Below are 60948 nucleotides of genomic sequence, written 5' to 3' on the forward strand. Positions count from 1 at the left end.
ATCAGTACATTTATTTTAAATTGATCAAAAGTGACAGTAAAGACATGTATACATGTAACAAAATATTTCCATTTCAAATAATAGCTATTATAGTTTTTTTTCCTTTAAAGACATTTATCACAGTTTCCAAAAATTTTTGTAGCAGTTCAATTGTTTTCAACATCGATAATCATAAGAATTTTTGATTTGAATGAATGATTGCTGAAAATTCAACTTTGCATAACAGTAATAATTTACATTTTAAAATATATTAACATAGAAAATAATTATATAAAATTGGAATAATATTTCACAGTAATATAGTTTTATTATATTTACATACTGAGCAAAATAGACTTCTTTAAAAAATAAAAATACATTAAGAAAAAAACTGTAATACATTGAATTAAACAATTTTATGAAGTAGAAAAAGCTAAAATAGTATTTTCTTGTAAAACATATACTCCAATAATCTTTTTCATTCAAATCTTTGAAAAATAATTTTTACAGTGTACTTTCGAACAGCACATCAATAGTTTGTGAATCTGCGTAACTGAGAGCACATGAAAATACAGGCAAAGTTTGCACTGACCCATCAAAAACTTTAAGAAGATTTAGACTGATATCTTATAAATGTGATCTCATAAAAGTTTAACTCATAAAGGTGTGTAGGGAATGAAGATGTGGTGGAAGTTTTTGTGTGTGTGTGTGTGTGTGTGTGTGTGTGTGTGTGTGTGTGTGTGTGTGTGTGTGTGTGTGTGTGTGTGTGTGTGTGTGTTGTGGTGCTGTCATTGCGTTGAGGTGGAGGTAAAGTGGTCTGTGGCAGCTCACTGTGACCAGTTCCTAGTGGTCAGTGGTCCAAATCCAAGAGACTAGATTGAATTTATTGCTACTGGGCTAAAGGTAACAAATACATGCAATATAAAGAGGTAGATGGTGCTATTATTCCTAGATGGATTTTGAGCCCATCTCAAAAAAGCAATCAAATGGAATAGATTGATACTGTGAGCAATATCATTATATCATCATATTTTAAGTGAACATCAGCACCATAGTGGAATACGACTGGGTGAACTTTAATTCTGTACTATGTAAAGGATTTAAGGCCTATGAACAATTTATTCAACCCATACATTACAAGTTGGGCCAGTGCATTGCACATTTAGTAGTCTTATTTGTTCTTTATAGAATTTTAACATGTCCGTGCATTAATCTGCTTAACCTATTTGATGTTCTGGCAGTTCTGCATGTGAATGTGGAAATATCTTCATCAGCCGAGGCAGTCAATAGGGAAGTTGGGATGCCACGAAGGTCCAGAGGAAAGGTTAAAGGAGGTCATGTAGAACGACTTTCTGTGACAGCGACCTCAGATGCCCACCCTCTCTAGGCACGGCCACGCTAAACAATAGCCAGCGAGGAAATTAAACACAAACAAAGTCCCCGTGGCAACTCCAGCGTCACCACAGCAGTTCCCCTCATCACCACGGATACGGAAACATCAAAGAAGATGACCTCACACTCAGACATCAACTCAGCCTTGTTATACAGTTACAATGGACCACAGGAGAACAATGACTTTTAATGTCTTGAATGTGTTGTAAAGGTGGAATGAAAAGGTAATTAATAAAGAAAAGGTATGAATACATAAAATAAACTGCAAGTTCTGGGAATAAGCAAATTACAAAAATCTTTCACTAAAAAAATAAATGCAAATATTTATAGATGTTAATATTTTTCTCAGAATTATGATGTACTAAATAGCACTAAAAGGTGCTTGAAAATAAATATGTATATGGGTAGTTGGCATATCAATGTGTCCTATGGTGTGATCGAAAAATGGAAAAAAAACTCTTAACGTTGAAGATAAACCTCTCTCATGCTATTTGTAACTAAGAATGAAGATACAGTTTTCTCATGTTATTTGTATGTTGTTTTTTCTCTACATTTTTGCAATGTCACACCATAGGACACAGTCTAATTTTTATTTGTCAACTACACTAATATACATATACATTCTGGTAATAAGCAACTCATGAAAATCTTCTGGCTAATTAAGATAAAAATGTAAATAAATGCAAATATTTATTTATTTATTTATATCTTTTTTTCTTAGAATTATAATGTAATAAATATGGTGCAGAAGTGGTTGTAAAGAATGTAATTAATAAATTAAATAAATATGCATATACTTACACATATATTGAAAGTTCTGGGAATCAGGAAGACTTATGAAAATAGACTAACCAACTAGCTAAGTAACTAATTTACTAATTTAACTGCATTTTGATTGTAAAGGTGGTTGGGAAGCATATTATTAATAGAGTAAATAAACAGATATACAAAACAGACTGTACAGTTCAAAGCAACATTTATTTTAAGTTCTAGAAAGACATAGGAATTACAAGAGTTGGCTTTTATAATAAATCTATACAATAATAAGTATGCTTTTATCTTAAATCTCTATAGCAAAAAATACATGTAAAAATCTATATTTGCAAATATTTAAATATTTATAGGTGTTAATAGATTTATAATGTTCATTTGTCTATGGCCTGGAGGCATGAATCAGTGACATTTCAAATAACTGTTGTTACAGGCATAATCTCCAAGGGAAAATGGTGCAAAAGCAGAGAGAAGATTTAAGTAAATGACTGTGTCAGCCTCTATTTATTTGTGACATGACTGCCGGAGGCAGAGCCTGAGGGTAACCATTAGGACTTGGACCATAAAGGAGTCAAATGCAGAGCTATTGCTGAAAAGTTAGTATGTAATGCAGCAACTTATCAGCAAAGTGTTCCCTGTGGAGAAATAGAGAGAAAGCGGGAGAGCAAGGGAGGCATTATGGGAAATGAATGCCATGCACTAGCACCTTAGGCCAAATGCATCCACTCTATTAGAGTTATTATCCAAAGCCAAGAGGATCATACAGAAATGGTTGGTCAGTGTCACCGCGAGACAAATAATCTTAACCGTAGCAGGTTATAGATTATAACTGTAAATTTGAAATGTTAAACATCTGCATAAAATAATGAAGTCTCCATTTATACCCGCAGAGTTCATATCGGTCCGAGAGGGCGCTCAATACAATTCATCGCAGCAATTTAATTAAAATAACATTGCACTTATGATAATTACATTTATTTACAAGAACATGCAGAGTACGGCGTTTCCTTCGGAAAATAATTTGCGTTCCATATATTTATATCTATAAAAATTTTGTGTGTTTTACCGTGACACCACCGGGGAGATGTAAGTGAAGATGAAACGCGAGCCCGAATTAATTAAATGACACTAATGCGGCACAGAATAGAGGACGCGGGGTCGAAACAGTTTGTAAGGTCTGCTAGACAACTGGCGCAAGTCCCTGCGGGGAGGAGATTATGATGGGTTCGGTGTCACTCAAAGCGGGGGAACACAATAACTTCTCTAAACAGAGGAGAATGCAGCCTGAGGCAGGACAGCCTCTGCCACTGCCTCTTCCTCAGAGGGGACCGCAGCAACCCTGGCCCTCACAAAGAATGCCTGTAATCTGCAGGTTGGCTGGGGGTGATGCCGAGCCCGGGCTCTGCACTGCAGCAGGCCTGCCGCTATTGTCGGCGAGCCTCAAAGATGCAGGCTGGGAGGGATTCGGGGGGTACGGGGCATCAGGGGGAAGGGGAAGATGTCGGGAGGACCTTGTGAAAGCATTGTGTAAGCATTACAATTGCACTTTTTCTAATCCTTTGTGCTCTCCTGTTGACAGTGGATATTAAGTAAGCAGTCGGACATGGAAAGGATATGACTCCCTCTTCTGGCTTGAGGCCAAGAGAGGAAGAAGGCCGCCCGGTTTACTCACTGCAGATAGAGTGAGGGCGCAAAAAGGCGTTTGAGGAGATTATGCTAAAAAAGCGACCGGGTGAAAGGGGTGGAGCAGAGACCCAAACAAAGAAAGAAGAGAAATCTATGGTTGGCATGCAAATGAGCAAGCGAGAGAGAGAGATACTGTGCTTCGAAACAAGAGAAAGAAAGAGCCGAGACTTTTTCCATCATGGCAGACACTTTTTCTAGCTCCTCAAACAGATGCTGAGGCAGATGGTAGTGAATTAACAGAAAATGAGAGAAGAAGAAATGAGAAAGCTCATGACTGGTCCAGGGAGGCAAAACATTAAAAAATAAAGATTAAAGTGTGTGTATGTGCTTCAGAGATGAAGAGAGCGAGTCAGTGAATACAGTAGGTGATCATGCCCATATTTGTATTTGTGTGTGTGTGTGTGTGTGTGGGAACAGAGCAGGAGGTGGGCTTGTCCTGTTAAAACAGCAGCTCAGCTGGGGAAGAAAAGAGAATGGGTGGAGGAGCAGTGCTCGGAGCTACAGTGTGCAATAATAATCAGAGGCATGAAATTACAAGGGTGATATTTGTGGGACCCTAGGGTGTGGTGTACGGACTCTCCTGGAGCTCACCTGGGTCTCTCATTATATACTCCATACTGCCCCACCATCATTAATAATCAGAGGAGCAGTGCACATTGCAAGAACTCTGGCCGTATTTACATCAGCAACTCCGTTTTTGTCAGCGACGTAACTGTCACAGGTGGAAAGAATGTGCATGTTGGTGCTTTTAGTGGGCCGATACTGGCAAACACAAGTCGTGAGCTCATATGACAGTGGGAGGTATGTGATATTTATTTTCTAATCAACATTTATATGCCATGGACCAATAGAACCAGCAGCGAAGCATGATAATCAATCATCAACTAGCTCAATTAAAGAGTTTATGGCAGAGACTAGCTCCCAACACCTGTCCCAGAGTGTTTTTACTCTAAAAGATGAGAAGAGAATTGAAAAGTCACAAGTATAAACAATTTGATATACTGAAATTTGAATGAACATTATCATTCATTATATACACTATTCAAACAAACTTGAATTGATGACAATTTACTTATGCAAAAATAGAATTGTTTTCAAACAGGTTTTCCCAAACACATCCCTCATCTGTCATTGGTCAAACAAACAAATAGCCCCGCCCCAAACTCACACCATTGGCTGAGCCACTGTTGCTATGTCAGGCTGGTCAGAATTTTTAAACAAACAATCTTTATTTTTGTCATCAGCACTTTTGAGGGGAATCAAGCCATACATGTCTGTCTTAGTTGCACATTAAACTGGGATATGAGAAAGTATTCCAAAATAAAAATGTATGTCACACCTTTAAAATAATACCTGCATGAACTACTTAAAAGCAAAGCAGTTAGATTGCAGCGCTGACGACATTCAGATGAAATTGCCCTTCAGTCAATGGTTCCTTTCTCAACAGGGACCTCGATCTTTTCATCTCTCTGGTGAAAGTTACAGACCAGGGTGTTGTCAGGGTAAAACTGATAATAACAGGCAGAGAGTGCTCTCCTCCCGCTCAGAACAACCCCATATTTTCACCCCTAAATGGCCTAATGACAGAGTGAAAGGGCCACTGTCGGCTCTGCTCTGACAATGTGCTGAGTGGACATAGTCAGCTATTGGCCAACATAGACCTTTCTCTTTGGCACAGAACATCGGCTTTGGTTTATTGCAGGAACTCTGCATTTAGTCTCATGCTACCCATTCCCTCTACAATGAGATGAATTTTGTAATTAGCATGTCGAATGCTCTTATTTACTGATGTTATATGTATTTTAGTTTACATTTACATTTATTCATTTAGCTGACGCTTTTATCCAAAGCGACTTACAATTGCTATATATGTCAGAGGTCGCACGCCTCTGGAGCAACTAGGGGGTTAAGTGTCTTGCTCAGGGACACATTGGTGTCTCACAGTGGATTCGAACCCGGGTCTCTCACACCAAAGGCATGTGTCTTATCCACTGCGCCATCACCATCATACATTTTTTAAATGAGTTTTAATCTTCTAAAGCCGTTAAATGGCTTTTGAATCAGATCTTTTTAACTAATAATTATTCACAAATCTGGTTCAGTTCTCACTGACTCAATGGTTCAGTTGCAGCTCACAAGAGAAGACTATCAGTGAATAATTATTACATATTATTGGTCTGGTTGACTTCAAAAGACTTGGAATATAATACATGAGACATGGACTGCTTATATGACAATGGCTCTTTTGCATACTTTTTGAAGCTTGAAAGATCCAGTCCCATTCAACTGCATGAAAAATCAACCAGTACCACAAAAGTCCTTCATTTTTTAAACAACATGAGCAAATTATGACAGAATTCGCCCTAAATATTTATATACAAGTCTGAGATTTTATAGCTTCGTACAGATGAGGTGTAGTATGATATAGCCATGTTTTCCATTAGAATATAATAAAAGCTTACCATTTTGCCCCTGATCTTGCTGGCCTCACAACAATGGCTCCCTCCAGTTTGGAAATACAAGCAGGCTCATTGGAGACCTGCAGATTAAGTGCATATTATAGCGACCATCTTATCAGGCCCACAATGCATTTCTGGAAGCCTGCGATTTTCCCGGGATTAATGCCAGTTGGGCACTTTCCCTCTGAATGTGCTGTCATCTCGGGGGTCTGAATGACTGCCACCCGTTCTCGTAATCACTTCACGAGCTCATTCCCCTCTGACTGTCACCACCATTCTGCTGATGGAGGCAACTTTCACAAAGACGCAGCATGGCACAGCAAGGCGAGAGATGCTAAATTAAGGGCAATAGGCAACGGACATTGGTCAGTATGACCTGGCTAGGCCTCAGGTTCTTGTTTACATATAGGCGATGGTAAGATACCGTAACACTGACATTTGCAAAACAGCCAACCACTGTAAGAAAGGGCTTTATGAGAAAAGGATGAAATTCTAGGAGGCTGAAGGGGGTGATGTGTGTGAAGGGGTAGCCATGGCCCCATTAAAAAACACGATAACGGCCTGCTGAATAGAGTTATAGCATATATAGCACAAGCTAGCCAAGTGGCAAGAATGCACTTTGTCTTTAGACATGAAAACAGCTGCAGCTGTGTTACAATTCCGTCAGGGGCCAGGGCAAAATTGCTGTTTTTACATTTCTGTATCATTTTTGCCCATAAGGAATATGGATAACAAATAAAATATTCAGGCCTATTGTCTGATTTATTTCTTTTATTATCCACAAATATCAGGCAGGCAGTTTAAAGGATAGCTTGCCTCATTCTGGGCCCTCTCGCTGGGGGCCTGACAACCTATCAACTCTGCTTGCATAAACAGGTCAGGATTGTCTGAACATTCCAATATGTTCTACTTTAAGCTTTCAGCTTGCAGAATCTCTAAGTAGAGACTGAGGAGGAGGGAAAAAAGAGGGAAAATATCCTTGGGGGAACAATGGAGGCTGCTATCTCTCAGATGACAAATGTACGTTGAACGTCCTGAAATGAAGAAACAAAATGGTATTAATTTTCAAATAACAGGGGACCAGGAACTTGCAGGTTTTCCGGCATCGTCTGGTTAAGAGGCTGTGATTCTAGCCTTTGCGCACTGAAAGGTTTTCTATTATTTGTTTAGGAGGCAGCAGGGATTGGTTAGGCTTGAAAGAGGGTTGGCTAGTGTCGCTGTTGATGACACAGTGGGGCCCATGAGCTCTAAGTAATTGACCATTAATGAACTACAAAAGAGTGCCCACTGAGGAATATCCACAAGGACTCATGGGATATCATAATAGAGGCAATAAAGAGGTGTGGCTTCTACCCATTAACATTACTCCCAGGACTACAATGGGATTTTAAATAGCCAATCAATAAAAGACATCATGATGTTATGCTAATTACATGACCTTTAGATTGCAGAAATCTGTGGATTTCTGGAGGGACTGAAAAGAAATAAAAATAAGTTGATGATGTTATTAAGCCACGTTTCCAGAAGCCTAATACGAAAATATGAACGATTAATTAATTATATTTATTAACCTTTTTAAAATGAATTATTTTGCATAAGCAACTATATAAGCTCTCAGAAGAGCGCGCAAGCATTTAAGTTGCAATTTTGAAACACAGACAAGGACATCACAAATTGTGTCTGACATTTATTGTTTATTTCAATAGCCCCAGTTGAATATGAATAGCGTGCACCCCAGTCAGTTTTACTTTTAATTTTTCCACCGGGTTATAGGACACTATGAAATGGATATCATTACATATAACACCGCTTCCATAAAAAATACCAAGTAACGTCCTTGAAGGCTAAATAAAAAATGGTTCATCATTGGCGAACAAATGGCAAGAGAAATTTATGGCCGCTGATGTCCCTCATCATTACTGCAAAGTAGTCAGTAAAATTTCATCGTAACTTTCAGGGAAATAAATAAATTTAGCCCCCTGACCTTGAGGAAAAAACGCCAGAGCGGTGATGATGGCCCCTCTCTCTTTCCATCACCATCTCTCATTCGCACAGTGTTTCCAAACATACAGGCGGGCTAAAGATATTCCACCTTGAATCGCTCTACACGCGGCCCCCAGAGAGAGAACGAGTCCCTGTGCTGAGGCGCCCTGTGCTGCCCAATCTCAGGCTCTGGCAGAGGAAAGGAAATGACAGCACAGGAATATGCAGTGAGCCTCACTTTAAATCAAGATAAAAGACAGAAATGGAAAATAATGGGACGAACAAACCCCCGGACGGCTCAGACACCTAATGGAAACACATGGCTGAAGGCTGAGGTGTTGTCAGCAGCCCGCACCATGACATTCCTTTTTGATAATCTGGCCTGCCATAAAATTAGAATAGCAAATACCTCCTGACAAAGATGCATGTTCCCCCTCTATTGTGCATCATAAAAAACTCTGCTGGTGACTCCGAACGCCACAAACTTCAATTTAAATTTACAGCGCCGCGAAAGAAGAAGTGATATGCACTCAAAAATTTTAATAACCTATTAAGTTACGACTTCAATTTCATTTTATGAATATTTTCCTTGGGGAGCGCAGCTATCACCAGAGAAAGATAGAAATTTAAAAAAGATAAATAGTGCCATTAATCTACAACATTTCTCTTCCATTATCCTTGAGATGAGGAGTTATTTTTGCTCAGATCCTCACGTAATTAGCTCCTTACACTTGATTCACAAGCCAGAAAATGACCGTGTTCAGAAAATAAAAATTTGTCATTAAGTGGAATTTAACATAATACCATTTATCTTTATATATTCCCCAGCTGACAAGCGTCGGCAATGGAAGTTGATCAGGATTCAGTGGCAAAGGCTTCAATGAAACAAATACATTTCAAAACAAAAGGAGATGGATCCTTTAAGCTCTCTCTCTCTCTCTCTCTCTCTCTCTCTCCTTCAAATAGGTGTCTTTGAGTAGCCAATAAAACATTGGGAAATAACAGTAAAGCAAATAGCGTGTGTGAAAACTGTTTAAATGTAAAATATAAATGATAAATAATTATTTTCAAAATTATAAATACTATATATAACAAACATGCAATATAAAATAAATCTGAAAATGTATTATTTAAAGTAAAATACCAAAACGTGCACCAAATTAAAAAAATATATTTTTTGATAAAAAAAAAAAAAAAAAAAAAAAAGAGTTAAGTATTGGGCTCTCACATACCTAGACTTTTTCCCCCCACTGTTTCCTTGTGGGTGTTTTTCCCCAGTAGCTACAACAATATCACTAATATCTAAAAATTAAGTGTCACTCACAACAAAACTTGTTAGACTTTCAGATGAGAGATAATGTCAGGAAGTTTTTAAAATCTAGTTATTGTTTGTCTCTTGGGCATTAAACACAAATTTGGTAAGATCATGACTATGGAGCTCACAGCAGGCTGCCCCATAATATCTAATGGGTCATCAAAGGGAATTGTTGGTGGAGAGTGAACATTTACTCAAATAGTTATGGAAAACCCCATGAGGTGTCACATGACTCATTACCACCAAGCTCTTTGCTTAGTTATCAGACTCATATGGCTATTAGAAAGGCAGGTTAAAATAGACAGGCATTTGGCACTCTTCTTATTCTATTAAAAAGCTCAAGCTAATGCTGATTGTAATGAACTGGTGTAATGCACATGATCATAACCATAAAATATACTGCCAGCGTAGCTATAAATACAAAGACCTTATTATCCGCAAGTAAATTGGTGCCTCTATAGTCTTTGCAATTATGATTTATGACTGCCAAGCGAAATCATGGCAATGAAGATTACAACATAAATATGGCAAAAAATAAAAAACAGAAGAATTGGGAATTGCCTTGGTGGTCTCCGATTGACCCGCCTGTTTATCTGAGGGAATAACGAGCCTTGACTGGTGCTCAGTGAGAGTCCCGAGCATTCAGTCTAAATACAAATCACAGGCAGAAAGCTCCTGGAGTTCAGGACTATTTTATCACCGCTGAAACAAGAGCTCTTGCCAGATTAACCAGGTGAGAGTTTCCAAATGACACCATCAAGCCTTCACAACTCTCTGATCCACTCTTGCCTCACTGAAAATAGCACAAAACCCTAAAACAGCGGTGCATAACCAGCCGATTCAAAGCTAATAAACTCTTTCAATAATAATAATAATATGTGTGACTATGCTGGCAATCAATCATGATGGGGAATTTGCACTCCCCTGATGTTGAATTGAGCCGTTGACCCCAATCAGTCCACGTGGCAAATATTTGGAATTACAGTGGGGAGTTGATTAATTTTACATGAATTCGGTTGCAAAGGAGGGAAATATATTCTGGCCGCACACAAGGTCTAGCTTCACCATAGTGAATTGCTCAGCCATATTTTGTGTGGGTGGGCTTTCTGAAGATTGAAGAGGGGCTCTCAGTCATAATCCTGGAGCAATTTTCATGCGATGTTTCTCAGTATGCGTAGCAAACCCTATTTTGTCCACAAATAGGAACAATTTCAAGGGTACAACAGCCCACTCTTGAAGCCAGAATAGAGTTTATTTTGTGATGCCTGATTAGATGGACCTCTAACCAGGACGATTTATCTTATACGCACATAGATTGATGTGGTGATTTAATAAAAAAATAACTATATATCTAATAAAAACACTAGTAAAAATGCCATGCCTGTACATAGAGCATCATGGGGTTGCTCATAAGACTCCCCGCAGCTTTCACACCTGCCTTCACAAGCCTGCTGCCTGTGGCCTGAGTGCTCAGACAGGCCGGAGAGATGAATGGAACATCCACCATTTGGTCCTCATTACATTTGGCCACAGAAAATGGATTTTGATTTTTGTCACAGCTGCTAACCTCCTTGGGCCCATTTCAGGAGGAAACCTGAAGCTCAGAAAAACACATCAGAATCAGGGATATAATCAAAAAAAAGATTTTAAAATATGTTATATTCCACAACTTTAATATTCAATACTCAGTTCTAAGAAATATTATGGGTTTAACACAAGTTAAGCTCATAGACAGTATTTGTGGCGAAATGTTGATTACCACAAAAAAAATATTTGAATTAAAAAAAGTGAGAAAGTGGATCCAAATCCGTAACTTTAGATTTCAATAATATTGCCACATAGCATGAATGTGTATTCATGATTTTAAAAATAGGTTACAAATATTTTCTGTGTAACTATACAATTTCATCACCATGACAATATAACACCTAAAAACCTAAAGTAACCATAAAATGAAATTTCACAGCTCAAATATACACAAATTTCATTAAGCTTCACATTTATGAAAAAATTAGGCCCTTTACTTCCACTGTAATGCTTCAACATAACCTTGATTGCTTATAATATAATTCATATTATATATTATATTATAATAAAATATCTTTACCCATATTGATTTTTATTTTCTATTTTTTGTTTCACCTGCCAAACTCAAGAGAAATGCTTGATGCATGTCAGGTAACACTTTCACAACAATGGAGTAATAGAGTAACAAGACAATCAGTGTTTTATAAATATAAATTTAACAAAAGAGGGACATTCATTTTCAATTGCAAATTCATTTTCATGGTAATCAACATTGTCACTAAAGTGGAAATTAATTTCTATTGTTATCACAAATTATTTTTACTGATCTTAACTTGCATTAAGCCCAAACAATTTTTTTAATCCAGTGTTATCCAGAAGAATTGTATATGGTTATTAAAAAACAAATATGTCATAGCCTTACATCTCTCTCTCTCTCTCTCATTCCACACACACACAAAACAACAGTGCACTGCTTACATGCTACTCACATCGATTCAGCTCCCGGGGGCCCAAACCAATTTCTCTTGTTTTCTGCCCGTCTCCCTGCCTGAACCTGCAACAGCCATCAGACCCATTAATCCTTCCACCCAAGATGACTATGACTGATTTGGCCGCCAAACAATCAATTTGTATCTCTCTCACTCCTTCACTCATTCTTTCTCTTTTGTGGATGTAAAGAATATCATGAAAAAGTGTCACCGGTAACAGTTTCACAACAGTGGAGTAATAGAGTAATAAGGCAATCAGCGTTTGACCTTGGAAGACAACTAATTCATCTGCCCATCTATCTTAATTATTTCACTTTTCAAAGCACAGTGAAAGAGAAACTGTATCAGTCATTCATCCCTCTGAGGCAGCCGCATCTCTTCACCCATGTTGATTTTGTTTTCTATTGTTTTAAGTTTCACAAGAGAAATGTCTGATGGACGTCAGGTAGCAGGAGATCTAGAAAGTAGTAAAGAGAGATCACAAACACCTCTTATTAATGCATCAGAAGGCTATTATGAATACTTCATTTTGAGGATCTCCATCAGACGTGGCATTTTTATGTTCTCTTTCAGTGTCATTCTTGATACCCAATACAACATCGCAATATTACGCATTTAAATAACAGTCTGAACTGCAGATTACCATGCTCATCTTGTGAGAGGAACATGAGGCCAGAACCCCCCTCTGAATGGCGAGGAGCAGAAGGTAGGGTCGGCCATGTCTGGGAAAAGCTGCAGTGGAACATTTGTCAGGAGACAGTGACAAAAAGGGGGTGGAAGGGTGGGGAGGCAGAGCTCCACACTATTCAGAGACAATTTGTAAGCGCGGCTGTTGAAGTCAGGCCAAAGACTGGCGAACAGCTGGAGCCCCACCATGATTGATAAACGTGGGCCCCAAGAACTTCATTTCGATGTGAATGAAGACAAAAGCCCGACAATGTTCAGCGAGTGTGTAATGTTAGCGTCATTAAGTGTCAGCTCTGGACATGCCCTGGCTCTCAGATGGGCGACTGAGAGATGCCATGAGGGAGGTCAAGACCCATGCTAATTACCATTTTAGGACAAAACACTCTTTTGTAGCTCTGCAATTATTGATTTACCTCTGAGGGGAGATCATTATGGAGTAGTTTTTGTTGTGCGTTACGAAGATTGTAACATGCATGCATGTAGAGATTGCATTCAGGGAAATTTCCGCCATAGAAAATTTATGCAACTGTGGTGATTTATTAGTACATTTCACAGTGACAGCATCATAATTTTCACATAACATTTACCTGGAATTTAAAATGTGGTTTACCTGGAGGTGGAATTCGTATGATTGTGGCTTTTGTGGTTCAGTCTGATTTAGATATTAACAAAACCACACAACATTACTTCAGTGCTTCATAGCAAAAATCATATCACAACCAACACAATATTAAGGCACTCCTTTTGCAGTATATACTTGTATTACAGTAGTCCTGTTTCCCAGCTAACAGAACCTTGGCTAAAGTTCTAGCAAGATTCTTTCAGTTTTTAACAAATGTTCTACCAAGTCAAATTAATAGAAAGTCTGTTCAAAGTTATCTGGTCTTTAATAACAAACTATTTAATTAAATGTTACTAATGTACTTACTAGTGCTGTCAAACGATTAATCGAGATTAATCGCATCCAGAATAAAAGTGTGTTTACATAATATATGTATGTGCACTGTGTGTATTTATTATGTATACTGTATATAAATACACACACATACAGTATATATTTTGGAAATATTTACATGCATATACATTTACATTCTTATATTTTATATTATATATACTGTATATATATATATATATATATATATATATATATATATATATATATATATATATATATATATATATATATATATATATAATATATTTATAAACAACATATTTTTCTTAAATATATACATGTATATGTGTGTATTTATATATACATAATAAATACACACATATACACAGTACACACACATATGTAAACAAAAACTTTTAATTTGGATGCGATTAATCACGATTAATCGTTTGACATCACTAGTACTTACTATTTGTTTCAGAATGTTCAGACAACATTCAAAAGTAATGTTCCCATAATGTTTACAAAATAAATTAAATGTTTCCTTTGACATTTTGAACATTATGAGAACATACAGAAATAATTGTTTTAATGGGAATGTTGACAAAAGTACATATTTAGAACATATATTCGTTATCTGGAATGTTATTTACATATGATTATTTTCACTGCCTTGTAATGGGAACAAATGGAGCAGGACAAATTCTAAATAAAAAGATTTTCTCACCTTGAGTTGGAATTCCCCTCAAAGTGGTTCAGTGATGTATATCATGGCCACCACCATCATCATCATCATCATCTGTGTTTGCCTCTTCATTTGGCTACTAAGGTGTTCTCGGAAAGATGCACTAATAGAGACATACAGCTGTGGAGATACTAACAGAGAAGCAAACCTGATTGGCATTTTGTTTGTATTAAAATAAATTTTCGTTGTGGATGTTTTACAGTAAATCCAAAAAACGTTGTTTGGTTTTTCATAATTTTAAAAAATCTGCACTGTAAAAAAAATAATCGTAAAAAAACGGTCAAATGACTGGCAGCTACGGCTGCCAAACAAAAACCGTAAAATAAATGAAAAATATCTTAATTCCAATAAAGTGCAAAAACTATCATTTTACAGATTTTTTCATTAAAAGTTTTAGAAAAAAACGCTGTTATTTTACAGGTTTTTCCTTGTTTGAATTAAGATATTTTACCTTAATTTTACGGTTTTTGTTTGGCAGCCGTAGCTGCCAGTCATTTGACCGTTTTTTTACGATTATTTTTTTACAGTGTGTTCAAGATCCTTTGTGTTGTCATGGTACATAATACATATTATATTGTCTATGTGCACATTGCAACTGCAAAGACATTTAAGACATTTTAACGTTTTGCTAATTGTTTAATATCAATAATTCACTACAGTAGCTTAAATACTGTGTGAGAATTCAGCAATACATATAGATTTATGGCAACTATCTTTAGCAGTAGTTTCCTTTATATTATTTGAAAAATCTTCCCAAGTAAAAACAGAAAGGGAAAAAACTATTTATTATTTGGCAAACAGTCAGAAAGCAGAACAAGGTAGATACATTTATTCTAGGCGTATTAAATGGATGGGTAATCTTAAGAACTTGCAGAGCAAATGGAAAAGATTTCTGTCACAAGGTAAAATATATAGATGAGTCTGAAGTTCATAAAAATTGTGTATCGTTCTATTTTAACCCTAAATCTCAATTGCAGACAACCTCATGGCAACAAAGTGGATCCCTGGGTCATCCATTCAGCAATAGTAGGCCAAATTTCAGCTGCCATGGCTTACAATGAATGAGTGAATATTGATGAACATGGAAGATCTACAGGGCAATCTTTTTCCCCCTCTTTGGCAGAATGAGGGAGTTATGTGAGAACTTATGGGACCAGGGACTTATGCGAGGATCCTATTTGTGGACTTCAGCTCTGCTTTTAACACCATCATCACGGAAACCCTTCAGAATAAACTAACCCAGCTCTCCGTCCCCACCTCCGTCTGTCAGTGGATCAACAGCTTCCTGACAGACAGACAGCAGTTAGTAAAGCTTGGTAAATTCACATCCAGCACTCTATAATATAACTGGAGCTCCTCAGGGCTGCCTACTCTCCCCACTGCTCTTCTCCCTCTACACCAACGACTGCACTTCTAAAGACCCCTCTGTCAAGCTCCTGAACGACACCACACCACACTGATCGGCCTCATCCAGGACGGTGACGAGTCTGCTTACAGACAGGAGGTTAAGGAGCTGGCTGTCTGGTGCAATCTTAACAACCTGGAGCTTAACACGCTCAAAACTGTGGAGATGATTGTGGACTTCAGGAGAAACCCCCCTGCTCTCCCCCCACTCACCATCATGAACAGCACTGTGACTGCAGTGGAGTCATTCAGATTCCTGGGCACCACCATCTCACCTGAAGTGGGATATTCACATTGACTCCATTGTCAGAAAGGCCCAGCAGAGGTTGTACCTTCTTCACTAGCTGAGGAAGTTCAACCTGCCACAGGAATTACTGAAACAGTTCTACTCCACCATCATTGAATCCATCCTCTGCACTTCAATAACTGTCTGGTTCAGCTCAGCTACCAAATCTGACCTCAGAAGACTACGGAGAGTAGTCCGGACTGCTGAGCGAATCATTGGTCCAACCCTCCCCACTCTCCAAGAGCTGTACTTATCCAGTACAGAGCAAAAGGGCTGGTAAAATCACTCTGGACCCCTCACATCCAGCACACTCCCTCTTTGAACTGTTACCCTCTGGTCGAAGTTACAGAGCTCTAAGCACCAGAACGACCAGACACAGAAACAGTTTCTTCCCTCAGGCAATCCATCTCATGAACACTCAACAATAAACGTGGAACACACAATTATAATACATTATCCATTCACCACACTCACTTATTTTATTTTTATTTTCTCATTTCTAATTTGCACATACTTGACCTGTACATACATAGTCTATATTATATATTATGTTTTTGCTGCTTTGTACATTGCCTGTTTGGATATTTGTATATTATTCTTTTATTGTCTGTGTCCTGTCCTGTTGCTGTCTTTCTGTTGCACTGTTGAGCTTCTGTCACTACAACAAATTCCTTGTATGTGTAAACATACTTGGCCAATAAAGCTCATTCTGATTCTGATTCTGAGAAAGGCGCCTTGGCGGTCCCGTGGGAGGAGTGCACCTCTCTCAATATTCAGAATATTCTGGTTGAAGTTCAGAGAGAGATATCAATCTCACTTTGAAGCGCCTGGCCTTCATTTGTTTGTGAGAGATGTGAGGTGTTCGCCAGATGACTGTGCCAATTCTTCAAAAGCCACTTACAGTAGAGACACTCACTGTAGCGTTTGCTTTTGTTGTCTGGGCTCTGATGATTCTCAAACCCAATAGTGAAGCCTTGATTGAAGCAGTGCACCCAATTCACCTATGCGTTAAGGAGAATGTGCAATCTTTGCTATGACAGAGTGATGCTGAATGTAAAGAGTATGGCTGAGATATAAAAATGCAAAAAGCTGAAACATGAATTATCATAATCAGGCAAAATTGATATTTATAAAATTAACCAGTAATGGAAAACTGTAAAAAAAAAAAAAAAAAACTATTAAAACACTGTCCTTTTTCAACTTTTTAACAGTGCAACTAATTGTTTATTGATATTTTTCGCATTTTTCAGACTGACAGAAATTAATATACATCTATGTATTTTTTTAGCAAAATAGCAAGAATAATGACTGAGAAATCATGCAAATTTAAATGTATACACATTCATAGTATATTGATAATATAATATATGATATAATAAAGAATATATTAATAATTAATATTTTGAATTAGCTTTTTATATGTGTCATTTTAGTTAAAGTTTTAGTTTTTGTTTTTTTAATGTAATTTTGTAATATTAATTTCATTTTAGTTTTAGTTTAAGTTATTTTAGTAATTCGAGTTAAATTAAAAAAAATGCCTTGTCAGCTAGCTGCAATAAAAAAATATCTAATATAAATTGTATTTCATTATTTTACCATTTTTATTTCATACATTAATTTCATGTTGATTAAATCTCAATATTCAGTTATTTAGTTAAAAATTTAAAAATAAAATAAAATAATAAAATCCCATCCCAGCTATCACTCCAGTGGACTCATTGCTCCATAACAGTGCCACCCACTAGCATTTATAAACACATTCACATGGCTGTCAATTTGCCTCAATTTTGTGTCCCTTAGAGAGGATTTCATCACCTGGAGGCTCTCCACTTACCGCTGAGGTGCTGTTATTTTTCTTCTCTTTGTCATCAACACTTGTTTTCAGAGTGGTGGCATGTGTGTGTGTGTGTGTGTGTGTCAGGATGTTGGTTGTGGTTTTAGCAAAGCAATGGGCCATGCCGGCCTCTCTGTGAGAGTGTTTATAAGGGGAGTCTTCATGGCCACTCAGTTGAGCCTGGTTTACCAACCCTATTGATTGCAGGTGATGTTCTGGACAGAGTCCATCTGACCTCTTAGGGGACTTAAATACATCATTGTCCTGGAGGGGGACCTCGAGAGACCTTCCTGACCACAGCTGAAAACACACAGACATGCAACCACTCTGACATTGTTGGGGAAATAAAGTCATCTTCACAGAGACAATTTACAGATCTGTTTAAAATGTAAAGTTACATTTAAATCCAGCAGTTAATGAAAAAGCAAATACGATTTAGGTGGAAAACGGTGAAACGTTCCTCTTAGATATGCATTATCACAATATCATGCAGCTCTTCCCTTTTGATTCCTTTGAATACTAATTAGATTTCTTAATATGCAATCATGTTAACATTCAGGCTAATTTGCGTACCATGCATCTTTGTTTTCAAACACACCTTTGAGCAATTGATGGAAATCCAATGAGACGTAGGCTTACCTGCCATGAAACAACCACGTCTAGTGCCGACGCGAGGCAGGGACAGGGGGAAGTACGTTTTAAATTAATTACCATCAGGCCCCTTGTAACTGTTCACTTTTGTAAACAAACATTCTAATATGCAGTAATTAATTAAATCTGCCACTCTCCCCCTCTCCTCTCATTGATCTTTCTTGGTTTTAGCTTCTAAATCTAGTCAAGGTGTTTTTGACTGGTTATCAAGCGCCAGGTCAGAGCCTCTTTCTTTCCATTGAGGCAAGTCATTTCCAAGGATCTTCTAGAATCTGAAGGCATCAGCAGTATATGGGAATATACCAAGGATTTTCCTCAGGAACTTCCTTTGCAGTAGAGTAGAACCGGTCTTCATGGGTTGGAGAATAGAGCCTGTTGGTTTTGGCTGGAGCTGAGAGCTTAGGGGCCTCCACTGCTTTTGGCCAAATCATCAGGAGCCCTGGGCAGGCATGACTGCTTCTCATCATGAAGAATAATGTTTGGCCTGGCAGACCATTAGGGATGCTAATTTTTGTTGGCTTTGTGATGTCACTTCTGATATCCTGGCAATCTGGCGGGGATTACCCGATGCAGACGTACAACCCGGTTTGCCAGGTTCTATTCCTCGTCTCGGCCCCAGTCGAATCTCTAACGCCACCTGCCTGCTAATGAGCGCTGGCGTTGGGGATGCCCATGTGGACCGTGTGGCAGGAATAACCATACACCAGCATCACCTAAAGCTCTACGTGAGCGATGGTGGCACGCGGCGTGACAGATGTTGCGCGGTGTAGGGACTATCAGAGGGGGATCAGAGGCACAGATACAAACAAACCCCTGTATGATTCACCTCTGGCTCCGAATCATCCATTCAGAACAGAAATGATTCGTCTCCTCACTCCTAAGATGGCTAAAATGGTTTGTGCATATTGAATTTCACCTACAGAACAGAGAGAGAGAGAGAGCATTTTGCAATCTCATATTTCACCCGAGAGGCCTTTACAGCTATTAAAATATATTAAAGTGATAGTTCATGAAAATTCTTTCATAATTTACTCACTCTCATATCATTCCAAAGCTATAAGATCTTTTCATCTGTGGAACATACAAGAAGATAGTGTTTTATGTTCATACATTGAAAGTCATTGGGGTCTAATGTTCTATGTACACAAAAGTAAATAACGACAGAATTTTTTATTGGAACTGTATGGATATCAAAAGGCTTTCATTTACTATAGCTTCTATAGCAGGTCTAAAAGGTGAGTCTAAATTAAGACGGTATGAGTAGCAGTGGTCAGTGGAGAGTGCTTATTATTTGTAATATAACAGAGCGCTACTGTAATTTCGGAGCAGAGCGATACTTGCCAGGTGAGCTACTTTTGGAGAGTCCATGCAAATCCGAAAAAAGTCAAAAAGTCAATTACACAAGCAGCTCAAGCGTGCACCATTGAAAGCTGGTGATGTTTTATTGAAGAGGTCCTTTAACTCACGTGAACTCCAGTGCAGTGCACCTTCTCCAGAGCACTGGTGTCAGGTGACCTCCCAGAGTCCAGAAAACAACTCTCAGGTGGTCTGCCATGCTTCAATGGGCTGCCCATTCCCCCGTACACCCGAAAGCATCAAAGGAGCCTACAAGCATATAAAAGTAGGGTCAACTTCACAGCATTAGCGTATAGCCGTTTCTAATAATTATTTGCTGTGTAGCAGGTACTGCCTCTCATTCTCTCTACTGGGCAGTGCTAACTAATTAAGGCACAGCAAGACTAACAAAACACTAATTAATTACAATTACAAAAAGATCAGGTGTAGCTGGTGTCTTCAATCACCAACAGAGAAAAAAAATGGTTTTATTCTAGACACTGGTCAACCAAACACGCGTGTACAAGTGTTGCATAAAATAGGACGTTTTCATACACACTTAAAACTAAGGGTTTTTTTTCCTATCAATGTCATAGAAGAACCATTTTTGGTTTCCCAAAATCTTTTATTGAACATTTCCATTTTTTCTTAGAGTGAAGAACATTTTAATATTCTTCCACTGTAAATAACCTTAGAAAGGTTCTCTGGATTTTAAAAGGTTCTTCATGGAACCATCAATTCCAATAAAGAACCTACATTTTTATGAGTGTAAATGGTTGCATTTAGCACCGTGACGTCTTTCAGACAATATCTAAAAGATTATCTCTGTTCTTGCATAAAACTATATGCCAAGCTGTTACAGAGGGCAACATGCTGTCATCACAAATCGATCTGAAAACAGAAGCATCTGCATCTGGAGATGGGGCTAATGGAGGCATTGCCTTGGGTGTGTGATGGAGACAGCTTATTTTTTCCATGTGATTATCCTAACAGTGCTGCTTATATACAAATGTAAATGGGCTGCTTAGAAGCTCCCCCTCCCTCCATGTTTCTCTCTCTTGCTCTCTCTCTCTTCCATCTGCTAGACAATAGTTTTTAATCTTTAATCCATGAGCAACCACTGAACACCAGTGAATTGCAAATTACAGATGTTTTACTGTCTCAGCTATTTTTTTCTCCCCCATTTTGCTTTCCAGCTTCCCACTGTCAGTCAGTGTCTCGCACATATCCTGTGCCATCATGGCACCATATGACACTGTCATCATTTGGTAATTAAACCCGTACTGGCTTTAAATCTGAAAAGCTGGCAAGGGGAGATGAGTTGATGTGGCTCGCTGTTGTGGAGACCAGATTTCACAAAAGCGCCCAGATTTCCGCAGGGAGAAATTTCTACTTTTTCCTACACTATTTCTTGTCTCTTACTACTGTTTTTGGTGCCCTTCACTGGTATGCCGGTTACATTTTGCTGACTCTGTCACCATGTCTGATTTTGAGAAATGTAATTTGCCCATAGTGCAAAATCTTCATAACAACACATTTTGTTCAAACAATATAGTTTTAAAAATTGATAGTTCACCCAAAATAAATAAATAAAAACTGCCATCATTGATTTACTGTTATGTTGTGCCAACCCCATTTGATGTTCTTCTCAACACAAAAGACGTTAAATTAATCTCAATAAGTGTATATTATATATCAGAAAGAACCAAGAGATATATTAGATACATACATTAGATACATTTTATTTTATGGATACATTGTTCTTACAATGTATGGACAAAAATAGACATTTTCAATTCTTCTTCTAATTATTATTATTATTATTACTAAATGTTTTGTGTTCCACGTATATATTGGTACTGGAAAAGACCAAGAAATATTTTTACATATAAAATGATTCACATAAAAAAAAGAAACATTTTCAATTATTATTATTATTATTATTATTATTATTATGCTTTGAGTTCCACAAAATATATTTATTAAACAATAATAATAAAAACAATACCTAGGTCAACATACAGGTTTGGAATGAAATTGGGTAAGTAAATTATGACAATTGTAATTTAGGTGAACTATTCCTTATATTTCATATAACATTTATTATGTTAACATTTATCAAATGCTATACAACAACAAAATATATATATATATATATATATATATATATATATTTCTTACATTTAAGATGCACATACAGTTTCCAGAAGTTTCATTCTGCATCACAAGAGGAGTCTATGACACAATATTGTTCATCGTTTCCAAAAAGAGAGGGATGATAAATGATGAGTGCTGAACTCATAGGGTGCATGAACCCACTGCGCCCTTCTTCGAAGAAAAAGAAGGGAGGGTGAAACTTATTTAAAGCTAAATGTGGCAGGAACTGGGACATATTCAAAAAGCCTTGCTGAAGGGAAGGAAATGTCCGTATGTCCGAGGGGGCTGGAGAGAACAGAAGAGCTGCCCCATTAATCCACCACAGCCTCTGCTTTGAGAAACAGTGTGTAGTGTTGACTAGTGTAATGGACTATGCAATAAAACCATAATCAGCCACTCCCTGAGTTTTCAATCTGGAATCACGTCGCCTTCAGTCGATGCCCTATCCAAATGGATGATAACAGGAGAGATCTCACATCCATTACAGACACTCCAACAACCTTTATTGCCAATCAAATGGCCCTGTTCTGAACCCTCCTTTGGCTTCCCCTGTATGCCATGTTTCACTGTTATCTCTGAGTGAGGAGTGTGGGAGATGCTCTCTCTTCTCCGTTATGGCTTGCCATAGATCAAGGTCACTGTTTCTGTGATCATTACACTACTGAAGGTGACAGGCTGCATTTACAGGGCGATGATCAGAGGCCAGTGTGGGAGCCGAGCGGCTCTGTATTTCTCAGAAGGATAATAGATATGCACTCACACAGACACACACACACACACACACACACATACACATTTACAGTGAAACAAAGCATCTCTAAGGCACGGGGAAATCCAAGTCTTTCTTCTATCACACTACAGACACACATTACCAAGCACTTCTGAGTTACTGCCGAAACAGGTCAAGGTCCTATGAATGATCTCCAAAATATCATCCATATGATGCTGTTAAAACTATAAATGACAAAACATATTCAACCATTTTATACCGCATTTAACAAAAGCCATGTATGTGAGTGTGTGCGTGAACAGTGAAAGGGGGGATATTAGAATCATGCCATGGGGTGCATTGAGGAGGTCGCTGCTTTCCATATTGCAGTCGTGTTAGTGGAAGCTGTTTCCTGTCTGTTTTAAACAGTGGCAGCTGGCTTGAGAGCACCCTGGGCTGCCTCAGGATCCAACACACACATACACACATGGCAACTGGAAACTCATTATATAGGAATATTAAAATACATTATTGTTTGTAAATTAATGAGAAATTATATTCTGTACATATTTTTCTTTTTCACATTTTACACATGCATTTAAAATGTATGTGAGTGCATGTGTATATATATATATATATATATATATATATATATATATATATATGTGTGTGTGTGTGTGTGTGTGTGGAGACACACAGATTTTCATAAATCAAAAGAAAAATATGTATAATATAATTTCTCAATTTACAATCCATACTAAATATTTAATATTCGTATATAATGAGTTTCACACACACACACACACACACACACACATCCAAAAATCACTCATTTCAAAAATCAAAAGAAAACTCTGGAGAAGGTGCAAAACGGGACTCCTCCGGTTTGCTTTATCCACTCATTAACTAATTGAAAGAAAGAAAGAAAGAAAGAAAGAAAGAAAGAAAGAAAGAAAGAAAGAAAGAAAGAAAGAAAGAAAGAAAGAAAGAAAGAAAGAAAGAAAATAGTTCATAAGCTGTATTGTCCTTAAATAATAATAACTGATCAACAGCTACTGAAAAAAAATAGGCTACAACAGTTTAAAATAATTGTATCTACGGTTAAACTACATAATAAAATCAGTACTTTCGATATGTATTTATTTCTGTAGATCAGCTGTGCATTGAATGATTCTTACAACGAATAGGCTAATACGCGTATTCATCTGATTCGACATAAAAACCATAGATGTGGTATATAGCAAAACGCCAACTATGCGAGGAGAACAGTCGCGCGGCCACTCAAGGCTTCAGTACATTAAAGTAGCAAAATGACACGGAATTATGTTGTGAGCAATATGGTTCAGATGTTCGATGCAGATGCATAGCCCATCACAAATGCACATATAAGTAGAGCGGGTGAGTGGAAACTTCAGCCGGAGTTTAACAGCGCGAGCGATCACGAAGAGAAGAGAGGAATGGGATGATAAAGTCTACTAACTGGAACAAGTAACTTGCAAATATACCGTATTACAATATCTAAAAGTACGACAGAGCGTGGTAAAGCCGTAAAACTGTACATTAAATTATTATGACCTCAACTTCGCCTAGTTAACAAACATTTTGTGTGAATCTGCTGTTGTCAGAGTTTAGGGATCCAAAACGTCAGTATTGTGCTTACTGAAGCCAGAGAGGGCCGGAGAAATCGATTTCATTAAAACATGGGTGGACGTCTTGCTACATGTGCAGTGCCCTACATCAGACTAATTTAATTGTCCTGAATGTTAATTACTAATGACAGAGACGTGTTACTATTATAATGTTTCTAAGAAATAAAACCAGCAACAGAAATGCAGGACTAGCTGTGGTTTAGTTCAGCCTTAACATAGGCTATACATACTTGACATTCTCAATATTCTTTTTATAAATCGAATCCCTCAGCGACAAATGTTATTTTAAACTTTGAAAGTTATCCATGCAGAGTTGGCCTAGATTTTTTTTTTTTACGATTTTCACTTGAACTGGCATTAAAATAACAGGCTATAATCTGAATATTTTTAAACATAAACGGACGTTTAATACGAAACGATCTTTACAATATTTAGAATTACAACAAAACTGCAAATGATGTAGGCTACGAACTGCAGTGTTATTGTAGTGCAAAGAGGAAACGTAACATTGGTTTAAAATACAACCAAATACCTTCCCCAATAAATGAGTATTGGCTTGTTTCCGTGACAGGGAGGGAGCACACCTTTGACTGCTCAACTGAAAAGTTTGGCCTTTCCTTTTTTTCTGCCGGCATGGTGAGGCGGGTATGATAAAGATTACTGTGCTATAAGGTTGCTATAGTCTCTTAACCCAAAGCCTTATGAAACGGTGATGTGACTGGGCAACTATTCTGTACAGTAGGCTAATAAATGTGTATGTCACCAGGCATTAATTGCATTAACCTGGTAATTAAATATGCAACATCAAGGTAACTATTCAGCAACATAGTATCAATGTTACTTTTCCCACATTATTTATATTTATATTTATATATATATATATATATATATATATATATATATATATAGGCCTATAAAAAAAAAAAAAAACACCAACCCCCTCCCACAAAAAAAAACAAAAATCAAACGCATAGTAACACGAAATAAAGTAACAAAACATGTCAGAACTGTTATAACAACATGTAATTAATCTGACTTCGTAATATATTAACATAATTCCAAATTCCGTATTAGCTCGTTTATTTAGTTAGACCCTCCTACTGAGAACAGGTTCACCTTAAAGTTCAGCCAATGAGCAGCACGAATCAGTTATCACAACCATTCCGAGAACTTCTGAGCAAACTTCATACAAGTTCACGATCAGAACATTTTAAGATGACAAGTGCACACATAAGCACTATACATTTTCAAATGATCGTGAATATTCATCGGTATAAGTCCTACCTTTGAGTCTCCTACACGTAAACGCCTGCGTGCAGATCTTAGCATATCTCCATACTCTTAGTCTCCTCTTTACTTCCAGCAGACAAGTTTTATTCTTTTTATATAACACCTGCAACGCTTTATTTGCTTTGATTGCTATTTTCCCTCCTTTATCAATCTAGCTCAGTGGAGCAGAGGTTGCTCTCCTTTTTTGTTGTCGTCTAAACCGTTTAGTTTTGGATGATCGGTCAAAGGTTGTGAAAAGCAGCGGGGAGAGGCAGGACGCCCAGCCGAGGAGGGAACGCAGGAGGCCGAACAGATCTAGTGGGCTGCATCGACGAAACGGACCATTAGACAGGGAAAAGCCATGGCTCACGGCTCTGGTCGATCAGGTAAGCGCAGGGCTCTCTTTTCGTCTCGCCAAACAGTGTGAGAGTTTATTTTCTAGCGGTAGGGGTGAGTCGCCATCAGCTCAGGTAAGAACATACAGTACAAACGCAAACTACTTGAGCAGCGACTAACCTTTATTGACCGCCCTTATAATGTTGCAAGTCTGCTCTTACGGTAGTTCTTTGCTCGCTGAAAATTCTGGCATTTACCTTGTCAACCTGTACATTTAAAGTGGCAACTGATTCACACTGGGATTATGCTATTATGTGATGTTATTAGCTGGGCCCGTGAGTTGACATAACTGCTCGCTGTAATCCATAATAGTATTACTGCAGGATCTCCCATTGCATCATTCAAATATTAATTTCCCCAAACACCAGCCTTTTTGCGATCGCATAGTTTTATGGCAATATTAACATTACATAAATTAATATTTCCAATGTTATTATTATTAGGCTCAGTACTACTGTCGTTGTTGTTGTTATTAATATTGTCGTTGTTGTTGCTTATGCTGTTCGGTTAATTGAAAACATAGATCATATGCTAATTCACCTTTCTATTTTGGGTGTAAATGCGAAGATCAATATAACACTTGTAATAATCTAATTAATTATGGTAAAATTAAAAGCAAGTACAAAATCAATCTCTGATGTTGTGGACAGAACTCAATTGATGGTCCATCTGTTCACTCTATAGACATCATGAATGGGTAATCTAAAGACACAGCTGATATCATGACTGGCGTTGTGAATGCAGTTATGTTGTTTTGGTTACAGCGGTCAAATATTCATATTTTGGTTTATTGAGGTATTGGATTTTAAAACATCTAAACTGTAATTAATATAGGAAAGATGATTCATTTATCGATAAAATTGTTTTTGTATAATTTAGGTATTGTGCAAGACACTAATATCATTATTATTGTATTATCATTACTATTATTATTACTATTAATGCTAGTGTTATTTGAAAAATTATTCCATCTGTTTAATTTCTGTGATAGCCTACTCTAAAGTCGACCAGAGATTATTTAAACTTTTTTCAGTTATAACTTTTTTTTCCCAAGGAAAAAAAATCACAATGATTTTACAATGATTTTTTTCGGTGTTTGTGATAACTCAATACCTCCGGGAAAACAGCCAAATGCATTATTTTAAAACAATCCGGCGACTGAAATTCCCAGTAAGCGTATCAGACTTCTTAAAATTCCATTATGGGTTATTCCTGCTGTAAAAGCTAAGGATACTTGCATTCAGCTATAGCACACTGACGTGGACAGCAGGCTTAGTGGAGTGGAAAGTATCGATTGGTGACGTAGAGAATATTACAGTGAATGAGATGAAACCTAGGCTGGGCTTTTTAAACGTGGAAATATAAATATTGGATAGTGGAACAGGAGTGATTTTCTGCGTTCTCATTGGACGTTCATCGCTGTTCACTTTGACTAACAAACTTAGGCTATGTGGCGTACAGCAGAGGTTGTCAAAACAGATGCACTATACCACTGCACTTTCTCTCTCTTTCTCTGTCTGTCTCTCTCTTTGACACGTTCGATCACTCTCTCCCAATCGTTCTCTTAAGAGCAAAACCTCCTGGGTTTGTCTAAAAAAGAATGCAAAATGTAAAACGTGTTTTCAAACAAACCAGACCTTTAAAAAATATTTTGCATGTTTCTTGTTTATTTAAACTGGCACGCTTGCAATTTATTACCCCCTTTTCCCTTGCCCAGCTGTGACAGGACGGTAATATTATAGGAATGCTAATATATATATATTACACACACACACATATCGAGGAGCCACATGAAATATAATTGTATTTTGTAGCACAGACAAAGTCTCAATATCCCGCTTTTAGTATTCAATGGCCTCTATCAGTTGCAATTAGTTTTCCTATCATTTAACAGAGGAAGTAAGTAATATAGTAAAGGGGAGTGGAGGCAAAAAGCTGGGGTCTTGCGGGGAAATAAAAGCAGCTTTAGGGGAAATGCGTAGTCGAGTGTGAAATTACAGCCCATGGTGTTACATATTGTACCAGAAGCTCCCTCCAAAAATACTAACAAAAAGAAGAATCGTCCCCAAATTTAGCCGGAAGGCATAACGCAACATAGCCTCCTGTTCTTTTAGCCGGACCTACAACGGTCACAGTGCGAACACTTCATAAATGTGTAAGATCCTTCTTCAGTCAAGCCAAAGCCTGCACTTTTTACTAATTACTACAAGCATCTTTTTAAACACAGCAATTGTGGTGCTTAAATTCAGATTATTTTTTTACACGTTTCACACGTTTTACAATTGAGTGTGCAATTTTACAAAAAAAAAAAAAAAAAGAGAGAAAAGGAAAAGAGTAAAAACAATAATAAAGGCAACAACGATAACAGTGTGATAACTGAGTGCGATGCGTCAAATGAGTGCATACGATTGTATTTGAATTTTAACAGTTAAAACAATAAAAATACATTTTAAGAAGATAGCACGCTGACTTTATCACCTGCTTTAAAAAGTGATCACAATATGTTCCAGGATCTAAAAACGTATTCTGAAATAGCTTCTTTTTTTTCTGAGACATGTAAACATTTTATATCGATTTATTAGAAATTTTGCCTAGATAGATAGATAGATAGATAGATAGATAGATAGATAGATAGATAGATAGATAGATAGATAGATAGATAGATAGATAGATAGATAGATAGATAGATAGATAGATAGATAGATAGATAGATAGATAGATAGATAGATAGAATTGGTTTAAAATAAAAATAGCGAAAAGATAGAGGAGTCTAAAATATAATAAAAAAATAGCGAAGCGTCAACTGAAGCACATGGGTTCACTCAGTGATCAACTATGGCATAAACAAACTGACAAAACCAAGAGTCAACCATGAACAACCATCGATTTCAGTTCTACAAAACATGTTTTTTCTTATATATCTGAGCAAAAATAACATAAATAAAAATAAGAAAATAAATAAAACCTAGAACTCACTAACAAACATTAAGTTCATCACTTATCAACAATCAAAAATTTAGTTGGATAGCCATAAAACAAACTTTAAGAGCCTCCCTCAGTCAAATAAAGCAAACTAAGCAGCGCCATCTACAGAAATACCTACAATACAGCAGCTCAAACAGCATGGTCAAGACGCAGTCCTTTTACTAACATTTGACAGGCCAGCGAACTTAAATGTTGTTACAGTACCAAAAGAAATGATAATACTTACAATTCTCGATTGTCATATAGCTGTCAGATGCAGCAAATATTTGTCAGAAATTCAGATTGTAGGCTATATTTATATCTGTACATTGCTCATATTTATACTTTATATTATTGTTTACATTTTCCGTATTTCCTGTTTTAGAAAAGAAACGCATCAGCGTATGTCCTGTTTTAGAAAATAAATGCCAAAATATTGCTTAACAATATTATTATTATTTAACACCAATGCATTAACAATCGATGTTCGGTGGAAAAATGTGAAAACACCCGACGAGACCTAATTGAAAGAAAAACAAACAGTAAATTGAAAACATTGTTATAAAGATTAAGACGTTCCTTAGTCTTAAAATAGTCTCATCTTGACAACATTATGCCAATCAACAACACACACAAAAAAATGTTACATTCAGACTACGTTTAGGTCACCAATATGATTCATGTAGTTTGACAACATACAGTTTAGAAATACCACGATGCCTGGCCGCTGGTGGTACCGCTTCCTTTCCACTTGTCTTTTAATTTCCTCGATTTTTTTTAACCCATCTCTCCTCATTTCCCTGCTTGCATCCCTCCCCTTCCGAAGTGTCAGATGAAGAGACCTCCTCATTTGGTGCTCCAGCTTTTTGCGTTGGCGAATCACAAAGTGTTGGAATCTATTGCCTTTGTCTGACATGTCATCCATCTCTATGCGAGGGGGGATCTGGGAAGGAGGGGGGCGGTGGACTGCAGCTTTTAGAAACAGACACACTGAGAAGAGGGGTTTCAGTCTCAGCCCAAAGCTTCTAACAGGCACATCCCATTCTTGAAGAGAGGGGGACCGAGAGACACTCGCCGTGTCCATGTTTTTTCCTGTCACCCCCGCTCGAATCTGACTGTACCCCTCAGACTTTACCAGAAACGCTTCTCCATATCGAGGAATTTACACTGCAGTTTCATCAGAGGACACTGGAGGAGACGCAACCACTAATGCTTGCGTTCCCTTAAATATGTAGCTAACAAATATTAACTGAACGACTGATTACGCTAACGTTCCTGCGTAAAATATTTTTTTGCGAGACCAGTGCAGGACATGATCTGCACCTGACCAGCCTCGTGTCTTCACTGAATGGACTGATCAGCACGAGATAAAGTTCGTCGCGCGCTGAAGAACTTCTGTACACTGGCATCGGAAGCACTGCGCTTTGAACGGATAGCGATCTTTATTAATTCCAATTAAAGCTACATAATCAAGGCGAGACGGCGACCTCAGTCGATTATCTTTCCTTCCTTTGCTATCCCATGGATATTCACTGCAAAGCAGACCCCTTCTCGGCGATGCACCGTGAGTAAAATATCAGTATTTTCCTTAAAAATCTCTACCTCGGTTAGCATAAATAAAGTCTAAATTGTTCATCGTTTCGGTAGAGTTGGCTTTGTAAGACTATATAACCGTTGTGCGTTAAGCTATTTACTCTTACTAAGTTTTCCAAAGCTCTTACAAGAAATGTAGGAAATGATTGTTTAAATATGTTATACTTGACGCTCAGTAAAGCGAATACAAAAAGTAGTCACCGCGAATAAAAATACGATCGCTTCTTATATTTAGCGGCCTTTAAATCGTTTGTTCCGACAAAAAGTCGATTACAATATTTAGCTTAATTTAAAATGACTTATTCTGCCTTGTATTTAAAACGTAAATGATTATGATATTATAAACAATATATTTATTATTTTTAAGTTCAGTAAGCCTGAGTAAATTACTGGTACATGTGGGATGGCAACAGATGTAGTTACAGGAAGAATATAAATATAAATCAAAATCGCCAGAAATGTCTAACATGTGCCAACGCAATAATACCAGATGAATTGCAAAAGATTAAATTATTTTACAAAACACTGCCTCTAAAATCTCTGCATTTTAAAGCGAGGAATTTCTAATGGAAATAAATGTGCTCTACATTAAAAAAAAAATCATAGAAAATGCTTGATTTTTGCCATAATAATAATTTAAAAGTTGTTTGTGCGATATTTGTTGAAAAGACCGTATTGTAACAAGATGACGGACGGCCTGGGTCTAATTTAAATAATTAATTCTTAATTATTTTGCAGTAGCCTACTCCATTGTTGTAATATGAGTTATCAAAGCTCTTTTTAATTATTTACAATAATTGTGCAAGGAAAATTAAACAGGTTGAAACATAATCTATGCGACATGTGTTTGGCTGCAATGGAATAGTAGAGGAAAATACTACCTAACTGCAGCGGGTCTTTATGGGTAGAATAGCACATGACGTCTGCCAGTGTTTACAATCATGAGTGCTTATAAAAGGATGGCGGTGTGGATAATTATTATTATTACAATAGTAGATATTTATCATGCTACATTGTGCTGACAAAATATATCTATAAATATAAAGAAATTAATTGAACTATAAATTTAAAAACGACTGTCCAACGTGCATAATTAATTTGTTTTATCTGTATGAGGAAAACATTAACTGTCGTCCCGTGAACTTTTCGATATATATATATATATATATATATATTAACACTGTCATAGTAAAATAAAAAAATAAATAAAAAAACAGTAGCCTACAAATAAACAAAAAAAGAACTGGGACGTCAAGACCTTTTACGGATGCATTTTCCATCATGTTTCTTAGTAAAAATATACATTATAGCCTAACTATCTTATTGTTTATCGTTGTCCACATGGGCACATGCAGGTAGTGTGTGTGTGCGTGCGCGCTTCCATGCGGAGAGTGTTAAAAGGGAGAAAGAGAGAGAGGTTGAGGGGAGAAAGAGAAGATTAAATGCTTCTGTGTGGTAGTCATGTTAACGGCGCAGCCTATCTTCTATATGTATGTAATGTTATGCTCTTTGTGTCTGTGTTGTTGTATCCCATATAGGGCACGGCGGTGTGAACCAGCTAGGAGGGGTGTTTGTGAATGGCAGACCCCTACCTGATGTGGTCAGGCAAAGAATCGTGGAGCTCGCGCACCAAGGAGTCAGACCTTGTGACATCTCAAGACAACTACGGGTCAGCCATGGCTGTGTCAGCAAAATTCTCGGAAGGTACGGAAATGTACAGATGTAGTAAATTTGTCCAGTTATAACAGTGTAGAAATAACAATAGTAATGAAATGATTGCTTCATGTAAATAAACTTTGTTTTACTGTTATGTGTCGTATTAGTAAGTTTTTCCCTTTTAGTGAAAAGGTCTAATATAAAAGATTTCTGACCTTAAATTCATTGTTGAGGAGGAAGGATATGTTTTCTAGGAAACTGTTATAGATGTTTGAATTTTCTGAAATATTTTTCAGCTATCAAAAGGATCTTATAAGGTATTCTGCACTTTAAATGTTCCTTAGAAATTATGAGATATGTGTTGGTGGCATGTATTAATCGTGGGGTGCATGGGACATATATCAGTCGCTAAAGAAACCGCTTGATAAATGGATGATTTTAAATCGCAGCATACGAATGTTAATTATTCAAAACGGAAAACATATCAAATGTAGGTGTTAAAATAAAAATTAGCCTACACATTTTCCCGTCGCAAGGGTTGGGAAGAAAAATCACACTTGATAATTTGAAACTCAAATAAAAAAAATAAATAATTAAATTAACATTATATAGCTATTTATGACCCGTATCCACAACGCACTGTTTATAAATGTGCACAATGCCACGCGCTAGCAAAAAAAAACAAAAAAACAGAAAGAAAGAAAAAAACACGCCAATATTCTGACATGTAAAGATTTTTTTAAATAACGAATTATCGTTTATGTTTTTCTAGATACTATGAAACCGGCAGTATTAAACCTGGAGTTATTGGGGGGTCCAAACCAAAAGTGGCGACACCCAAAGTTGTGGATAAAATCGCAGAATACAAGCGGCAAAATCCCACAATGTTCGCCTGGGAGATCAGAGACCGACTCCTGGCCGAGGGCGTTTGTGACAACGACACAGTACCAAGTGTTTCATCTATAAACAGGTAATGCTATTTGAATTTCGATTTTCAGTTTTGAAAAGCATGAAGACAGAACAAAACTATTAATTCCGTTCTCTACTGACCTTCAGCAGTAGCCTATAGTCTACTGTTATTAAAACAGCGAACACTAACGGCCAAATTATCATCAGCTAATTTGAAAACCCTTTAGAGGCCTTGTATAGAAAACTACACATCTTTTCCAATTGACGATGCGTATTCAATGGGTGACGTTTTTTTTGCTTTTTAATTCTTGCTCTCGGGGTGGTCTCAAATGTGCAATTCAATCCCAAATCTGTCCACAGCCTGCAGAGGATCTATAGTTGAGGTCGCGAAAATCACATCTGTCTCGATGAAAACCAATCAATAATCTGTAACCAGATCCAGTTGCACTGGGAAATACGCGACTAGACATCACTGCCTTACACGGAATCTCAGTAGTTCTAAAAAAAATATATATATATAGTAGGCTATGCTACTCTAGACCAAAAAAAAAAAAAAAAAGTTAAGGTAGCCTATTTAAACGGGTTTGGGAAAAAAACGATGTTTATTTTTTATATTTTCTACTTATTTTAACTAATACAATAATTATTATAATAATAATAACAATAATTATTATAATTATTATTACTACACTATTATTATTAATATTATTAAACAAGAATAGTTTGAAATATGGTGGGTGTGTAACTGGGCTTCTATCTCAGCAATTTCAGTAAGCTATTAAACTTAGCAAGGACTAACAAACAGGTTCTGTAGTTCTTATATTATCGTAAATAATGCAAGGGACATCATATGCAGCCCCACTTTGCTTATATGCCTACCTACATTAAATACGTCAGCTGAAAATAAAAAGTCCTAACAATTAGTTACCTTTCTTTTTCTTATTTCTTATTAAAATACAAAGGCTAGCAAGACTATCCCAAGTGAGATGGAGTCGTGGTGGTGGGAGGGAGCAGAAGAGTGGAAGAACAAGGTGAAAAAGGCCTACCTGCAAGCAGGAGTAATGAACTTTGGTTAGGAGGCACTGTTCCATAGAGCTGGCCAGCAGCATTACATTTTAATGAGCTGAAGAGAGATCATGGGCCGACCCACACAAGACATTTCCTAGAAAAAAAAAACGGGGGAGAGAGAGGCTGAAAAAATTCATTTCATGCACTATGGCTGCTTAAAAAGGGCAATTTGAACAGGTCTCAACACATGTATGCGGTAAATTTTTAATCTGCATTAATGACTTGAAAGAAGAGCCAATAAACCTTCGTTTCCAATGTTGTTCAAGTTGTCATCTCAGAGGAGGCCATTATAAGCACCTCTGTTTATGTATAAAATTAATATGTATAATGATGTAGCTGGAATTTATTACTGCTATTCTGAATCATACAAAGTTGGGATTTCTATGCTCAAGGAACATTTATAGGATAAAACTCCCTGAGCTAATCATTTCAAAACTTGCCTGTATTAGTTAATAAAATAGGATTTGCTATAAGTAAACATCAGTGAGGGCTGTGCTTTGAAGTGATCTGGGTTACAGTGTTCTTTAACTTTGATACTGCTGAAAGCAGGCAAGTACAAATAAAATGCAATATTTTAACACTTCCTATGATCATAACAGAACATTTAACACAGGCTGCAGCTGCCTAGTCAAGCTGTAAGCATTGTGCCATTTTCAAACAGGTGTTCTTGTACCCTGTCTAAAAGTATTCCCTCACCAGTGAGCAGACTGCAGAGGCAGGACCCTCATGCACTGAGCACTGAGGTTGACCTCTGCTCTGTTGACATTAGAAGATGTCCCAGCTTTAAGCACATTTTCTCTGCATGAATTATTAAAGATTACACACTGTCTGGGGTGTTCTCTGTGTCCTCCTCACAGCATGAAGTCACTGGCACACAACCAGTTCTGAGCCCTTCTATCGCCTGAATCCTAAGCATCCTTTCAATAGCATCGATTCATATTTTAATATTTCTACAGGGAATTCTCAGCACCCTGGCAAGTCATTAATTCACACCTTCCAAATAGCTCATTCGATAGCGAGAACATGGATCCAAGCTATTGAATTTGTGTGGCTAATGCAAATCGTAGGGTTAAATCATTGTTTTGGTTGGATGTTAAAAAATTCACACAATATTCATAATACTTAAACAGATTTTGCTATATAGATTTTAATTTTTTTTTTTACTAAAAATGTTTTTAAAAACATTGCCAGTTCACTTCACTCAAATCATCAGTACATATGAAATAAGGATTTCCTTAGTAATGAAATTTACATCCATGTTATAGTTTATACAAATGTGAAAATGTGTAGCCAACGAGTATACAGTGGTGTGAAAAAGTGTTGGCCCCCTTCCTGATTTTTTTTGCATGTTTGTCACACTTTAATGTTTCAGATCATCAAACTAATTTAAATATTAATCAAAGATAACACAAGTAAACATAACATGCAGTTTTTTATGAAGGAAAAACAAAATCCATACCCACATGGCCCTGTGTGAAAAAGTGTTTGTGATGGTCTGGGGCTGTTTTGCTGCTTCAGGACCTGGAAGACTTGCTGTGATAAATGGAACCATGAATTCAGCTGTCTACCAAAAAATCCTGAAGGACAATGTCCGGCCATCTGTTTGTGACCTCAAGCTGAAGCGAACTTGGGTTCTGCAGCAGGACAATGATCCAAAACACACCAGCAAATCCACCTCTGAATGGCCGAAGAAAAACAAAATGAAGACTTTGGAGTGGCCTAGTCAAAGTCCTGACCTGAATCCTATGGAGATGCTGTGGCATGACCTTAAAAAGGTTCATGTTCAAAAACCCTCCAATGTGGCTGAATTACAACAATTCTGCCAAGATGAGTGGGCCAAAATTCCTCCACAGCGCTTTAACAGACTCATTGCAAGTTATCGCAAACGCTTGATTGCAGTTGTTGCTGCTAAGGGTGGCCCAACCAGTTATTATGTTTAGGGGGCAAGCACTTTTTCACACAGGGCCATGTGGGTTTGGATTTTGTTTTCCCTTCATAATAAAAAAAACTTCATTCAAAAACTGCATGTTGTGTTTACTTGTGTTATCATTGATTAATATTTAAATTAGTTTGATGATCTGAAACATTAAAGTGTGACAAACATGCAAAAAAAAAAAAAAAAAAAATCAGGAAAGGGGCCAACACTTTTTCACACCACTGTAAATGTGTTCCTGGAATAAGGTGACAGCTTCTTCTCTCAAAAGCGTTTCCCAGATTAAAGACATCAGATGCTGCAGTGGGCTTTGGTGAAGCAATGAGACACTATTGCTTTCCTGTCACATATAATTTATAGCCCTCCATTTGCATCTGTTCTTCTCTGCCTCTAATTCCCAACTTTTTTTTTTATCCCCAAGTCCCAATCAATAGGGCCTCATCCGCACTGGCACCCCTGAATGTTTGTGCTAGAAAAAAAATGGCGTATCTGGGAAGTCAGTATCTACACTCTACAAGCAATCTTCACTTGCTTCAGTGAGGAGGAGGATAGAGGGAGAGATTGAGATTGAGATAGATAAAGAAGGAGAGAGGGAGAGAGAGAGATTATTAAAGCTGAGGCCAGTTCGAGGCAGTGAAGCTCATCATTGAGGTGAATTGATGCGATTTCATGCTTTGTTTGCAAGATCATTCAGACCAAAGTGCAATGAAAACTTTCCCCCATATCACACCTTCAAGGTAGTGGGACTTTATCGTATTTCTAAAGATGGGATCCTATTTGATTGAATCCACTCTCTCCGCGGTAGCTCCCACTCTGCCTCGCACATCTACTCCATGATTGGCCCTAATACCCCAAGATTGGTTATTTGTGACAGAATCAGTGCATCTATATAGGAAGGCCCCAAAACAACACTAGAGTTTTACACACGCATTGGGTCGCATCAGGCTGTGCAAAAACTTACCGTAAAGTGATCCAGCCAACCAACTGCAACTTCGACTCATTGTGTTCTTTTAACTGTCATTTCATAGGATAATTCGAACCAAAGTTCAGCAGCCTTTCCATCCATCCTCCGACGGCACAGGAACGCCTCTCACCACAGCGGGACACACTATAGGTGAGACAGCATATATTTTGCATATAAACATAAAAATCGTAATGACATCAATTACGCCTGTGACCTAATGTTAATTCATTCTCTTTTAAGGTCATCTTGAGAGCACTCCATATACGTTAACCTATTCCTGTGCTCTTTCAGTGCCCAGCACAGCCTCCCCACCAGTGTCAAGCGCTTCCAATGACCCCGTGGGGTCCTACTCTATTAATGGCATCCTAGGAATCCCTCGCTCCAACGGTGAAAAGAGAAAACGTGATGATGGTAAGTGACTGGATTTCTCTCCATCGCTTTTATTCCCCTTTCACTCCTATTCTAGGCCTCTCTACAGCCCCCTGTAATTTCCAATTTGTGTGGGGAGATGAAGATGGCATTTTGATAGCACTGGACAAAGCATTTTGTAAAAGAAAAAAGCGCTCTCAAGTGACTTGTTATGTAGTAAAGCAGATTGGGCTATTTCATTCAGCCGCTTGATATTATGGTGTTTGCATGGCTGTAGCACATTTTATTTGATGATACAGTAGCTCTGTGCAAACAAGAATATGCCTACATGCTATCATTTGGTCCGAATCATGACAGCATAACGCTTAGGTAGTGCGTCAGGGATACGGCTTTATGCTTTTTGTAAATAATACCGGTCAACGAAAGGAAGACAAAGAAATCAGCAACGTAAAAACAAGAGATGCATGAGGAAATGTGCTCACAGCCGACTGGAAATGCAGAATGCAATGTAAAATGGCCTGATGTGCGATTTATAATTGACTTCTAAAGACATATTCTGACGTTTTAATTTCTCACAATTTTCTGGCTGTGTATTTTTGCTTTTGAAGAACTGAAATAGTGGCAAAATGGGGGCTGCCAACCTGCTCATGCCAACATTCTCTCTCCTTTTCTAAATGAGAGGGCACATACCGCCTGAGGCCTAATGGCTGATCGGCTCTTCATACAATCGTCTTTTGAATTCTAGTGAATAAACATCCATGTGGCACCGGGCCGAACGGGAACATAGAAAGTGCTGTAGTCAAAGGGAGGGAGGTTGAATTGGTTGGAAATGATCTCTTAAAACATTTATCAAAGCAGGGCTACTTGCTTCTTTTATGTTTCCATTTCTTTAGTTCTCTGGAGTGGCAACCACTTGGATGGGAGGAAAATAGGATATTGTAAGTTCCGTTAGCCCACCTTCTCTTTGCTTGCTCAATCACGAGCCACTCGAGTCTGATCAAGTGCTCTGTGTGTGTGTGTGTGTGTGTGCGTGCACGTGTACGTGTAGGGTTGTGTGTCGAGGGGAGGGGGATGAGAAGGAGCCCACTGACGCTTAATGATATCTTTATGGAGAGAGCTCTGGATCATATATAAACACTGTGAGAAAGCGACTGTGGCAAATCACATTTGCTACAGCGTGGCAAGCTCTTACCGAGACCGTCGTGGGGCTTTTCCTCTGTCACTGTCATAGACCGTTTGCTCCTAAAAACAGAGAAGGGACATAACATAAGCGAGAGGGGATTACCCAGCCAAACGGCAGCGGCGGTAGTTATTCCTAGTTTGATTAGAACTGACACAACGTGAAGAGTGGATGAAGGGCTTGAGTGTAATTGCATCATAAAACACTAGGCGGGAAAACACGAGTTTACTTGCGTGCGCAATATCAAATTTAATACCACTTCAGCGAGGATTACCTTTCATTATAACGACTAGAGTAAATATTCCCATCGTTGCCAATGTGTTTTCCTCCTCTAGCGTCGCACAATCTTTTGCAGGTCTCTCAAGGTGTACCGAGACATTTGTAGGGCATATGTCATCCCGTGTCCCTGATGAAGAGCTCATGGCTGGTAATTTGATACAGTGCCAAATGTCTAAAAAGCTTTGTGTTATTTAAACTTAGCCCTTATTTCACACCGAGACATCAGGGAGGCAGAGCGACAGCCAGTGTATGGTTTCAATTTCATAGCAGCCCAGCAGCCTTGGGCTACCTGAGCCTTATTTGGCTGGGCGCAGCCAATCTTACCTTCATTAGATGATGACATAACAGAAATATGCTAATCCGATTTTAGGAAGAGATGTGCAGATGCACTTTGAAACACGTAACGTGTGAAATGAGGTTAAAACCAGCCAGTTCTGGAGCGGTGTAATGAGTTAGTGTTTGATTTAAAAGATGTAGGCTTCCGCAGTCTTTATATTTGATGATGCTAGTGCCCTTTAAAAAAAAGGGTCCCCATTACAAGAGTGATATGGAGATAATGTAGTGTGACACGCGTTATGTACACCAGGTCTTTGCAAGAGGAGCTTCTGGGACACAGGTGTCATAAGAGTCATTAATCTGTCATTTTCATGTGTTACTGCAAATTAAAAGTAGCGTGTTGCTCGCCGGCTACGGGTGACGTTCGGTGTGGTGCGGACCATCGCAGAAAGGGAGGGAGAGGGAGGCAGGGGTTGGGGGGGAGCCTCCCAAGATTAGTTCTTTGGTGGCAATAGCTCCCCACAAGTTGAACATAGTGACATTTTAGAGAATTTGCAATTCTGCAGAGAAAAGCTATTAATTCACAAATTAGCACCCCCTTCCTCTATCGTGGATGTGCAAGCTATTGAGGAGACAAAAGAAATAGCCTAAAGGGGAAGAGAGAGACACAGCCCTATCTGTGTAAAGATTGGTTTATATGTCTGCAAGCAGTGATACCAATTATGCCAGCACAGAGAATGCGCCTCAACCTTATTGCTGCCTTCACAGGCCCTTCAATCCATTGCCAGATTTATTTGTGTATCTCATTATGGAAAATAGAATGCCTCTTTTGCCAAATGCATTAATGGCAAAAGAGGGAAATTAAGCCTGTTTGGGATTTCTCATTTGTCAAAGTTAATACTTTGTTACAAAATGACACAAATGAATGAACTGAGTTAATTACTAGCAGTACAGGCACAAGTTGCGTATTTCCGCGCCGTTTCGTTCTCACCTGTCCTTGCGTCGACTGATCAGCAGGTTGGTGTGACCCGGCTCTCTTCCATCTGTATGAAACCAAACATAACCTACATAGGGAGTAGGCTGATTGCAATAAATTGCACGCGAAAACACAAGACTGATGCTTGAATCAGCTGTGGGAGCGTGCGTTCACATGAAAGAAATGAAAGTGGGGTGATTTATAAGGCCTAGTGGCATATTTATTTGACGTTAGCTCTAAAGAGATTACATTCGTGCCATTGTGGTACAAGAACGCAAAACTTTCACTTATAGCTTGTTTGCTCATCTAAAAGTATTGCTTTGAGAGTGAGCGACAACACACTTCAAATCCCCATGCTAAAATAGTTTGGCCCACAGCTAGAATGCTTAACCTGTGCTTACATTTCATGGCCTGTGAAATTCTATTGTGTCAATATGGATTCTACTTTAAAAAAGAATAGAAATGAAATGCATCCAAACCAAGAAATGGATTGGCCTCAGTCTAAATCGAATAAGAACATCCCACCGATCTCATCACGATGATAGCCTCTGTATGAAAGAGAAAGACCAGATTTGAGAGAGGCTGCAGAGCGTAACCGGCAGAGAAGAAGGTGCCGGGCTCCTTATCAAAGGACACAAAAGGTCTATGCCCCCGCTCGGCTGATACATCTGCATTCAAGCAGACCCGCCGCCCCGGCCTGGCCGATAGCTCAAACGTGAAAACCTGCAGCACGAAAACATCTAAGGACAGGGTGGTTCGCTCGAGGAGGAATCATGTCAGGGAAAAGTCAATTATGAATGCTGATGCTGAGAATTAATGGTGCGCCGCATTACGCAGATTTTAAAAGGAAAGAGAGAGAGAGCGAGGGAGAAACGCATTCATTAATTGCGTTCCAGAACGCTACGTCACATGAGGCCGATGTGCTAAATGTGCTAAACCGGGTGTGAGTACAGTAAAGAATGTGTGTTATGGGTGAGAGGAGAAACCCATGCTGACAGCGGTAGCCTGAGAAAAGAAAAAAGGAGAGAAAGCGCAGCTCCTACTGGCAGCCTGCACACTGCTCAGCAACACTAAATTGAATTAATAAAGCCTTTAAACACGCTGTAACATAACAGGAAATTAACAGCCCTGGTTGTGCTGCTGCTGCCACCTCGTTCTTTCTCTCCCTCCATCTCTCTCTTGTTCTTTTTCCCACTGTCTCATCTTCTTCTGATTTAGTTATGTGCTGTGCAGCCTTGCCGCACCGTAGATTTCAGAAATAGGGGTGCCAAGCCTCTTTTCCTATTTGCTTCTCCAGCCTATATAATGAGTGCAAACTCACACAAATTTCTAGTTTTTGAGCAAGTATTAAAAAAAAAAAGTTACTTTTTCGTTAGATAAAAAAAAAATTAATAATTAAAATAGGAACACTGAACTTTAGACTTAAAGGGATAGTTCATCCAAAAAATGTAATTCTATCATTTACTCGACCTCATGTTGTTTATATTTTTTTCTTTAAATCCATACATTCAAACAATTCTTCAAAACATTTTTAACAGAAGAAAGTCACAACACAATGATCACAGAGGTTTTATTTTTGGTTGAACTACCCCTATACGAGTGGATGTGTGATATTCAGGTCAAGGGTCACAGAGGTCACGAGACCCTCATTTGCTTTTCAAAAAGCTCTCTCATCCAAGCCAGCCTTATCTGTTGAGATGAAAGCTGGAAGCTCAGCGCTGCTCTCTTTAAAAAAATGTCACACCTGCCTGATCAACCCTAAACACACTTCCTAAAGCCTAATATATTCCCTCAGTTCATATCACAAATTTAGGACATTCCACTTTAAAATATTCAAAAGCACCTTACACGTACGGACATTGACTACATACAGTGCATCTATTAAAATGACAAGTTCACTATGATAAGCCTTTGACTGTCTCTTGTTCTTAGTTTTATTTGAACTGGACTCTCCAGAGGAGGAAGCCCAGGGGAGGCCTGTTTTATGGACTCTGGTTATCTGATCTGACAGAGCTCTAGTCACATAGCACCAGAGTGCTAATGCAGTGGGATGTCAAAACAAACACACTCAAGTGTTCCAATGAAATCAATATAGCACGAGCACTGATGTAAACAGGAGCCATATACATAGTCTAGACAGCATCACTGCAGTTACACTGAATCTCTGTTAAATGTTCAAAAAATTCCAGTGAGAAACACTGATCTAACCTTGATCTAACCTAAATCTCCCCTAACTGTAACGTAATGGAGAGCAGCCCAGCCCCCACAGCTCTGTCCCCTGTGCCAACTAGCGGCCCTGCGCGCTTTGGGCTTTTGAGTATGGGAAACATGCTGCACCGAAGCAAATGACAAACGCCTGCTTATTGATCGCAGTTTGCACTTAGACCAGCTGATAGAAAGTAATTAATGACTCTATTTTCTTCGGTACCAAAGAGAACAATTGAGGTTTATATGGCAACAACACGCAGCCTTATAGAAGGCCCCCAAGGGAGCTGTCTATAAAAAAATGCCTGCGCTCGGATATGGAATGACTCAAATAATGCAGAGAGAAAAAACACAACAAAACAACCACAACTGGAATTAATAGGAAGAGAAAAAAGTCACGTCAGTGTAGCTTAAATACACACTCACACACACGTACCATCTCCCTGTCTCTTATCAAACCTCTCTGTGGATCTATTTCTCCTGAAAGTCAGTTCATCCTGTGGCCTCAGCCATTGAAAAAAGGTCAAGCTGGCGGGTAGAATGGCAATAAAGCCCCTGAAATGGTACTATCAGTGGAACATGATTGATCAATTGAATTCCATAGCACAGAAAAATGTGGGATTAAGTAGAGTATTATACGCACAATGAGTTGAGGCATGATGTTCATTTCAAGTTCATTTCGCCTCTCTCCTGCCACCAGATCAGGCAATCAATAGGGGCCTTGCATATCATATATCACTACACTCTCGCCGAGGAGAGAACATAATCTGCTGCAAATTTAGAATGACAGATTTGTAAGGGAGCAAAAAAGCCCCTCCACCACCAGAGACACGAGAGGCTGCCGGTGGGACTGCCGAGGTTGCATGAACGTTTGCCGAATGTTTGTGGAAGGGCTTCCGGAATAGCAAAATGAGGCGCTGGGGAAAGAAGGCTACCTGCTTCGGCAGGGTGATGAGGTCACGGTCTGAGGGGAAACTGTTCATTTGTTTATAGAGAGCGAGATGGAGGGAAATGCATAAGCTGGCAGTCAAGCTGTGTAATTGTATTCAAGCCGGCACTGGCCTCCCATTTTTCCAGGGAAAAGCAATCTGAAAGTGAAAGCAGCATTACATTCTAAAGGAAATTGTGCCTTTTAAATAATAGCTCTCCATTTTCCACCAGCCCACTGACGGGAAAGAGAACAAGGTGGCTCGTGCTAAAACACATGGCGTTCCCAACAAGTATATGTTTGCTCTGAAGGTAATCCATCAATTACTGCAGGCCTATCAGATGATGACTGTGCTGATGCCGATCTGGGATGGGGGAGGTGTGGGTGCTCTCTCTCCCACTTTGCACCGTCCACATCTTTCCCTCTCTCTCTTTCTCTCCCAGCCTCATGCGCTCTATCTTTCCACAGCTATTAGGATCAGTTTGAGGCTAGCGCTGACTGAATTTGAGCTGATACAGTCCAATCTTTCATCCAGCGGTGCTGAGAGCTGCACTACGGCACTAGACATAGCTGTTGTGTGGGTGCGGGGAGGGCGGGATGGGGTGCCTGTCCCAGGGAGAAACAGGACCATAACGACTGGTACTAGCATGTGGCCTTGTCCCTCTCTCCTCTCATAGATGGTTCAGATGGCTCTGGCCCAAACAGTGATTCTCAGGGTAGTGTGGAGAGTTTACGGAAGCACCTGAGGGCCGATGCCTTCACTCAACAGCAGCTGGAGGCTCTGGATCGGGTGTTTGAGCGGCCGTCATACCCCGACGTCTTCCCTACGTCAGAACACATCAAGCCAGAGCAGGTTAGTAATATTGAGGCAAATGGACGAATACTAACAAACTAACTCTTAAACAAAAAATCTGGAGATTGTTTGCAGTACTAATTTTAAAACGGGGTGTGAGCGGACAGCAGAGCTCATTCGAACCGACAGATGTTTATTTTTCTTAAGATGAACTAGTGAAATCAAGTCACCATACGATTTAATCCCAGACAAATGTTAACTGATGCATCTTGCCTAAGCATCACTAATATATGCATTAAATAGTGTAAGGTGCATTAAAGCCAGATTAATTTAGTTTTTAATAATTGCACATCAACATGAATCCGCTGATACGAATACGAAAAATAATTGACAGATCTTCAGTCTCTTGAAAAATTATGCTGTGAAAAACAATATAAAAAAAACCACCACCTTGTATATACAAGCTCTTATTTAAAGCTTTCGGCTTATTACAGGAGATAAGCTTTATTTACTTTCATTATACTATCAAACAACCAGTGACTATTAATTTTTTCCCTTGAAACTCCAAGTAGAGGCCCATAAAGCAAAAGCAGTGGCCTAATTGAGTTCATTTTAATTTCTCTCCGATCGCAGAGAATTACACTGGTGATAAATCAGGGGGACAGCCCTCACCCCTTGTAGAGGGCCTAATTTGCAGCTAATTACAAAACTGATTTCTACTGGAAGATCAATACCAAAACGAATTGGAAATGACTTGCAATCACAAAGAGAAGCCAAGAAGGTATTAAAAAAGGCAAGGAAAGAGGCTAAACGCGAGGGAAAAAACAGCCCTGGAACAGTCCAGAAAAATCACTTTTAATTTAATGTAATATTAATCAGACTACATTCCCATTTATTGGTCCGTTTTTGTGCCCCCTTTTTAACTCTTGAAAGAGCGGACCTATTAGCCATGTCTGGTGTGTGAGGCTGGGCATTAAAAAGCCATTTTGGAAATGCTAAACTCAATGGGTTTACCCCTCCCACACTTCTGCCAGCCATTTGGTCATCCTTTTCAGATGGCTCTTCAGTTGCCCCACGCCCAACTTGCCCCTATCTGCATGATAAAATAGCTGTTGTGCATCTGAGGCCAGACCAAATAGAGAGGAACATCCGCTACTGGCCAACTGAACATTTGTAGCAGACAATTAGAGTTTATCTGGAATAGAGACAGACAAGTCTGGGGTCACAGCATTTCCCATTGGGACACCGGCCCTATTGTGGTGCGCAGATGCACGAACGCACACACGCACGCAGACATATATGGACATATGTACGCTCACAATTTAATATGCGAGGAACAATGCTAGCCGGAAATCTATTCTCATTTGTTGCATTCGTTACAAAGAAATCTATTTAAAAAAAAAATCATAGTACCATAAATGACCTCAAATGCAACTTAATCCAACAAATGTAAGCATCATATAAAAATTATAACAGAAAGCTGTTTCGGGATTATGTTCGTGTCATCATTTTCTCATCCTAAAGAAAACAATTACAAATGGTCTCGAAACGAGGCCATGTTGGTAATCGAACAAAGCAGACCCGTCTCCTCCCTTGGCTGGTCAGGGGAATGACTGCAGTCAAGCACAAAGAGACAGCTGACACCCCTTCCTTTCAGTCTGTTCCAAATCCTACTCTCTGTCCCGCTCACATCCTTAATGTATGCACACACAGTTCACATTAACTCCACCAAAACCCACATGCACTGACTGGGGGAAATAAAAATAATGTGCAAGTTTAGTACAACTGGATTTCAGGTGCCCATTTACAAAGCCACAGTAACTGAGCCGCCGCTATATTAAATCCACTTTCCTTAAATCATAAGAAATATCGTAAAAAGAAGAAAGAAATAAAATAACACAGGACTGGCAGCTCAGAGGCAGAAAGCTTTCTAATTGGACACCTTAAAAGTGATGCTTGGATCCCAAGATATATCTACTTAAAGTGTCCCCTCCCCTCATTGGCAGGCTAATGAATACTCGCTACCAGCACTGAACCCTGGACTGGACGAAGTCAAGCCCAGTCTGTCAACCAGCGTCAGCTCAGATTTGGGCTCCAGCGTGTCACAGAGCTACCCAGTAGTGACAGGTAAGAACGCTGGATCCACTGTCCCGGCTGACCGTTAGAATACTGGCAGGACGTTCATATTCTAGACTATGTGACTGTTTAATGTAGTAAAGTGAGCTTTTTAAGTTGAGCGGACAGGTGAGAGTGGAATGTGACATGTAGATCTAAAGTGGATGGATTAGTGCTGCTTGCTCTGAGGAGCCGTGTAAGAAAGGAGCGATCGAAACAGACAGGCGCCGTTACTTGCATGCAAGAAGTGATTATGGAGATTTGTTGGCCAGTGTCACTGTTCAAAAACCAATGTATTGTTTTACTACTTCACCATTGTGTACTGAAATGTTTTCTTCAGCTGATAGTTCTCAGAAAGAAATATGGCGGCCTAGCACGGTTTGGCCTTTTAATACTGCAGCATTTTTTTTTCCCTTGTGGTATGCGGTGGTTAATGTCAGCCTGGCTAATTGAAATATTGTTTCATTGTTGCGGCTGTTATTACCTCAGAGAAGGTTAAGTTTACTGATAGCCAACTGTCATGCTGAGATTAATACGCTGAGCTTTTAATAAAATTCACATAATTATGCAGGAGCCATCAAAGCCAATGAGTTCTGTGTGGGCGGAGGACAGGATGATTGAAAATTGCTGTGCCCCCTTCTCAAATGATAGCTGGATAATGTTATGTGAAAAGAAAGGGCTTTTTTCCCCCTCAGTAATATGTGGGAGGTAGAGTTCCCTCCAGAAAGTTGGGCCTCTGGAGAAGAAAGGTGTGTTTTTGTCCTTTGTATGAAAGCAGTCTCGGTCTAGGGAGCACCCTCATGGCAGGTGGCCTTTCTTGCACCTGGGACTGGACACACCGGTGGTCTTAGTGCAGACCACCTCTTGCTTCTGGTAGAGCATAGGAAACGGCCCTGATGGAGAGATTTTCAAATGGTTGCTTAAGTTTTTATTGTTGTTAATGATTTCACAACGGTGTCGGTGCGGTATATGCATCCATGATAAGAATGCTTACCCCTGGCAACCTAAATTCAGCATTTTCTGAAAAAAATTGAATACAGTTGTAATTATGCTCTAAAGCTTTTTCAGAATATCTAGGCTCAAATGACATTTCTTGAGAGTCTTATATATTAACTGTTCCATGTCATATTCTAAATGACTTTTGGCAGTAATAACTTCATTTATTAAAAAAAAGCAAGAAAAGCAGTTCAAAGATGCAATAACCTAATGTTATGGTGTACTCGCATGTGATAAACTGGAAATAAGAATAAGGACAGAGTTAACGGAGGTGCTAAATTACCCTACGCATTTACACTGAGAGCCAATTCTGAATAAATTACTCCCTCTCATTGGATAGAGCTGGAGATTATGCTCGTTCCCAGCAATGTTTTCCTGAGCCAATTAAAATTCACGCTGCCATTGATCTTGTTGATTTTATGTCGTGCGATTTGCATAATCTATTAAAGATGAATGATTAATGAACTCTTCATTACAAAACAGAAATTGGAATTTTAAGGGCACTACGAGGCATAAGAGACATGTTTTTTTGTGTTAACTGTTTACCCAATTAGTTTTAGGGGTTACTGCTCTGTACCTAAAGTCCTAAAGGAAAATGCATTTGAAAATGGCTTGTCTATTGGACTGAAATTTATGATGCTGAATGAAATGTAATTAATTAAAAAAAAAAAAAAACTTGTAGTAAAGTCCATTCCTTTAAATAATGGAATAGATGCATACTTTTTTAGATACATTAATAATATAAATTGCTATAAAGTACAGATAATAAAGTTGTTGTGGGTTTAATCTGTGCTTCTGTTGTTTTAAAGGGCTTCAGTCTTATCAGATGCAATACTTGCCCTTATGCGTCATGCACATTCCACACTTTCATGTATTAACTGTAGTAGAGGGGAAAAAAACAATGGCATGATTTATTCAAACTGCAGTAAAAAGTCTGGATGCTGTCCAGATATGGCTAGCTTTTTAAAAAGGCCGTTTGCACATACCTTCACAATGAATGACTAGTGCAGATTCTTAAGCGCCGTCCCTGCCGAGCCGTATAATGGAAGTCTTCCTGGTGCCAGTAGGATGGTACCGTGTAAATGGGCACCCCTCCGATCCGCTGAAAACCTGAGCAGGTGCTGAAGGGATCCCCCTTGTTCCAAATCTCTTAGGAGAGATGGGAGGAGAGGAGAAGGGGGGAAAAATGAGTGCCCAGGCCTGAAAGCAACAGAGCTCCATGTCTGAAAAAAAAAACAAGCAAGAAAAGTAAGAAAGAAAAGCAGTATACGCAGGCAGAGCGAAAGAAAAGACTGCTTTGTGTCGGCTTATGCTGCTGATGAACTCCGGCTGAAATATATCCGCCAGAGAGCCATTTTTTAAGTGTGGCCCGCTATTCTCCAGTGAGCAGCAAACAACACGCTGGCGGCTAGACTGAGGTACCTGATGTGTGGCCCGGTGACAAACTGCCTCTGTCTTGAGTCACCAGAAGCCCCGGCAGGCCCTAGAGCCCAAATTAATGTTTATTTCAGACTCACAATAGCACACTAACCTTTGAGCACACATTTGATAATGAATGACTTTAGGAACTTAAATTGGGCATTCAAGCAATTTGGCCGTCCAAACATTACATTGCTGTAATTGATCGGGGTGAAGCAGTCTATTCCGTTTTTTCCTGTGACAAAATGTTGAAAATTGAGGTCAAAGATCGCAGTATTGTTACAAAACATTGCAGTGTCTGTGATTATAAATTGTTGTTTTTTATATATCTCATCTCTAAGGCAAGTGACTTTGCTGGAGCTGTTGGATTTTAAAAAAAAGAAGTCATTCCTCTCTCTCTTCACCCATGTGAAACTGTGCATTCATGAGAGCGAAAGACAGACATGGAAAACTCTATAGCTCTTGATCGTGTTGAGATGTGATGCACCTCCACATAGACCAGTGTTTATCTTCCATCTCAGTAATCAGGAGGTTGACAGCCTTCCTTTTTGCAGGTCTTGCTTGTTTCCAGGACAATAAGCAACACCACTTCTGATTAGTTTCAGAGTTCAGTGATCTTGAACACTGGGCTTCGGTCAGTGTAGCGAACGCCCTTGTCTGCTTTACAGCGGCAAAGCAGAGGCCGTGAAAACGCAAGGCCTAATTCCTCCGACAGCCTCTCTTCCTTTTCTCCTTTATTGGCCTCTAAGGTTTTTTATTTTTGAAGTTAGGCTTTATGGCCGTCATCTTCTTCTCTGAAATATAGTCATCTAACAGCCTCGTTTCTGTCTCTTGAATTAAAAAAACGTCATGTTTATCCTGCTCCTGCTGCATGAAGATTCGGCTGTTAGTCCCAGACTCACCCAGGAAAGGAAATTCTGCCATTGATTTGTGTGGGAAAGAGGCCAGTTAAGTTGCCTGATTTCCTGGCGTTAGGTCAGAACTGGTTGTCAGGGTTGCGTCTGACAACAAGAAGGCCTTATCTTAATGAGCGACTCTCCGCACATAGTTTGGTTGTAAAACAACAATAGTTGGGAAACAGCTAATGAGGCTATCATGAAGCTGTGAGAGCCCTCCCCACAGACCATGTTAACAGCAGAGGATGTTAAAGAGGATGAGTAGAGAGAGAGATGAAGACAGAGCTCACATTGATTGCTCGAGCTGCAGTCGCAAACCCGCTAAGATGAAAAATGCCAAACCTCATCAGCCAAATGATATTATGGATGGCGATGCAAAGGGGCTGTGTCACGATTTGCAGGCTTTTTGTTTTGAGATGCGATTCTTACCTCCGAACCTTAGGGAAATTTGAGCGTGATTGATCTGTGAGCCAAGCTGCTGTTTGCTGATGCTATTCTAGAGATATAGTTTCAAAGTGATTTACCTGTGTATATTTGCTCATTTTTAGCTCATTCGATGGATAAATTATTTCAATCAGGTTTGTATAAAAATGTAGCTTTATTTGTATATAAATCTAAAGTTGATAGACGACTGTGAAAGTGTCTGTTGTGGAGCAAATTGTTTTTTTTTTCATTCTGAGAAAAACTAGATAGAAAAAAACAACTGAACCAAAGATTTCTCTGATCCGTTTACAAAAAAAAAAAATTAAGTTCTAATCTATTCTGTTTGTAAGTATGAATAAGCAGGGCCCAAAACAAACACATACCAAATGGGTAAAATGCATGTAAAATATAGCTGGCCTGTAACTTTCCAAAAACTTCCAAGTATGGAGAACCACTGCGATATTACGAATCAGTTTTTTTTGCAGTGTGAGAGAATCAAAAATTTTTTCTATTTAAATTGTGTCTAAACTTCTAAATTTGTAGCGATATATTCCTGGCACCATGCCACCAAATTAGATAAAATCATATTTAGGTTTTTGTGTGAGGCGATGTTTTACTGAGAAATGCCGGACTACTAATGCCTTTACTGCCAGCTGTAATTTTACTGAAAAACAGAAATAAATTTTGTCATAGAAAGAAAAAATAAATATAAAGAGTTTTACATTAATATTGGATAAAAAAGATAAAAGCGTCTGCTAAATGACTAAATAAATTAATAAATATTGCAAAAATATATATAATAAAAAAATATTGCCAGCACATACGTGTGGCAAAAGTTTTAAAGCATCTTTGATGTAATTATTTGTGGATCAGTGTTATAGCACAAGTTCACAGTAACATTTCCTGGCTTTCCATGACCAAATCCCCTCGTGCATGTAGAAATGTTGTTTTCTGAGCGTGTGCCTCTGGAGGCTCTGTTAAAACTCCTGAACACACCCGAGGAACTGAGTCAGAACACCGCGGCAGTCGTAACTTCACATAAATCCTTCTTTTCCTCCTAAGCGCAATGTAGCATCACAACAACACCAAACACTGTCAGCCAAACTTCATTTTCCTTTTCTTTTACTGCTTCCATTCAGTACTTCCATCTGTCATGATTCATCTTTGTTTTTTTTTTGTTTTTGTTTTTTTGTTGAGTGCGAGCGATTGTGCATTGTCTGATTGTGTGTGTGTGGGGTTTTTGTTGTTGTTTTTCTCCACCTGGCAGAGTCACATTCATCCTCCATGTGCGTTAAGCAGGAGCCGCATGAGGCTTCCCTGGCTCCTTTCACCCCTTCCTCACTGGCAGTCACGGGCCTAGCGGAACTGTTGCCTCTCCAGCCCAGCGTGTCAGTAGATGCCTCCACCCCCTGCTACGGTGCCTATGCCCATCATGCCCCCAGCTACGGCCAGTATGCAAGCCAGCCTATTATAGCAGGTACAGCCCTACAAAAAAAAATAAAAATAAATAAAATAATAATACAAAGAAAGATTAGAAAACGTACCCTGTGCTGGTAAAGGGGGAAACAACCAAAGGCGTCATGCTTTTTTTGGGGGCAGCAATGACAGTCATTTGCCCTGCACAAAACAAGACATTACAAAAAGAAAGGAAAATTACTCTTTAACAAATTGTCATTTAAGTGGTACACTACTGTTCAAAAGTTTAGGGTCAGTTAGATAAAAAAAAAAAAAAGAAATTAATACTTTTAATTGCATGTATGCATTAAATTTAATTAAAATTAAAAGTGACAGTAAAGTCTTTTAAATTATTTTACAGTAGAAAAAGATATCAAATAAACTTTTTAATCACTAAAGAATCCTAAAAAGGGGTTTAGCACTACTGTTTTCAACACTGATAATAATAATAATAATAATAATAATAATATGTATTTATTGAGCAGCAAATCAGCATATTAGAATGATTTCTAAAAGATTGTGCGTCACTGAAGACTAGAGTAATGGCTGCTGAAAATTTAGCTTTACCATCAAAGGAATAAATTACATTTAACATTAACAATTTACAAAATACATTAAAATAGAAAACAGTTTTTTTTTATATAATATTTTACTGTAAAAAAAAGAAAAAATTACAAATGACCCAAAACATTTGAAAGGTATGGTGTATATAAAAAAAATGGTATATATACACTGTAAAACTGCAACGTTTTCAAAAGCTACAAATATTTTTTAAATGTCATTTAAAATCTAATATATTCAAAAATCCATTGGGGCACATTCCATAGCGCTGCTGGAGACGGCTACTGTCCTGTACGGCCCTGAAAAGTACTGTTAATTCTTATCTAGTCTCTAGTACTTTGATTTTATTTTATGATTAAAAGCCTCTGTATTAGTATTTCTAACATGCTTGTTAATGTGTGAGTGGAATTGTGTGTCATACTCTATAACTGCAAATTTTGCTCATATTTTTAGTTAATGACGGAAAACTAGACAACAACTCGGTTGTAATTTGCCCTTTGTTCACATTAATTAAACCAAAAGCACAACATCACACTAAAACGGATTTTCACATTGCTTACTGACTTAGTGTGCCACCCTTACTGGCAGCTCTCTTATTAGTAACTAGATTGGGGTAGCCCCTCACTGGTCCCCTTTCAAACAATGATGCGGGACCTCGCGAGGGCCCATTCGGGACTGACGAAGGCCTACGTGCTGTAAAGTTTGCGCCAGCACATCCAGCAGGATTGCTAGCCGTCACCTTCAATTACAGAACTGAATATGGAGGCAGTGTGATGTTCTGGGCTTTTTTAGCAGCAGCGATGCCACCAGCAGGCCGAGGGCATTCTGTGCTTCTCTATGTCGAGCAGTTTAAAATATTTCAGTCAAAACAGGCCAGCAGCGCCACTCTGTGTAATAGAGGAAGTTAAAAGGCCGAGTGACCTAGAAGAGGAAAAAAAGCAGAGTTGTTTTTAGCTTCTGCAGGGTCATCAGTTTTTCAAGTTGTGAATTTATGGAGAGGTGATCATTACCTACTGTATGTTTGGCATGTGGGTTTTCTAGTTATTTGTCTACAAATAAAAAGCTACAGCTGACTTCAGTTTCCACAGATCTTCAGAGAAAAGGGTTACAGGGTTGTGTTTTTAAGGAAATCAAATATGTTTGAGTATTTTTATTATTAATGTGCATAGTGTAACACTTTAAGTAGTTTAATGTATGGGGGGCTTTTCCACTTTATTCTACGCATCATAATTTTTGATGTATCAGAATATGTGGAGTTTATCTTTTTTTTTTTTTTTTTACAAATATACACATACTAAATGTATTTATATATAATCTAAAAATCTTAATTTCTGGATGATTTTCCTCTTCAGTTTTATTATTATTATTATTAAGATTTTAGGATAACTATATCCAGCACCCATTTAATTTTTTTGTATTTATTGACTTTATTTTTTTAATTTTTTTGTGGAGCTGCCCTCACAAACTTTGACTTTCTTTCCAGGTCGAGACATGGCGAGCACAACCTTACCAGGATACCCACCTCATGTTCCCCCCACTGGGCAGGGCAGCTACCCCACCTCTACACTTGCTGGAATGGTCCCTGGTAAGTGTAATTACTATTTTTATGAGGACGTTAATTTTAAGAGAGCTCGTAATATTTTCAGCGAACAGTCCTCGGCAATTGATCATCTTCAGGAAACCTGAGGTCATGCAAAGCCAACTTGAATTTGCACTGCTGCACCTGGAAAATAAAACAGTGATTTGATAACAATTTTGCATTAATATTCAATTAACATTGGCCCAGAGCTTCCTTTCCTGTTTGAATACATTAGTGTAGAATGCCAGGTAACATTTTAAGAATGAGAGTTGTGAAAGAGAAGTGACACAAGCATATTGCCCATGACATTTCTGGTGATGCTAATGTTTATTAAACAGGATAATATTAATGAGGAGCATAATATTAATGAGAAAAAGATTAATGAGGAGCCGTAATTGCAGGATGGCTGCAAAGACAACAGCGGGCAGTGTGAATCTCGATCTCGACTCGTCAATCAACTGAGAAGGAGAATCAGCTTATCGGCTGCCGAGGAGAAAATTAGCGCCTCTCAATAAGTGATCAGGGACATAAGTGCAGGATATAGGACAGTTCCTCTCTGTTCCACTCAGGTTCCAGTGCTCATTACGCCCCTCCCTCGCTCTCCCGGACCGTTCGACGCTCTCACAGACCATCGATAAACACAGCTTTCTCCACCCTGCCTCCAGTGCTGCAGAGCGTATCTCTTTTCCCCTCTACTTAACCTGCAGTTCAGGTTCACAGCAAACAGTTAAGGGTCACAAAACAGCGGGCGGGAAGGCCTGTAAATATTTAAATCACTATCTCTCAGAGGGACCCGACTTGAGTTTCACTGCCAGGACAGGATGCAATCTGCCAGCAAGACCGGTGCCCTCTCCCCAAACAGCGCAGACACACACACACACATATGTATGCAAACGGATGGTCTGAGAGGTGCTGCAGAGAAGTCAGAAAAGTGTAAATGCAATTGTACGCGGAGCCAGGGGATAACATCAGCGCTCGCAAAGTCCGAGCACAAACATGCAGTGTGCGAAAATTGGAAAACAAATATTTTACATCAAACACAGAGAGGGATTCTTCTCTCGGTCACCGTTGAGTGCCTCAGATAGATTCAAGTCTGTCTTGGGCTTCCACGGCCCACAAACATGAATAGTTCGCAGGGGCAAATTTAATTCAGTGACAGGATTCATTTGCTGGGCAAACATATCTTTACAGGTACATCAAATATGTTTTCATCAAAGATTCATTTTCATTGGTCACACAGGCTGAGAAATCCTCTTAAATCCTAGAGCCATGGGTTTTGTGTGCACTTCCATTCATCTGGCCCTCGAACGACTAAGATTTAGTGACAGACCCCAAACACTGTTAAAGCAAAAGCCATTCCTCACCAGCTTCATATAAAACCCAGCCTTTATTGTCTCATAAAAGAAAGAAACGTGGGGGACCAACAGCATTGCTCACTGACATGGACAGGGTCGCTTCCTGAAAGTCGAATTCGGCCGAATAAAAAGGGTAGAGTGTGTGCGAGAACGAATCCATTGGGGAAGTTTTTTGAAGCCGGGCTTTGGTGTGGCCGAAGAATAGAGAATCTTAAGAGCGCAACAGCAGAATCAAAGAAAGGAAACTTCAAAACCCAGCTCAGGATTAATGTAACAAATTCAGCCAAAATGGCCGAGCACCAGGGCGTAGGAAAGAGGACAGGGCGAGCCATCTGCTAGCTAGCGCTGTGAAACAATGCCAGTTCCTTTAGTTCTGATGTGCTGAACTAATGTGATGCAATATTACGAATATTTCAAGCACAGCATTACTTTAATTCAGTAATTCAGTTAAGCTCAATCGATAGCATATGTCATTACCTTACCTTAAAAATGCATTTCTTCTTGTCCCTCCTTTAAATTTGAATTACACTGTAAAAAAATAATAATAATAAGTTATAAGAAACAACCATTATTGGAGTAGATTTTACAAGGGAAAAAGCTATTTCAGTCTTTCTACTTCAAAATTATACATTTAACTTGGGTCATTTGTAATTATTTGTGAAATTTACTAGCAATTGTTTTTAGAAATTGTTTAAATGTTAATCATTGACATTTTTTCTGTAAACATTAAAATACTCACTGTTTCAATTATATAGACACCAAATGGAACCAATAATCATCTTAACATAATTTTAGTGTAAAAAAATGCTTACTTGCCTTTTTTACAACTTCATTGTCATCACAATGCCATAAATGCCAAAAAAATACAAAAAATTATGCACAGGTTAACAGATTAAATAACTGAAGTGCTTTTATGAAATTTCAAAGTTCTTTAAAATCCTTCAAAACTGGCTTCAAAAATATTTACTCAATATGAGTTCTTCATCTTAACCTTGATTTTTTTTTATCTTTTTTTTTTTTTTTGAGGGATGAATCAAAATTAATTTTTGTGGTGATCAACATTATTCCACAAATGCTGACAGTCGAGCTTTATTTCACCCGGAATTTATTAATATTCCTTTAAAAAGGTACACAATTTGCTTTATTGCTAACCTGTCACTTGTGTTTGATTTCAGGAAGCGACTTTTCAGGAAATCCCTACTCTCACCCACAGTACACAACTTACAATGAAGCTTGGCGGTTCAGCAACCCCGCGTTATTAAGTGAGTATTAACCCTTTTTGCTTATCCCTTATGGGATTAGTCGCTTTAAAGTGGGATTAATATAATCACATTTTACAATGACATTATTTGCATGCAGCTTTACTAAACTAGCTACAGTTTTATTTCTCTTTTTGATTAGCAAGGTCATAACACACCGCATCTCTAAATTAAAACGCGCATAAGCCCTTCGCAAGTGTTTTTGTGTGTGCTGAGGTTTCCGAACGTAATAGAATAGTCTGATTGTATTTTACATAAGCAAAATGATTAGGAGTGGGCATAAGTGTTGCTCTTGCTGTGGTTTCAAACGCTCCGCTCTTCTGTTAACTTCCAGGTTCCCCTTATTATTATAGTGCCGCATCCCGGGGCTCCGCCCCTCCCACTGCTGCCACTGCCTATGACCGCCACTAGTTACCATGGCAACCCAATCAAACTGCAGGACCATGGCCGCGGCCTCCATATCGTACCAGTCTGAATGGCGTTAAGGTCAGAAGGATTGAAGATGGCTACGCGATCTTCAGTTTCACGGGGCCGAGATCGGATTAGGAGGGTCAAGCAACAGCGGGTCCCCCCCCCAGACATCGACTATACCCCCCTCACGCAACATCAACACTAAGGCTCTCATTCTCTAAATCACTGAACAATGACTGGACTATTTGCTGAAAGACTTTGAAAGATTCTACAAAAATATATATATTATACGAGATATAAAACAAGACGAACCGTGTGAAGAAATACCAAGTAACAATTGATGTGTTGTTGTTTTTTTGTTTTCGTTCTCTCTTTAAATCAATCAATACATTCCTTTACATACTGTATTTAGTATCACTAACAGATCACACACACACACACACACACACACATACACACACAAGGTTGCCTGAGGCCTTTAACGTAATTTGCCCTCATCCTACACCATTTCACTAGTGTCTTACCTCTCACGGACAGAACAGCAGAAAACTGCAGTATTGCTCCATTTTCTGTCAAACAGACAAGTGTAACAGTTTTAGAAGCCATCTCTGACTCGTGGTATGAAATTACCAACATGATTTAACATTTTCTGTGATACACAATCAAAATGGGGAAAATGAAAAAAGAAAAAAAAAAGAAAAAACAGGTCAGACACTGAAGAAGACGTCAACTGTTGCTGTATATGACCTGAAAAGAAAACCGTATATTAAATTATTGTTTTGGTTTAGCTGATGGTTTGTGTGCGTGTGTACATTTGTGTGTCATACCTTTTTGGGATATTCCATTTTATCATGTGTAATCTCCAATATCATGATCGGTGCCGCTCTTTTCTCGTTTGCACTATTTTGCATTACTGGATTTCTAAGTACAATTGAATCTTCAAAAGGTTGTCACATTACATGTTCTATTTAAGCAAAAAGGTCAACTCGAATTGACAAAGTAACAGCAACACTGGACAAGAATGCACTTGCTATACGCTAGAAACTAGTATATGCCTTTTTTGTCCTTCAGTGTGGAGTCCTTTAAAAAAAAAAAAAAAAAAAAAAAAAAAGTCCTCAAAAGAACCATTTTTGTATCGTGTAACTGAGACAGATTGACTCTGGCTGGCTCAGTACCAAAGTAATCATTAGCAGTCAATTGTACAACAAGTTCAACAAATGCCTTACAGCTTTTTTTATTTCTTTTTTTTATGGTTTGGCTATGGTCCTGAGAGGTAGACATGCATGTAACCCTTCTGTGTGGATGAACAAACGTTTATCCACCGAGGACAGAAATGGAAATGGTCCATACATACGCTCCTGGAAATGTAAAGTGAATGTACTTTATACCACGTTTGCCAAAGACTTAGTTTGATATTTAATATTTTATTTGCTGTATCTGTCAATAAAACAGTATTATGTTTTAATAGTAGTCAATACTGATTGTATGTGGTAATGTTGAACAACAAGGAAAAGATCCATCATAGCCCCACAGCAATGTACACAAAAAAGGTGAATTCTGTTACTCAAAGATATGTCATTTGCAACAAACTGCTGCTTTGTAGAATGATTTGTGTATAATGTGAAAACAATTCTTCTATGTATATAAGATCACCTACATTTCACCATTGCAGTATCGTACTAATTTACTGATTCCATTTGTAGATATGAGAATTGAAAGAAAAAAAAGATTGACATTACATTTGTGTCTTCAATGTGTTGTGCTTTGCAGAGACGCACAACAAAAAGTTTGAAACCCATCCTGTGCCGATGGGTGGGTTTCAGATGCTATCATCACATGTGCAGCTGTTTGTATGTTTTGTTTTGGTTCACTTTTACTTAACTTGTTCATACTGTTTAAGTCTCTATGCAAATCAAGTAAAATGGTATTCTGTATTCTCCTTTACTACTGCGTTCAATTTAACCCTTCATTTTAAATGATCCCTAAATCCTGTACAGAGGATACGCCTGTAGAAATGAACAAATACATTTCACATGCCTGGTTTTGTGGATAGTTTTTGTACCTTGAACCTTCCTGTACAATTCAATACAAGACTTCAGAATTCTGAAGCTTTTTTTTTTTGTTGCCACTATTAAGTTAAAGTTATTTTACTACAGGACCAGACTATTCAAAATTCATAGCATGCAAATGGAGGAAAAAGTCAACAAATATAACATAAATGTACACACAGGACAACTTCTAATTCAATCAATACAAAAATAAAAATACAATTATTATTATTATTATTATTTCAGCTACCAAGTTAAACTATTATCCCGCTTAGAATGAAGAAAACAACATTTGGTTGTGGCTTTTGGAAACATGTTCTTGACAGAATTCCTTTTAAAACAAGCCAGCAGCAGCAGAGCAGAAACACAGACAATTTTCCGCGCCTTTCGTTAAAATAATGCAAAATACTGTATGTATCACAAACGTAATTTGTTACGGGCAAAAAAAATAATTAAAAAAAATATGTAACAAAAGCAACATGGCCTCAGCCATCACCTTTATTCCACCTCTGTCCAGTTCTTTTTTTTTTTGTGCATATGAAAAATAAAAATTTTTGTATGTCAGCCTGTGACCGTAGTGGTGATTATTAACCCTTTCATGAAAGATTCCTTCAAGGATACGCTGAGCTGCAAGACATTTATTGTGTAGTAGCACTAGTTATGAACATATCATCATTTGTTTGTGTAGTTAGTGAAGAGCAAATAAAATTACACACACACACACACACATATATATACACATATACATACATACATACATATATATAAATGTGTATATAAAATTAAAATTATATTACAACTGATATTATATATAATATAAAAAACAATGTATACATACAAATATATTTATAGATTTTTTTACCATTTTGTAAGTTATTTAATATAAAATAAATTATATGTAACTCTGTAATAAATGAATTCTTTCATCATTTTTATCATATCATATATATTTTTTATATCATATATGTAAATATTCAGACATTTTAAAAAAATCATACATATGATTTTAAAAACCCTATGTATATACAATTTCTATCTTTTTCTTTCTTTTTTTAGTTGTAAATTGATTTTACATATAATTAAATACTTTTTAAAAGCAACATACATATAGGCATTGATTTTCATCCCAATGCAAGAGGACACAAGAGGACGTTTAAGGCAGAAAGAACCAGCGGGAAGCAAACATAAAAGTTCAATCGGGGAAAAAGGAGAGGAAAGAGAGTCTTAGCGAGAGTGAAAGTGTAAGCAAGGAAAAGGAAAAGTGGAGGAACGGAAACAGAGAGAAGGAGTCACAGTGAGGGTGTAAAACAGAGTGTGGACTATTTAATGATGCATTGGGTTCCCTCCGCAGCTGACTGCTGCCTGCAGCAGCTCTCCTCCTGCCCGAGCAGACAATCCTACCCTGCTGTAATTCAATTTTTCTGCCTATTGTTTATTTCATAGCTCCCCTGTGAAGCATCAAAAGCTGCTGTTCTGTCAGCCTCTTACTGTCGTATATGTTTGTCATTCAGCCCTTGTTAAAATAACGAAAAAAGGCCTGCCTCTGTTCTTCCCCCAGCTGAGAATTCCCAGTGGTAAAATTATTCCATTTAGATGGAAACTTTTTTGTCACTCCCCTGTCTAAATTGGCATATCTGCTTCTTTTGCTGGAACCAATAAACTGTGAACCCGGATGCATCTGTCAATCAGGCTCATCTTTACTTTAGCATGCCAGATGACAACAGGGGAGATGGGAAAAAAAGCAGCAGAATGGAATCAGCTGATTGGCTCTCATCAGCAAGGCATTACAAAAAGCACCTGTCATCCTCTCGGCTCCTCAAACACTGTAAGGGGCCCGAGCTCAGTACTGCTGGAGACAACAAACAATTGCATGACGGTTTAGTCTCATTCTCAACTGAAATTCAAGGTTACGGGAACTGCTTTTGGAAAGCAAACTTTAAATTCCAAAGTTTATATGTTTGCACGCATTATTATGGTACTGTGCATCGAACACACTTTTTTGAACTTGTGAGATGAAATAAAACTCTCATTAAATAAACTTAAAGCCTTTAACAATTTCTCACAGTATTGCACTTTAATTAGTAAAATGCGAAACTCAGTCCTAAAAGAAACTCCATGAATCCAACAGAAACGCTCATGTTATCTGACAGTCCAGAACGGCTCTATGACTGTATTGCGCTGGTTTTACAAGAATAACCTGATCACTGACATAGAAACATA

The 60948-nt window shown here is 38.3% G+C and overlaps 1 protein-coding gene across 4 annotated transcripts; it reads left to right on the forward strand.

Moving 5' to 3' along the window:
• Nucleotides 1-30597: 30597 nt before the first annotated feature.
• LOC306883934 (paired box protein Pax-2a) lies at nt 30598-56744 on the forward strand (the record flags this gene model as incomplete). Of its 4 annotated transcripts, none has more annotated exons than XM_079439464.1 (11): nt 30604-30646; nt 32214-32379; nt 33104-33301; nt 37270-37355; nt 37497-37616; nt 38468-38512; nt 44096-44271; nt 46218-46338; nt 53560-53661; nt 56186-56272; nt 56623-56744. In XM_079439464.1, 11 exons carry the CDS (start codon nt 30604-30606, stop codon nt 56742-56744), a joined length of 1266 nt encoding a protein of 421 aa, XP_079295590.1. The 4 variants fall into 4 exon arrangements, with proteins under 4 accessions (XP_079295593.1, XP_079295590.1, XP_079295592.1 ...); XM_079439466.1 differs by having other exon boundaries at nt 56604-56680; XM_079439467.1 differs by lacking the exon at nt 38468-38512 and having other exon boundaries at nt 30598-30646; nt 56604-56680.
• Between the last annotated feature and the right edge of the window lie 4204 nt (nt 56745-60948).

This window comes from Barbus barbus, assembly GCF_936440315.1.
Source record: "Barbus barbus genome assembly, chromosome: 18".
Classification (NCBI taxonomy): domain Eukaryota; kingdom Metazoa; phylum Chordata; class Actinopteri; order Cypriniformes; family Cyprinidae; genus Barbus; species Barbus barbus.